Below are 54,134 nucleotides of genomic sequence, written 5' to 3'. Positions count from 1 at the left end.
GACGAGTCGTTTTCTATACTTAATCCTGGTTAATCCACTTTTTGCTCAAACTATTGAGACATTTCATTAATTCTGAGTGGCAGCTGCAAGCTCACGAATACCGAATAAGTGGGGATATATAGATTCCACAACTGCAAAAGTGTGTTACGATATTTCTCCACTCGAGACAGTTCAATTTTAATATTTTTAAAAAGCACGAGGCTTCCATAATAATTAAAATCTAACTGTCGATAGTGTAGAAATAACATAACACACGAGTTATAGTGGTGGAATCTGTATCACCTATGATTTTTAGCCTTCCTTTCAAAGATATAAAGAAAGTTGTGTACTTTTTATGTGACGTCATCAGGTATGGACGCCTTTTTCGTGACGTCCCAAATATTTTTCTCACACTGATCAAGAAATGTGAAAATAGCGCAAAAATAAGAGAAATATATATATCCTTGTCCATTCGTTTTTCATGTATTTTGTGATTTGATATTGCCATGTGATTATGGACTTTCTGATTAGATTTTCCTCTGAGTTCAGTATTTTTGTGATTTGACTTTTCCCCATATACAGATGAAGTTTATGTATTGATGCAAATGGAAAGAACATCATCAATATATCTTAATTTCATATTAAAATTATCTGGCTTCTTTTTATCTTCTTGTGTTTTAAATATGTCTGACGAAACTACTACGTATATGAAAATAAGGACAAGAGCACAGTTCCATCCCGTTGGAATGCCGACAATTTGTTCAAAACATTGTTAATATGAAAATTGCAGCATACTGATCATTTGTTCTGTGTAGCATGCATTATGTCTTTTTTCACTATTAACAAAATATAACGTATGGTATCCCAAAGATATGGTGTCATAACGTATTCTACCATTTTGATTTTTTTTTCTTTTCAGATGGGGAATGGTGGTTTAAATAGATAAAAAAAAACAATGGTTTTGATAAAATATATGTCAGGGAAAGATCGAGTTTTAAATTATACAGAAAGTCTTTTGTGCTTTTAGAATCCCTCCCGGCAAATTTTACTCAAACATTATATAATTTTATTATAAATTTAATTGTATTTTCAACTGGTTCAATTATTTCACCCTAAAATAGATGTATGTATAACCATAGACATTATATGAATGCATTTTTGTTAAAAATCTGCCTCAAATATCATAAGATTTTTGATAGTCATTTAAATAAAATTATTTCAATCCAGAAATATATAGGTAGAAAAAAAATCACAGTTTACAAAATGCCAACCAGATTAATACCTCTACGCGATTCACCATTTCACAGTATTCCGGAGATATCTATTAAACTGGGGACAGATTTTTTGTCAAACTTATGGATAATTGTAAGAGGGAATTTGATTTAGTATATTCCATCTTCATGCCTAATATATCATTTACTGTGCTACAACTCTAGATTCTACTGACGGGTTAAGGTACCACTAGACCATCAAAAGCTGAATTATCAGTTCACTCCTAGGTGGTTGAGTGGACTAGAGCGATGGAAAAAGTACATACGGTGTTGTCCCAAGTTCCCAATAGCATGAGTTTGAATGATTTAACATTGATGTGCTGATAATCATAAAAATAGTGAATATAATATGTGTTTTGGCCGTTTGTTTGGTAATCCAATGAATGGATCTGTCGTAGAGAAGTCACTTGTTCAGACGTACTTATAATTTCTTTGACTGTATTTTACGATCTTCTACGATAGATAGTTAGCTAATCTGTAATTAATATCATCTTCATTCCAAATATATGATGTACTGTGTTACAACTCTAGAATCTACTGACGAGGAAAGATAACACTAGGCCACCGGGAGCTGTATTTTTGGTAATGATAATCATATTTTGCCCTTTGTACGTCATGTTTGCTACCAAATTTGATCTTGCTATTTTAGTAGTACAGTTAGATTTATGTATATATATATGTACATATAATTACCAATATCAGATATAATTTATCAAAACCAAAGAAATTACTGAATAAACTCATCATAGATACCAGGACTAAATTTAGTATATACGCCAGACGAAATTGACGAATTTGTTTAAAAACATTAAAATAGATAAATCATAAGAATATGAGATAATAAGATAGAAAACATATTGAAGCATGCTGTCCTTTTAAACAAGGTCATATTTAACGGTAACTTATCCTTTATATATACAATTACATAAATATTATCTCTACTTATATTGACCCAAAGACGTCCATGTATAGTAGTTTAAAAACTGTAACTTGTTTTACATTTGCTCTAATGAATGATTTATTTTTGGATCACACTGATTTTGGAAGGCGAAAAAATGAAACAAATGAAAAATCCATTTATTCCCTGTAATAAAATTAACGGTACCAATTTTCCTGCACCAGATGCGCATTTCGACAAACGTTACTATTTTTTCGATTCGTCGTTCCAAAGTAATTAATTGCAATTCTATACACATGGACCTGCTTCGTATTTGTATGTCTTGCACAGCGCTTTTGCTGTTTGTTTTTCAACTTAACACTTACCTGTACAGTACAATATGTCCTCTGTTAAAATAGATCATTGCTACACATAGGTCGGCCATTAAATAGCCATAATTAATACACCCGCTTTAAGATATCATTCTTTGTGCAACCGTATGCACATATTTAAAGACGTATATATTAGGTGTCAACAATTCATGAATGAGTATCGTGTTGCTCCCTTTTCATTGGTCTTGACCTTTTTGTCTCACGTATCAATGAAAGCAAAAAGTATTAATAAGGCACAGACAATTTGACTTAAAAATTCTCATTAGAGGATTAGGGACTGAAATTCTATGTCAAACTAGATTTTTTTACCTTGCATACCAAGAGGGATTTTTTTCAGTGAATTTAAAGCAAGTACTTTTTAACAATATTCTTGAGGTAACAGGTTTGCCACATGCATATTTGTGTTACAATCCATTTACATTAAGACGCGTATGAAGTATGGATATAAATCTACGCGCTGAGGAACAAAACTAAGAAGTTTTTAATTCTGTACAAACATAGTTCGGTTGAATAAAGGAATCACCCTGTCTCTTAGTATGTTTGTCTGTCAATAGATCGTGTAAGGGCAATAGCTATCAAATGTAACAGGATTATAATTTAATACGCCAGACGCGCGTTTCGTCTACATAAGACTCATCAGTGACGCTCAGATCAAAATAGTTGTAAAGCCAAACAAGTACAAAGTTGAAGAGTATTGAGGACCCAAAAATTCCAAAAAGTTTTGCCAAATACGGCTAAGGTAATCTATTCCTGGGATAAGAAAATCCTTAGTTTTTCGAACAATTCAAAGTTTTGTAAAAGGAAATTTATAAAAATTACCACATAATTGACATTCATTGATCCCGAACGCCTGAATTCATTGATACTGCACACACGTGTAACACATAATATACAAAGACATTTGGTTACAGTCAAATTGTTAAAATGGAAGATATGTGTATTTTTCATGAGTTGAAGGCGGGATAGAAAGAAGAATCGGTACCACCTTTGTGAGCTTGCTCGCAGTACCTTTAGTTTCACTGTTATGTTCATCCAATCTTTTATTTTCTGAATAGTCCTGTACTAAGTAAGGAATATGGCAATGGTTATCAAATAGTCCGTTTGTTTCATTTTTTTTTGGTTCTGTTGTTTTCCTGTAACAATTAAGTGTTTCCCTACAAAATCACAAGAACTAACAAAAGACAAGATACACAGTTTGTGTCTTGCTTTACATGCATCACCTGACATGTGCATTTTAATTATGTATAAATATCATAATAGGGAATATGACACACTTGGAAAATTTGCAGATCAGACAATTGGTACTCGTTTAGCTGGCATGCCAATCCCAGTCGTTTTTGCTCACTATCTAGAAACGTTATTGTATCATAGTGATGAAGTCCAAATATTGAAAAAAACGTTATTTATAAACGGAGTTTATACAAATTGCTTACTACTGAGGAAAGGGAAATTGACAATGGGGAGAATAATAACCCACATATGCTATTTGAACGAAAGGATGTTAAACTAAAGTCCTTTTCATTTCTTCATTTTGAATATTCTACTTTATTTGAGTACGAACACAATGTCTATGGCATGATAAATGAAAATAACATTAATCTCAGACGTCCTCAGCCCCTCTCTTATTCCGTTGTATAAGATAATAAAATTGAGAATGGAAAGGGGGAATGTATCAAAGAGACAACAACCCGACCACAGAAAAAACAGCAGAAGGTCACCAACAGGTCTTCAATGTAGCGAGAAATCCCCGTACCCGGAGGCGTTCTTTAGCTGTCCTCTAAACAAATATATACTAGTTCAGTGATAATGAACGCCATACTAATTTCCAAATTGTACACAAGAAACTGAACTTAAAATAATACAAGACTAACAAAGGTCAGATGCTCCTGACTTGGGACATATGCAAAAATGCGGCGGGGTTAGACATGTTTGTGAGATCTCAACCCTCCCCCTATACCTCTAGCCAATGTAAAAAAGTAAACATAAGTACACATTCGAACCATTATATACTCCCAATACAGTTTACCATACTACTTATAGTATCCAAAAAAATGATGAAACCATTAAAACGTAGGGTTGACAGTAAACAAAGAAGATATGCTAATGTCAACTAAACTCTCCTAGACGAACATAAACAACTTGTAATACTTATGTTCAGCCAAATAATTTCTCATTTACTGATTGCATCTGCGAAAAACAGATCTGATCACAAAAGTATTACAAGTTCTCATTCTATGAAAATCAAAATCAGATGACAATAAACTATACAAATTTTAAAAGTGCTATTTGTAAGTGGTAAATAAACTAATCATAGACACCAGGATTAAATTTTGTATTAACGCTAGACGCGCGTTTCGTCTATCAGACTCATCATTGACGTTCGAATCCAAAAAAGTCAAATAAAGTACAAAGTTGAAGAGTATTAAGAATCAAAATTGCTAAACGGTTGGTCAAATATAGCTAAGGAAATATATTCCTTAAATTAATGTCAATAACGGATAACAAACATATGCTGGACTAAAAGAGCTGACCGTAAATCATTATCTAGCATTGATATCCTCTGATGTATGAACCTTTACACATAGTACTAACGCAACCACCACTGCATCGCATTTGCCTAGTCCTGTTGCTTAAGACACAGAAAAAGAAAAATCACAAAAATACCGGACTCCTAGGAAAATTCTAAAAAGGTAATTCCCTGTTCAAATGGCATAATCAAAAACTCAAACGAATGGATAACAACTGTCATAAGGAATGAGCATAATGGCAAAAAAAACCAATTCAAATTTTATTGTACATATAATATGTTGAAACCAGGAGAATCTCACAATAAAATAATAACATCATTACATATATATTTTACATATGATATACAGTTTTATATCAGTATATGTATTCAATTCTTAATGTATCCTTGCTATATATCTATATCTGTTCTGCCAATGGTAGTACTAGAAATATTGAAAAGTTAATGTGTGTTGATATCCTTCATTGGTCAATTATTGATCAATAATTATTATTCTTACTTAATTGATTTTATGTTTGGCATTATTTTTCAAATCTTCATCTCGAGCTCTAATACTAATTTAGTCTTATAAAGACGACACGTGCGTCTGATGTATCAAAATTTAAGCCTGGTACCTTTATTAACTATGAATAGTAAGGAGCACTTAGGCATTCAAAGAACGCAAAAAATGAAATAAGAAGTTTCGTTAAATTTTACAGAGCACATAAAATTGGAAATAAAAAAAAACACACTTTCAAAGTAATGAATAAACAACGATCTCCATAGAGAGTGAATCAAAGTGAACGATATCTAGCAATCAGTCTAACAACGTGAATTCTATTTATGTTACTTTTATGGTTACTGAAGCTTTACGAAAACATTCATCGTCACGTGACATATAAGGTGCATTTTGGTCAGAAAAGACTCAGGTAAAGGAAAACAAAAAGAATGATAACAAATGACAAATGAATAAAACATTTCATTATTACTAGTACAACATAGCCATGTTACAATTATGTTTCTTGTCGCGAGCTGACCCAGATACATGTATGATATGAAATGTATGCTGTTACCACAACGATATCGATTTACTTGCATGAATATCAACACGATACAGAATATAATAAAGTTATAATATAGGATTTAATTTTTAATTACTTTCACTTGATTTCCCTTATTACACTCCAAACAGGTACCTTGACGGCATTTGCAGTAGAATGCTGTATTATATCTTTTGAGTTTTTTTGCTACAAAAGAAGATTCGGTTTATATATTTCTATGTCGCCATGCTCATGTTAATTAGAGTCTTTTTGGAATATAATTTATCATAAGGAATTTTTAAAGTTGATTATGATTTCTTGAACGCTGAAATTGTCCCTGGATTGTTTAAACTATAAACAGTTTGATTAATAGATATGTTAATGGACACGAACGACCAGATACAATTATGCTCATTTTCATTTTCATAGCGATAAGGTATTTAGAGGTGAACACTCTATTTGTTATTGTTTGGAAGTTTGTTTTGCACAAACAGGAATTCTGTGCATATATGATTGTTTTGAAAGTTCTTCTTCTTCATTAGATGAATGTAAAATAGCAGCACTGAAGGAAAGGAATGCATATCATAATACATGTTTATCTAAATTTGAGTAATTATAGACATTGTTATGAGTTATGACAATAACGATTACAACACTTTTTTTTGTCAGAATCAATCTTTTTTTAGTGTGAAATAGATAAAGGCAACAATAGAATACCGCTGTTCGAAATTCATAAATCGATTGAGAAAGAAACCCAAACGGTTATAAACTAAAACTAAGAGAAACACATCAAATATAAAAGGAGAACTACGACACAACAGAAACACAATATTAAAATGTAACACACACAGAAACGAACGATTATATAACAATGACCATTTTCCTGATTTGGTACAGGACATTTTAAGACAAAAAGGTTGTTTGAACCTTGCTTTTTGTTATGCAAAACCTCCCGCTTTTATGACAATGTTCAATATAACACTAAAATTGCAAAGTAACATTTCAGGACTACAATACAAAAGAAAAGAGAATCTATAGGACAGAGAGACACACGAATAATAGCTAACGAAAGGAACCAGGTTTGATATTTGATACGCCAGACCCGCGTTTCGTCCACACGAGACTAATTAGTGACGCTCAAATAAAAACAGTCCAAAAGCCAAAACAAGTACAAAGCACTGAGGACCAAAAGTTCCAAAAAGTTGTGCTAATGTTAGGGTTTAGAACATCCTTATTATTTAGAATAATTTATACTTACAAAAATATGAATAGATAATTGATTCAATTAGAAGAAGTTAGAAAGAATGAAGCGTTTGGACTAACAAATGACGATCGACAAATTGCAGACTTTTATCAGCGAGTGTATAGTGTGTCAAAGTTTATGTAAACTTTGCAAAAGTATGTAAAACACAAATGGTCTAAATGTGTGCTCGCTGAACTCATTGAATCGTTTTCGTAAGAAAAATATGCACTCTAATGGTTTTGTCATACATCTTTTGTATCTCCTTAATGTTGTTACTATTGTAGAAAAACGATAACGATGATACTTAACAGGTTTTGCTAACCTTATGAACTCGTTCAATATAATGAACAATAACTTTTATAAAGCGTTTTAGAAAAATAACAATTTGTTTAATATTACTTGAAAAAAATAACAAGTTAATACTAATTTGTGTAATATTACTAAATTTTTCTTTCTGATTTTAGGGTTACCTGTAATGAATTCAAAATACAACGTAGAGAAGAACAAAGATTTAGATCAAGGATGGGCATGGGTGATTATGGTAGCAGCATGTATTAGTGGTATCATAACAGGAATACTTATCTACGGGGCTGGTGTTATCCATGTTGCTTTACTTGAAAGGTTTGAGGAGGATAATGCATACACAGCACTAATTGGTTCTATATATATCAGTCTCTTGTCTCTCACAGGTACATAGTCATTTACGAATATCAAAGCAAAATATTTTCTTGCATTGATGTGAGCATTCAATGTAGCTATCATTGGCTTATATATTAAACAAATACATTTTGTTTTATTAAAGTCTTGTGAGCCTTCAAATTAACAAAATGATGAACTAGTTTTGTATACATATACTTGAATGAATAATTATTAAATTGTAAATTATAAAACAACTGTACATAGAAAATCTTTTTCTTTATTCATATCTTCAGAAATGTACTGCTATTGAAATATTGGGTTCCTAAACCCTTCATCTAATACGGTTGCGTTTGACAAAGTTTAATCACAAATATGAACACATATGGAATCTATATAATATAAATCAATTAACATCGCTCTATTATTTCACTTAATGGAAACTTGCGTTATGATTCTTTGTTGATTGTTTATCAAGGTCACGAACAATAAACTTCGTTTTCATGTTCAAATTGTTTAATAAAAACAATCTTGGGTTGGATCTTGGTTTGCCTTATATATGATTAAAATGGGAAATGATTATGTATGTTTTTCTATAAGTTGTATTTTTATTTTTTAAGGTCCGTTTGCCAGCATGCTGAAACACTTTTTCAATTGTCGAATAACAATGATAGTTGGAGGCATGGCATTGTTTATTGGATTTGTCTCCAGCTTTTTTGTCTGTCACAATTTGAACTACATTCTTATTACATATGGAATTATAGCAGGTATTTGAATAAAAACAATTGAAAAAATCGAATTTAAATGTGTTAAGGTATTTATTTGTCATTGAATAAATGTTGTTTCTGTTCGGAATGTAATGTCGGAATGTTATTACACTAACAATTAAACGTCTGCCTTTGGATGGTATCCTTCAAAAGGCATATCAAATGAGTTCTTTTTAAAATTAAATACTGCAGCTTTTTTTTTACAATGCTCTTAATACCTATGATTTATAAAACTCTTCCTTTCATTGAATCTTGTTAAACTACAAAACATTACCAAATATATATTTCAAACGTTGCTTTATTTTATCTTACTTCTGTATATTATATTAAATTTGTTATAAACATACCGCTATGATGAGTTATCTTTTGTAGAAAGTTAATTAAAAAAAAATTGGTGAAAGTTCAGTACAGTTGTCTTTGATATTGTTTATTATGATCAATTGATGTTGAAATCTAATGATTTAACTGGTCATTTCCAATTCAAAAATAACTCCATGAATAATATTTTCCATTTAAATAACTACACGTGTCTTTTCAGGAATGGTTTTAGGCTTCGTTGCAACTCCTCCGTTTGTCGTAATAGGATATTTCTTCCATAAGAAGCGAGGACTAGCATTGGCTGTCGTAGCTACCGGTGCTGGAATAGGCATGTTTGTCGCTGGACCACTAATACAAGCATTACTAAATCAGTACGGGCTGTCAGGTGCTTTTCTTGTGCTCGGTGCATTGGCCAGCAATCATATAGTAATAGGAATACTGAAAACAAACACAAAAAATATTTAAATAGGAAACGAAACATGGATATGTTGACTTCACACAACTATAACAATTTAACATACACCTTCAAAAATCTCCTTCATCTTGATATCTTATCGAATAAAGCGTTTATGTTTTGCAGTTTTCAATATTTACTTTGGAATATTCCATTCTCTATATTGCTTTTACACTTTGCAAATTATGCAGTTTTGCAAGGCTCCACTAAAGAAAATGCTGCCTTACTAATAACATACATTGGAATAAGTTCGGTCTTTGGGAGAATCTTAACGGGGCTTTCGATTGGTCATAATGGTTTAGATCCTGTGATGCTTAATTTTGGATTTACTGGAATTATAGGATTGTTAACGCTTCTTTTCCGGTACATTTCAAGGTCAGACAATTTACGCCCTTGTATTTGGTCTGTATGCTGGTGTTTGTCAACAATGATAAACCCACTTTGCATGGAATTGATTGGTGTGTCAAACGTGTCTAGTGGTGTTGGAACAATGCCTTTCATTGGTGGAGTTATAAGAACTATATAAGAAAATTTTATTTATAAAAGGACAAATTCATTCGTTGAAAGCTCAGAAGTTAGTAAAGTGATCTATATTTTTTATGAAATTTTGTGAAATTGGAAATTTGTTTTTATCCAATTGGTTTGTTTTATTGCTTGACAGGATTAAGGTTCCGTATACGCATTATGAAACGTGATATTGACTGAAGTTTATTATGATAATATCCTTCTTATTACAAACTTAAGTTAAAGTGCTGTTGGCGCAATGTAAGTGATCATATATTGAAGGCCGTACTTTAAAATTGAGAAAGGAAATGGTGAATATGTCAAAGCGACAACCACCCGACCATAGAGCAAAAGCCGAAGGCAACCAATGGATCTTCAATGTAGCGAGAATTCCCGCACCCGTAGGTGTCCTTCAGCTGGCCCCTAAAATATGCATAATAGTACAATTCTCAAACCTATAATGGTTTATTTTTTAAATTGTTACTTGGATGGAGAGTTGTCTCACTCATGCCCACATCTTCCTATATCTATAGTCATATTACTTTATAATAGATAATCGGAAGTTGGAGTAGTGACTCACACAAAACAAGCTGCTCGTTTTTCCGTCAATTATTTATAAAAAGAAAATATCCTATGAAAAACCAAGGTATTTCTATCCCCCAGGCATCAATGGCCTTAACAGTATCTGGCGCAACTTTTTAGAAGCTTTGCTTTTCAGTGGTGTTCCTTAACTTCACAGTGTTTTGATAAGTCGTATGAAGACGTCCTTATAAATTATTAGCATTATAATCATACAAAACAAACTATTTTGATTAGTTTCATTTGCCAGTATATGAATTAATCAGTATATGACAGTTCTTTTCCATTTGTTTCTTTGGATGATATAGCCATTGTCAGGTTTAATAAACTTCCCAATTTTTCAATACACATAGGAGTTTGGTAAATTCCGGTTAATAATGTTTTCCAATTACATGTATTTAAATTAGAAGAACACTTGATTTTTTGTAGGATTCATCCTTGATCATGGTGGGACATACGAGAATAGTTTTGTTCTGTGTGGTTAGTCAAGTTTTTTTTAGAGCTTTATATCTAATACATATTATTCATCGTGATAGTGTTAAAAAAACCTGTACATAAACGTCAACTTTTGATGGTAGCCGTTTACGATTTTATTCGTCAAATTAACCCTGAAGTATTTTTAAAATGAGAATAACTGTCTTTTTAAGTATGTATGCTTTGTCACAGGCACTTTTCTAATACAAAGTTTTCCTATATACCGGTAAATTTATTAAGGTATGTAGGGGAAACAAATTTTGAGACAAGTACCTCTGATCCATTCACTCTTTTTATTACTAACAGTTAAATTAAGTCGGTTTTCGAATAGCTGCTGTTCTTCTTAATGTTTTTATTTATATTTCAAGCGCGTAGAACTTTCAATCTTTGAATTTTTTTTTTTATTTAAATGGTTACTATTGAATTGAGATAGAGTACCACAAGAGCCGATTGGCTTCAACAAGGTCATTTTTTCACATTGATTCTGGATATATTTTAGATGTTCTATTTCTTCTGGCAGCTGTTTTTACACTGATCTCAAGCAACTGGAGAAGTCCTTCGACAGACGTTGTTGGAGAGGAAGTATTTTGCAGCAATCATGAGGACCAATCCCATAATATGTGCAATGTTGAAAAATTTAACATTTCATTGGAAAAAATCCAAACAAACGTTTGCCCTCCCAAAGACCAAATAGACGAAAATGATCATTTGATCACAGAAGTGTAAATATTCCAAGACATTGTTGACACAGAACTGTCGTATGGAAAATCAAGTCAAATCAATATAAACGCTAACTGGAGTAGTATTCATGGTAGCAATAATATAATTCAACAGAATCAGAATTAAGAAGCGTATGCATTCCATTCTCAATTTTATCATACAGTATTGAATAATTTCAAGTAAACTCAACATCAATAGAAATTTACACTAACGTTTATGATGTTATATTTGTGATTCTCGTGGGATTTTTGTCTAATGCTTAGTCCATTTCTCTGTTACATTTCAGTGTTGTGTCGTTGTTCTCTTATATTTAATGCGTTTCCCTCGTTACCCCAATTTTGTTTTTTGTCCATGGATTTGTGAGTTTTGAACAGCGGTATACTACTGTTGACGTTATTTATACGTCTCCAATACCTGTGGAGTTCACTACCAATGCACATTCATAATGAAATATACTGTGCAGTCAACTAGTTACACAAAGTTTTCTGCCTACAGATTTTTCAGTTTTGTATATATTTTTATATGATTTAAAAACTATTTTATCAAGATAAAAATAGTTAATTTGCTTAAATAGGGACGTAATCAGTTTTTACAAATAGCATCTTAAACTTTTGCCTACACTTTTGTATCTTAAGATTGAACATCAGTATACTACTGTTGCCTTTATTACATATTCCATTTCTTTCTTTAAAATTGTGTAGACTCTTCTCCTCATGTCAGCTTAGCAAAACTCTGATGGCAGCAAGTCTTTGTTCCGTTTAATTACACTTGCTTTTGATTTACTTTTGGAAGGATATTCAGTCTTCTGAGACTAAAATTTCACTTTTGAACCCAGTTCTCATTTATAAGATACTGTACATGATAAGTTATGATGAAATAATGTACATGTAACAGATTCTTTTAGTAGTCTTCGAACAAATACCTTAATTCGAAACAATGTCTTAAAATAAAGGATTTTTCTACCTCAGGATTAATTTACCATAGCTGTATTAGGTAAAACATTTATGAAATTTTGGTACTCAATGCTCTTCCAGTTTTTCTATTTTCGGCCTAATATTCACTGATGAGTCATTTGTAGACAAAACGGGCGTCTGAAGTAAATATGAAATATTAATCCTATGATGAGTTTATTTACGACCACAGGGTGGATGCCACTGCCGATGGAGATTGATTTTCCTGAGGGTATCAGCAGCATAGTAGTCAGCACTTCTGTGTCGACTTGAGTTATCATTGATATGTTCATAATTATAGATAAACTGTTAACAAAATTAAGAATTTTTGAAATACTAAGGCTTGTCTACCTCAGGAATAGATTAGCATGGCTGTATTTGGTAAAACTGTTATGAATGTTTGGTTCTCAATGCTATTCAATTTAGTACTTTATTTGATATTTCTAATAAATTTTTATTCGAGCCTCACTGATGACTCTTTTGTAGACAATGATGAGAAAATGTTGTGTTCAAATAAAACAGAGACTGTAAAAACATCAAATTTATTAATTCAAAAAAGGAAAAGCTTCTACTGTGTACATTAATGACTAGAAAATCTTACAATTATTTGCCTAATGCATCATCGTATAATGGAAGTTTCTTCATTTTATAATTTCAAAAACTTTAAACATATTTTGCAAGAAAAAGCATATGGTCAAACCTGAAAAGATAACCTAAAAAAAATCTTTCAGCAAACTTTTGTCAATCTTTGACTGTTTTTTTTCTACACAAGCACTATTTGGTTAGTACATTTTCTGTAATCAATAGAATATTATTTTAGAAGTTCTGACATCTTTATCTGCAATTTACAAAAGATTGTTTTGTTCTTTTCTGTCCAAATTTAAAATATACAATATCTATACAATGGCATAATCTATGGAAACCATGAAAATGTACATACAATGCAAATAATTAGGCAATTGGAATAAATGGATTTACCATATCCTGGTCATCAAACATAATGTTTATATGTCACAAGTCACACTGCTTAAATATCAAAAGAATTGATCTAAGGCTACCTGAGAAAAAAAAGTGAATTGACAACAAACAAACAGGACTAAAACTAGTGATAAATTTATCAAATGTATGGGGGAAATTACACTACAAATCATGGCACAAACAGTACAATATAAGGTAACTAAATAACAATTGTAACATTCAAAATATAAATGGTAGTTTGTTCCACATAATTAACTTGTCTTAACTTGTCTATCAATATAGTAATATCTGAGGTATGACAGGAGCCATCATTTGGGCCATTAAATTCAAAAATAGTTAAATCACCAACCTTCAAAATTTAGGTTAATTTTACTAATAAATGAAAAGGCTGTCTGGTCACTCTAACCACGATATATTATTTGTGATTTAGTTAAGTCATTTTCGACTTATTAGTTTAAACTGCTAGGTAACCTGACAGAATTGATGAAAAATATATTAATCATTGGTCTCTTTGTTCAATGTCAGATAGTAAAATGCAACTTTTTTTTATAAACATAATAAGGAAACTGTCCTCTTTCTTAAAAAAAATCCAGACCTTCCAGCCATTTAATTTTTGGAACACAAGTCTTAACCCGCACATTTTAGGCTTATCCCATGTTCTACAAATCCATATTCATTTATCAAAGTATTGAACGGTTAACGTTCCACAATACATAAAAAGATATATTTTATCTTTAATAATGATGGAATAATGAAGATATTTCATGGTAATAAATATAAGCTGCCTTGATATGATATGCTTATGACATCCACTTTGTAAAGCGGCAAATGGCAGGTGTTTTTGTTTTGACACAATATAATGGCAATTCTTAAATTCACAATATTATGTCTGTACCCTTCAAAGTTTTTTTCATATGATAAAAGATTAGCACCTGTAGTTGTACTTCAGCCAGTGATTCCATTTGTAAAACTTAACAAGTTTATGATGACCAAGAATTTGTTCAAAAATTATTTCACATGATTTACAGATCATATATCAATCATTTACATACATCAGAAACCAGTTCAATTTTACAGAGCTTAGGGGGAAAAGAATGAAATCTAGGATATTGATCTTCAATAAAACAATTTCAATGGTATCTTTATACATGGAATAATAACAATCTCAAATTTATATAAGCAGGATCAATATAAATTTTAGGAATAAAAAAGGATGGAAAAATAAAGCAAACATAACTGAATCTTAACAAAAGTATAACAATTGTGTGGAATGTCAAATTATAAAGTAGGTATCTCTTCATACATGTACTATATAATGGAAAATTATTTAACATATGTCATTGAAATTATGTGTTTTATAATCACACAAGCATGCAGACATTTTAACTTTGTTAGAAAGCAGTGATACAATTCCAGCATATAAAATGTGATTTTATTATGCATTTCCTAAATAGCAATAAATAGCATATAAAAAATACAAACAAAAACAAAAATAATGTGAGACAGAAAACATAAAAAAAAATGTATGAGAAAAAACAAAATATTAGGTAAACATAAATACAAAAAGGCGTTCGATGATCTTGGAAGACAATAATAAATTGCTCCTCCTTTTAACTCTTTCCACATGTCATGGTTTGGAGAAAACTTATAGTTTTTTTCAAATTGAGATCTTTAACATCTTTAAGTTATTGGGGAGATCAAGCAATTATAAAAGACATTATCTAATCCAAAACACTAAAATGGAAATTTTATGCAACTACATCTGGAAATATTTCAAACATCTAAAAAAAACTTCCAGTCTCAAACAATTCTATGCTTTTATCCATATTCAAAATGAGTAATATTTTAGCCATCATAAATGGTATATAATAATGATAAACCCATCCCTATGTTAAACAACAATTATTTATACAAAAATCTTAATACCATCACCAATTTTCAAATGAATTATAGAATATTAAGGCAATTAAATCTATTACACATCATATGTGCATGAGTGCTACATGATGAGGGTTTAAACACATAAATCACACAAATCAAAGTCTGATCATTGTTTGATCATATTCAAAAATGTAAATAAGATAAAATATAGCACTAATGAAAAATCCAACCACTTTGCAACAGTGAAAGTAGATGTACACATTTTTTTTAAGGATGTATTATTCTGACGTTTCACTCTTGTTGAAATCTCGTTCTGGAATTTCTTCAAAAACATGTGATACAAGTTGAAAATGTCAATGAATTTTAAAAATATTATAATCAAACATAACTCTGTGAAAAAATTGTGTATTTACAATGAAATGTTTTTGAGTTATCCAATTTTCAAATTTTTCAACCAATCAAGTCAGTCATTTTAGCAAATTTTTTTTTAGAAAATAGGTCAGGGGTACAAAAAATGATTTTTCAAGAATCATGTACATCCCATATAAATTTTTTTTCAAATTTCTTAGATATGTATTTTTTCAATCTTTTATAACAAAAAAGTTGAAACAATATGCATATTGTTCTTAAATCTGAGAAAAATCACAAATTGACAAAATTGACAGCATGGTAAATTTGACACAAAAAGCATCAAAATATGATAAAACTTTCTTATATTAACACCTACCTATAGTTTTTTTAAGTTAAATTTATTCAAATGTTTGTTCCTTTTTTAAACTGTTTGATCATTTTCAAATAATAATAATAACAGTGGTTCAAATTTTAAAAGTTACCAGTTCGTTTTCTAAGGTCTTGTTTAAATAAAAATAGTTACAGTTAATGAACCTGTTTGAAGAAAAAAAGCAAGGCACCATATCTTGTTCTTTTTATGAAAAGTCAATACATCCAAACTTCACATATATAACAAATAAACAACTCTGTCTCAATGTTTGTGAACAATATCTACAGATTATATATGGGAAAAAAACCACATTTCAATATATACAGCAAAAGCTAACTTTAATATACATGTACAAAATGAACTTTTAAAATTGCAAAAATAAGAAAAAGCTAAAATTAATTATTCTCGAAGATCATAATATCTAATAAGACATCCCTGCCAATAGTCTTAACAAACTCCTATCCTGGAGGAAAATGTTCATATTCTAAAAAAAAACAGTCTGAATTGTCTAATCTTGTTGGGCTTCAACCTCCTCTTTGTGAGCTTTACTATTCATGTGGGCTATGAAAGGCTGAGGTCCATTTAGCTGTTTTTGACACACATCACAGTAATACTTTTTCAAATTATCTTCTTTTTCCGCATCTGTTTCTGCAGGGCCATTCTTAGCATAGGCTGACTTGTAGGGTTTAAATTGCACTGGAAAAAAGACAGAGTTATGGTGCATTTTACTAATATATGAAGATTCTAGAACAGTATCAAGTGTAATACATTATAACTCCACATGAGACAATTAAATTTTCTACTTAAACCATAATGCTTGCCAGTATTTTTATATTCAAAATTAACATGAGATTAGATGGTGGGATATATGGTAGTCGAATCTATCATGATTCTTACACTTAATGTCTGCAAACTTTACTTTCTTTTACAATGATCTATGAATACATGTTCTTTTTAGTTGACTTCTAACCCATTAATGAGGGTGGTAAATGGGTATTTTCGTGCAACATGTTCTGCCATTTTTATTTCACGTGCAGCCTTAAAAAAAAAGTTCATTATCCACTGTGTTTCGTGAAATCTGCAAAAGGATCAACGTGCAAGAAATTTTTAATTGTTCATTCATCTTGAAATGCCAATTTTATTTCACATTCTCGCGTGCAGGTATCCCCCTTTACACCCCTCATTAATGCATATACAATTAAAATTTGGTAAATCAGACCCTGAATCAACCGATTTCCTGTCCATTCTGGCAGAAAATTAGTCCCATTTTTCTCCGTCAAAATCTTTGTGAAAAAAATGGCTTTACTACTAATTCTAAATCAAACAGGTAAATATCTTATTTGCACAAGTATGAATTTCTACCCTATTTTAATTATGGAATAATTTTTTCTGCTTATTTTCTTGTTGATGAAACATTCTTTCTTCTTGTTTGACAAGAAAGAATTTCTGCATGTCTTCTATTTTAATTTTAAAACCTAGTTTTCCTGTTTATAAACTTGGTGTTGAACAAACATACCTTCCTCTTGTTTGACAGGCTCAGGTTTCTTTATCCATGGTAATGATGTAACTTCTTCCTCTATTGCCTACAAAAATATATATAAAAAAATTCTTTACACTGTACAATATGTACATTTTTTTTGGATATTTTATCTTGGTACCAAATCAAATGTGGCAATGTTTGCTGTATTTTAATTAAGTTTTTGATTCTCTTTACTGATACAAATGTATTATATTCTGTTATTGTGATTATTTTGTTATTTCCTTTCAGCATTGGTTTAAACTAAGCTAGTCTAAACATATAAATATATAAAAAAACAAGGATGTGTCCCCAGTATCATTTTCTATGTTCAGTGGACTGGGAAAATGGGGGGAAATCTCTTATTTGGCATTAAAATAACAATTCTAATGCAACAACATTTGTAACGTTTATTTTGATTGAATAACGTCACTTATTTACATGGCATCAATTGACAATTGATGTTATGGGACGTACGCGCAAGCGCAGATGGCAAATAACAGATTTTAAATACATGTTTTAACATTGTTTTCTGTTAGTTTCATTAGGACATAACGCGTCGCCAGTAAATTTAATTTGCAACCATCAAATCCCCAATTCATGCTGTTGAAGCTTAAAATACAATACAGTTATCTCCTAAATATCATATCATAGTTATTGTGTACTTAGTTTCAAGAAATTGGACTTCAACTTCATCAAATACTACCTCAGATATTTGTTCCTAATTTTACTGCTTCTTATGTGTTTTCTTCTTTTTAGGAACCCACAAGCAAAGGAGTCTACTGTTTTACCCCATACTTCTCCATTAAAAGTACATCAAAAGTCAACTCTTCAAACATCAGTAATAGCATGTTTATATTTTCAAATCTTATCCTAATGACGGATCTCTTTTAAAACAAGGTCACCATCCCACATTGGAGATCAAAAATAAACATTTATTTATTTTACCTAAAGCATCTGTTTGTCAAGTAAAAATTGAAAATGTTGTCAAAAAATTACTTGTTTAACTGTATACACAATAAACCAAGATTATTTATTATCATGTAAATAAATTGTGTGCATGTGCAACATTCCTTGGCAGGATCTGTTTTAAAAACTAACTATGGGTTACCGGTAACTTTAATGTGAATATGTTAAATGTTAACATTCTGTAAACTGATCTGTTAAGGGAACACAGCTAGCTGTGTGTGCTCCAATGCTGGAGGGATTTTCTTGAATAAGCAGAAGATAAGCATTGTCTTCCTGGAATTCTTACAAATTAAATTGAAAAGATGTTGTTTTAACAATAATTAATGAATTGTTAGTATATTGAATGAATTATCAGGAATATTGTGTACCAGTGTCTGGTAAAATATTTTGTTCTTTAAGGTTCATGTGGACCCTGTGGCTAAAATGGCAGTATTTTCACCTCAAAAATTTACTCTGAGTACAGACAAACCTGCGCATCTGTAAAAAATTTCAGGCATAGCATGCCCTAGATAAATAAATTTCAAATATGGTTTATGTTTTAGAAAAAAAAAAACTTACCAGGATTTTGCCGTACACTTTTTTTCATTCCTCCAAAAGGTGCCAAAATAAACTAAGTTGGGAAACAGGTTTGAGAACTTCCCCACAGGTAATAATTGAAGTGAGCTGTATTGTTTGACATGGACATGAGATGGACAATAGATACCTGACAATAATTGGTTATTTAAACTGTGTACCTGGGTGGACCATATCAAGGTAAACTCAACTGTTTGTTAATTTTATCATCTTCTGCAGGGACGGAAAAAAGTGTACTGCAAAATCCAGTTAAGTTATGAATTTTCTAAATCATACAATGCATTTGAATTCTATTTATCTAGGGCATGCTATGCCTTAAAACTTTTCCAGATGCACAGGTTTGCCTGTACTAAGAGTAAATTTTGAGGTGAAAATACGGCCATTTTAGCAATAGGGTCCACATGAACCTTAATGTTTATTTTCTGTAGGAAATAAATGAAGTACATTTGTACTTGATAATTTTTTTAATTTTTGATGAATTGCTCTGAAACTAAATAGAAAATAAAAATAAATAATAAATTAACTTGCAGGGTTTGATAAAAAAAACATTATTAAAGTGGAATTGATAATATCCAATTTCGTACTTCAAAGCTTTAAAAGAGCAATAAAATTTGTAAGTTAAATATCATTTTTTTAAAATGCATTGGATGTTTACAAAAACTATGAGTAGGTGGGCGCTAAATGATGTATTTTTTCATCATAAATGTCTACCCACTCTTTTAAATGTCAAATATAATAAAAGTCCATTTAACTTTAAAAATAAGTATGTGACAAATAGATATGTACTTTTATCAAAAGTCATACGACACAAGTTTCTTGAAATTATAATGTTAAGGAAATTTTTTTAATAAGTGAATGCATTAACATGATTAATACTAAACTAAGTCCTCTTTGCATGTTTTTTTTTTAATTATAAAATTGAACCAATGAATGCATAAATGCTAATTGAAACTAAGTCCCCCTGGACGTTCTTTTAAATTCATTATGAATCTATGACATACATTGTATCATCCACAAATAATATTGTATTCAGTGACCCTAATTGCAAGCTAATTAACTTTTGAGTTTGTTACCCAAATTTACAGAATCATAAAATTGAAAAAGTGCTTTACAAATTTTTTTTTTAAAGTTTAACATGTTAAAGGGACTTTTATTATATTCAACATTTTAAGAGCAACAACATTTAATAACTTTATCACTAAGAACATTGTAGACCTACAAACAAGCAGTCATAGTGGTGCCATTAAAACGTTAAATCCCACTGCAATTGTTTGCACCTGTCCTAAGTCAGGAATCTGATGTTGATGGAGTTTGTTAATGTGGTTTCTCCATTCTCGTTTTTTATATAGATTAAGACTGTTGGTTTTCCCTATTGAATGGTTTTACACTAGTAATTTTTAGGGGCCCTTTATAGCTTGCTGTGTAGTGTGAGGTAAGGCTACTTGTTGAAGACCGTACTTTGACCTTAAATGATTTACTTTTATAAATTGTGACTTGGAAGGAGAGTTGTTTAATTGGCACTCATAACACATCTTCCTATATCTCTAGTCCCAAACAGTAACACAGACAAGTTCATAAACTCTATCTCAGTGGGCACTGCAATAGATTGGAACCATCGTGAGGACTAAGTAGTGTGTGTCACTCCAACCAAGGAGTTTAAATCAGTACTCCTCAGCAAGTGGACCTACCTAGTGTGCAGACCAACCAGTCACACAATAGCCAAAAGGAATCTGGGATGTATTCATCCATACACAGAAGTGAGAAATACAGATACAGAAAAAACAATCAACAAAATAGCATGGAGCACGTCAAAATAAGTGTTTGATAAATCAATGGTAATTTTTAATAACTTATATGACTATAACTTTACCATGACATATGACGTTGGTACATATCCTACTCTTCCGTCAGAACTTCTAATTTTGGACCACAGATTATTATATTGATGATATGATATAAAGACAGCCGTATCTTTTTGTGTTACGGTAAGCTCTGGTTCTCCTAATGGACTGTCTGCGTTAGCTTTATAACTGTATTTCACTACTAAATTCTGATTTGGAATTAAATTGACTTCATCTGTTTTGTCAGCATAATTAGCCCAGTCTATAATACAAATAAAATCATAATTAGATAGTGCCTTGACAGAATCTTAATAGAACATCTAGGATAATGAATTCAGGGCTTTTAAAATATTTTGAAGTAGGCTTAGTTGTATTTCAGAACATCTAGAGACAGCAGCTTACCTCTTATCTCAATTTTGATAAAATTTCTTAACTATATGGTTTTAAAAGTTAAATCACAGGGCAAAAAAAAAAACACTTACCGGGTACACTAACACCTTGAAAAGACATGTGGACATGTAAATAATGGATATTAGGTAATGAGCCTTATGAGGAAGCCTTCTTGATAAAAATAATGAATTGACAACTTTATTTTTTTAAAAGCAACAGCCTGTCTATTTCAGAGGTGGATTTAGGAGGGGGGCCCCCTTTTTGGGAACAAAATTGTTTGCTTACATGTATATAGGGAATTATTGAAGCGTGACTGGAGCTGGCCCCCTTTTAGGTCAGTCAGTTGGCCCCCACTTATGAAAATTTCTGGATCCGCCACTGTCTTTGAAACAAAATCCATTGCAGAAAAATATGCCACTGTAAGCAGGATATTGTATCGCCTATTACTGAACCAAGACAAAAATAACAGCATGTTAACATTAAAATTGGACTTAAAATAACTCTACCTATATGAGTAGAAAATGTCTCTGTGTGGGATGTTAAGTTCCCTCAGAAAAGCTTTTTGAATATCCAACTTAAGATTAATACATTTAATACAAAGCAGCATCCCATCTTAAAACCATTCTACAACATGTCCTTAATAAAACACAAATTATCAAACATTAAACCATCCATCCTTCTTTATTTTATTGTGGCTATTAGTCTCTTTTTTTGCTGCTTTTATTAAAGAAAGGTCTTTTAAGATTAACAATGGAGCCTAAGCCCTTAAAAGAATAAGACTGAAAAAGAGCATGTGCACCTTTTTTGACAGTTGGACAAATCAAAAGCTATAATTTGATGTGATAGACAAATGCATTCTAACTCAAAGGGAAGTAACTCTATGTTTATTCAATGTATCATCAAACTGCATGTTAAATTTGATATCAAAGTGTCTACAAGTACCTACCACCACATTTAATCTCTGGACTTTTTAATGCATCAGGACTTTTTATATTTTCTCCTTGTTGGGTATCTGGAATCAAAACTCTTGGTCTACGTAGTGGTTTATCCCATTGTTTAAGACCAAACACACCTCTTCCACATCCATGATATAATTTAGGTGGCATTACAGACATCTGAAATACAAGTGTAAAATACCTCATATTCCCATAATTGGTCGCATTACAGACATCTGAAATACAAGGTGTAAAATATTTCATATTGGTGGCATCACAGACATCTGAAATACAAGGTGTAAAATATATCATATTGGTGGCATCACAGACATCTGAAATACAAGGTGTAAAATATCTTATATTGGCGGTATCACAGACATCTGAAATACAACATGTACAAGGTGTAAAATATCTCATATTGGTGGCATCACAGACATCTGAAATACAAGCTGGTGTAAAATATTTCATATTGGTGGCATCACAGACATCTGAAATACAAGGTGTAAAATATATCATATTGTTTGCATCACAGACATCTGAAATACAAGGTGTAAAATATTTCATATTAGTGGCATCACAGACATCTGAAATACAAGTTGGTGTAAAATATTTCATATTGGTGGCATCACAGACATCTGAAATACAAGGTGTAAAATATTTCATATTGGTGGCATCACAGACATCTGAAATACAAGGTGTAAAATATCTTATATTAGTGGTATCACAGACATCTGAAATACAACATGTACAAGGTGTAAAATATCTCATATTGGTGGCATCACAGACATCTGAAATACAAGCTGGTGTAAAATATTTCATATTGGTGGCATCACAGACATCTGAAATACAAGGTGTAAAATATATCATATTGGTTGCATCACAGACATCTGAAATACAAGTGTAAAATATCTCGTATAAAGTAAAATCACAAAAATACTGAACTCTAAGGAAAATTCAAAATGGAAAGTTCCTGGAATCAAATGGCAAAATACAAAAGTATCTTATGGTTATTGTACTTCTACATCCATGACATAATTTAGGTGGCATTACAGACATCTGAAATACAAGTGTAAAATATCTTATGCTTATTGTACTTATACATCCATGACATAATTTAGGTGGCATTACAGACATCTGAAGTACAAGTGTAAAATATCTTATGCTTATTGTACTTATATATACATCCATGACATAATTTAGGTGGCATTACAGACATCTGAAATACAAGTGTAAAATATCTCATATCTTATGGTTATTGTATTTAAGTATATTTTGCTAACACATTTTGAAGTAATGCATGCACCAAACAACTGAGATAATTGAAAAAGAAGTAGTGTAAATAAAAAATAGTTATTCCAAATTTGTTTTTGTGCTCAAAATACATTGAAGAAAAACAGACATGCAAGATACAAACAGTCTAAAAGATTGTTACTCTCTGTAAAGACAATTACTTGCGTATAACAATAACAAAACTACCTGAAAGTAACTTATGATTATATACCCACAAACTGTATTGTGAAGGAGATTGTTTAACAGTACAGTGCAGTATACATAGTGTAATTAAGCCAACAACATGGACAACAGGTGTTTCTTATAATTACAATTATTCAATTAACTCTATTATATCTTTATCAATACAATTTTGTGTATACTGTTCTGATGAACTAAGTAAACCTATATATTTACCAGGTATTTAGTTCATTTTAACATTGTTTTATAATTGAATTTTCTATGTACTTAAAATAATATAAGTAATACATGTAGATTTGTGCTTTAAGTAAATGATTTGAACATTTTCTGTGTCTTAATATATAATAAATGCAATGGCTACTGTTACATTGAAATGTAACAAAAATAAAAAAGTTATTGTGACATTGGAGACTAATTATTGGAATGCAGGGTTGGTTAGGGAACTGATTAATTATGAATGTAACAATAATATTGTGTCTACAGTTACTTACATTGTGTTATTGTTACATCAGATTTATAAAACTTTAACCTTAATTATGCTTTGTTGCGTAATTCTTCGATGTACTTGATATTGAAAATAATAATGTTAAGGTCACACCAATTTAACTTCTTGTTCTACAGATTTTTGGACTCCAAAATTTGGGGCGAGCGAGCGATTTGAAAATTTTAATAAAAAGATATTTAATTTGCAAATTTTTGAGGCGAAGCTTGAAAAGTAAAGGCGAGCGATTATAATTTTTTTTTGTAAACATAAAATAATAGGTTTTGACAATATTAAAGCTTGATTTATCACTTGTACTTTGACATTTCTTTAATTTCTAAAGTATTTTTTCCCGGTTCACCAAGAAATAATTAAATCTGGTCTATGTATGTGTGACTGACAATGAGACAATTCTCCATCCAAGTCATAATCAGTTTGGGGACAACCCCTTAATGTTATAAATATCCCTTTTATATGTTTTATGAGGGATCAATATAAGTTATAATAAATTTGTTTGTACAAAAGGGCTCATATTTTCTCAAAGAACTATATATCTATCTGGTATTAAATGGTCAAACATGTCCAAGAATTTTGTAATATTCCTAGACTTTAACCATGCAAGAATTACTATACAAATCCTTGAACCATGTTAACACATTTACTTTAACAGTTTAATATTATTCAAAATAAGTGGACCCCTCTTTTAGAAAAAGTTGTTTAAAATATGATGTTACTCTCCTCTTTTTGAGTACAAAATTCTAAGTTTTCAAAGGTTTTGTATAGAAGAACTATACAAATCCTTGGTATTTCTAATCTTTTCTACATCAGTAAAATGACCCCTTGTCTGAGGGAGGGTTGTTCTCAACCTGATAATAACAAACACAGGTCAAAGTACAGCCTTTAACATAGGGCTTTGATACAGACCAAACTGAAACAGCAGGCTATAAAGGACTCAAAATTATTAGCGTACACAATTCGAAGAGGAAAACCAACGATCTAATTTATATTTCATGTATAGCCAAAAGGGAAAATACCAATGAACAACATCAACAAACGATAACTGCTGAACGACAGGCCTCTCAATCAATCAGGACAGGTGCATAAACATGCAGCGGCTATGGATAGTTTTGTTTCGCTAGCATACAATATAATTGCAGTTGAAGGCAAATCCTTCAGAAGTTCTTTGTACTTTATTTTAACAACGAACATATTTTGATAGGGAATATAAGTAACGGGGAAAGTAACCAATGTTTTGTTCTTTACAGGTATTTCCGCTGTTATAAATTTATATCGGAACACTCCCGCTATGGATAAATTGGTTTCATGCTGAAACAAATATTCTCACAGATATTTACAAAGTGTGGTGGGGTGCTTTTATGTTTAAACTCGTTATATACAGGTTAGACTGTGATTTTAAAAACAAATGTTGATATCTTTTTATAATACTTACAAAACAAAACGGTGCGGGAAATGGACATGATTACATTTCCTGATGCGGGAAGCAGGAATATAAAAAAAATTAAAAAATTCTGTTTTGAAAAAAATAGGTGCGGGCAGATCTGTCGGACAAGGAATCAAATTGGTGTGGCCTAAGTAAAGTTATTTAATTTTTTCAAAATTTCTAATCAATTATGTTAAAAGACAACATGAAACAACCTCACATGTATGCATTCAACCAAAATTTTGGACGAAAACTGAAACATCGCAAGAGTAAAAATAAACAACATATGAACATGATGAAGCATGGCACTGAGACATTGCTAGTTTCAATAACTTCAAAAGGGATTCTGCAGAGTGGAATTGTAAAGTGTTCAAAACTGACGAGTACATTGCTGCAACACTCGTTTGTGATGCCTACTGTAGAGTGGTTTCACTAAACTAGAGGCTCTCCAGAGCCTGTGTCGCTCACATTGGTCTATGTGCATATTAAACAATGGACACAGATAAATTCATGACAAAATTGTGTTTTGGTGTTCATGATGTGTTTGTAAATCTTACTTTACTGGTCATTCTTCTTGCTACAATTATCTCTATCTATAATGAACTTTGCCCAGTAATTACAGTGGAAAATATATTCTAAAAATTTACAAAAATTTACCAAAAAAAGTTCGACAGTTAATAAATAACTGCAATCCCGTGATTTACCATATTTGACCAATTTCCATAAAAAAAATTTCATCATCAGATAAAGTTTGTTTTATTTAACATGTTTAAGTCAAATTTATATCAGATTGAAATAATTTTTGCTCTGCGTCCTTGGCAGTGTGTTTGGTTCAAACTCAGCAATATTTCGTAGTATAAAATCTTTACTTTATTCAAAATAAGCTATTTTTGGAAGGCATGCACGAAATCACCGGACATTGGAGGAACTCTCAGAACAGGGGTTTTCCTAATTTTGGACACATTACACAAAATCTAGTAGATGAAACCATATAAACAGAAGATTTTATGAAATAAAAGTATCATGTTATGAATGTGTTCACAAAATATTATCCAATTGCTGGTTTTATCAGTTGAATCAAGGAGGTTATATTAGAAGGATAGAGGACGAAAGACGATAATTACACATAAAATGTTACTGACTTTTCTGTAAGTGGGTGTTAATTAGTTGAGATCGACTCTGTCACAGAGGGAGATTTTGTCCTAATTACATACCTGAGTAAGAACGGAAACACCCGACATGTCATAAACTGACCAGATATATACAATTATTGAATGTTAATCAGATTTTTTGTGATATTTTTTATTAATTAAAAATTAAAATTTTATGTTAAAGTAAACTTATTACCAATAGAAATAAAACGAATATCCGTCTCATTGCCTCCAATGTTAATTTCAACAGTCATAACAGAAAGTCACTTTTACGTTGTTCCCGATAAATTTCTCTGCGTTTCAATTGCTAATATTCCTTTCGGTCATTACTTGTCACCGTAATTACAGTACTTTGCATATTCGTATATTTTCTATGATTATTACCTGCCAATTCTCATAAACAGAAATTGACAGGTGAAGCGTAAATCTTTGTTTAAAGCAATGTAGTGTTGAATAAAAATCGCTCACCAACTTTCCTTTAAACCCTTTTTTGAATGGAAATTGGCCAAATATGGTAAATCACGGGATTTCAATTATTAATTAACTCTCGAACTTTTTTTTGTAAATTTTTATCAATTTTATTCTTTTTTATCCCTTCGGAAGGATAAAACAATAACAAGAACGATTTTGTATGTGTTACTGTGTTGATATGACGAAATCAGCTAATGCGGGATAACAAGGGCCGTGCGGACACCGGAGTCTCCACTGTATAGGAAAAAAATATTCTGAGACAAGTGCCTGTGGTAGTCAGTGCATGCCTATAATAAACAATACACCAAATGTGTAACAGCAAAAAATGAAAAACCGCTGAACATTTTCACATGTTTACAAATAGCTTAAATGATGATAACATCTGGACTTTCACACTGCATACCTGTCAACCTCTGAAAATGAAAAGTCAGGTCATGACCTGCATTGAGAAAAAAAATCTCAGGTCATAACGCGTACGACATTTTGCGGGCTCAATTGAAGAACAAAAATATGTTTACATATAATTTATATAGTCAATATGTATATGAAACAGTTAGAACATGTTTACAAGTTTATTTCAGACTATTGTTATATTCCATAGTAGCAGACTTGGCATTCTTAAAAAGAACTGCACATGGTTTCAGTTCATAGCAATGCAAATGTGTATTCATTTTACAAAAAAGAAGAGCACACAGTGTATCCTTATTACGATCAGCCCTAAACTCTGTAGCTATTTTCTTTACTAAAGAAAATGCCCTCTCACTGTCTGCATTGCTGTTTGGCAAAACCAGTAATGTTTTAGCAAGTTTAGACAAAACAAAAAATCTTGGCTTGTTAAGAAAAATGTCATGCAACTTGGACATTTCTCCCCAAAATGTACCAATGTCAGTTTCAGGGGAAGTGCAAAGTGGAAGTTCATCTAATAAAATATCGTTACGTAGCTCAGGTAAACAGTCCTACATTTTGACTTTTGGTTACATTGAAAAAGACCGATAAAACCGAAGGTCGTATTACTTCTAAATACCGGAAACAATTCCGGTCAGAAATCCGGGTGAAACGGGTAATGTTAGAAATTCCCGGGACCCGCCGGGTAAAGAAAAACTCCCGGGTGAGAGGTGAAAATAACGGGTGTCACCCGCAAAAAACGGGTGAGTTGACAGGTATGCACTGACTGCCTAAGAGGAGGCCGCTCCAGCCATGCTTCAGTGATTCCCTATATAAATAACAAAAAAATTCATACAAAAAGGGGGACACAGGCCCCTGCTCCCCCTTTTAACCCCTAAATCCGCCTCTGGACAGAAAATGTTTTTACACTGAACATAAAGGCAGTGTTAGTGACGTGCAAAAGTCCAAGTGTGTGTTTCTACAGTACTGACTCAAAATCCAAAGAGAATATCATTATTTTTAGCCGATATCATCCTCTACGACTACCGTCATCGTGACCTCCCTTTTGTACGAGTTACATTGTGAATATAGTTTGTCCGTCTTAGAATACTATGTTTTTATAACAACAATACCCATCAACCATTAATCTGGTTATTTACCTGTTCCTTTTTTGTTTTACCTTGCTTGGTTTCAGTTTCGTTTCTTCAATAATCGATACGCGGGAAAGGTGTAAATGAAAACGCTATGAAAGGGAGATAACGCATACCTACACATGTCCGTCTGTCCGTCACTTGGGTTTAGAAAAATGTTAAAATTATTTGACTTTTGAATCAAATGTTTTTCGATTAAAAGTGGTTCTGGGGGAGGGGGTATTTTTTTGGAAAAAAAAGTATGTTTCCAGTTTTGGGAGAAAAAAATAATTTGTTTTTGACCCAGAGAAAAAAAATATTGTTTGTTTCACCTTCAGCTTCCACTATATGTGTAGTCCAAATAATTATGACGTCTTGAAAGGCTATTATAATTTTTTTCTTTGACGCCTTACTTCGAGTCCAAATAATTATGACGTCTTGAAAGGCTATTATAATTTTTTTCTTTGACGCCTTACTTCAAAGAGGGGGGGATAGGAGGGGTCCTGATCCCGAAATCCCGGACTTAAAAAAACGAATTCCCGAGGTCCCGAATTTAAATAAAGTAAATCCCGATGTCCCGAAATCCGAAAAAAACGATTCCCGGATCCCGAAAGGGTCAATCCCGAAATCCCGAGCTTAAAAACACCCGATCCCGGAGTCCCGATAAAGTTCCTATCCCCCCTCTTCAAAGTAAGGCGTCAAAGAAAAAAATTATAGGCCTAATAGCCTTTCAAGACTTCAAAGTAAGGCGTCAAAGAAAAAAAAATATAATAGCCTTTCAAGACGTCATAATTATTTGGACTACTATATGTGAGGAATTCTTTTTTTCGAATTTCGGGACCTCGGGATTTCGTGTTTTTTAGCCCGGAATTTCGGGAGCAGGTGTTTTTTAGCCCGGGAGTTCATATGTAATGCTAAAATTGAAAGAAAAAAAAATTGTATTTGTTTTTAACTTGTCGCCAAAAAAAAATAGATTGTTTTTTGCCGAAGGCGTAAAAAAAAGTTGTCCGGAAAAAAACCCGGATGATGATAGCCCCCCCTCCCCCGAAAATCAAATGGTTGCTGTTAATGGTGACCATTGAATGTTACATACATGACTGTGCCACTGATGACTGATTGATGTTTATCCTGTAAATAGCCAACTATTGTACAAATAACAGGTATACAAATAAATTTGTATTTGTACTTGTACTAAACAACATCAATATTAACAAAGCAGCTGGGCTGAATTAATCTTGAAAAAATCATGAAAGACTAAAAGACATCTATCACTCCAATCTTGCCAATCTATCGTATTCCAAATATATCAAAGAACTTTGAAAAGTCCCAGATAACTGGCGTCATGCAAGTGTATGTCCAGCATTTGATAAGGCGACAAACCCGTTCCTATAAACTATCGCCCTATACCATTAACTCAGAGACCATTAACACTCAGATGCTGTAAACTTTTGAACATGTTATAGGTCCTTATAGCTAGTCATATCATTTAACAATTAGAACAAATACAATTTCATATGACTAGTACAACATTGTTCCTAGCTAAGTTGTTTCGTATATTTCATTGGTGGTATTAAATTTAAGTCACCATGCTTTAAGTTACTTCATAGATGTTTCATTAAGGTTAAACGGTGACAACTGTATATTTCATATATTTTACAATGACTTTTCATTGCTTGGTGACTATTGGATGTTTGGTGCTTGGTTGATGTTAATGGTGACCATTGAATGTTACATACATGACTGTGCCATTGATGACTGATTGATGTTTATCCTGCAATTAGCCAACTATTGTACAAATATTACAGGTATACAAATAAATTTGTATTTGTACTTGTACAAATAAAGCCTCCTGTTACGTAACTTCCACGTTGAGCAATCGCTAATATGAATATTTCTGTTTCCTAACCAGTTCATTTTGGGGTCCTCTTCGCAGTCCGCGTTTCAACTATTTCGATTTCTTTGAGAATAAACTCATCATAGATACCAGGACTAAATTTAGTATATACGCCAGACGCGCGTTTCGTCTACAAAAGACTCATCAAGTGACGCTCGAATCCCAAAAAGTTAAAAATGTCAAATAAAGTACGAAGTTCAAGAGCATTGAGGACCAAAATTCCTAAAAGTTTTGCCAAATTAGAGACAATGATTTCGATTTAATTACTAAAGTTATACAAGTGTTGGGAGTAATTCAGTTTCAGGATAAAAACAATATATGTACATAGCCGAGCTTTTCTCCTGTTTCGTAGCGAGTACAAATAAATTTTATATTTTCCGACAAGGAAAATATATTGTATATTTATTGGCAACCATTAAATGTTACATACAAAATTGATTGATATTTATTGGTGACCGCTAGATTTTACTAACATGACTGTGTCATTGATGTCGTATTGATGTTGATTGGTAACCATTGAATGTTACATGCATGACTGAGCAATGATGACTGATTGATGTTTATTGGTGACCATTAAATGTAACAGACACGACTGTGTCATTGATGACTGATTGATGTTGATTGGTGACCATTGAATGTAACATACATGGATGGGTCATTGATGACTGGTTGATGTTTATTGGTGATCATTCAATGTTACTAGTATGACCTGTTTCATTGATGTGTTTTTGTTGATCAATTATAAAGGAGGTTATTTTCTTATTGGTTGGTATTAGGGACCACTCGATGTTTCAGAGAAGTCTCATTGAAGTTTTACTCGACACCTACTTTTTTATTCTGAAAAATGTCATCTATGTACTAATGGTATATAGTATTACGTATGAATAAAAGGACGATTTAAGTCAAGAGGTCAATGAGATAGCAACCAAGCACCAATAACAAACAGAATATAAGGATCAATTCTTCACATGATTTTATATCTAGTAGACAAGGACGAATTAATTTGTCGATTCTCCATTGACGGCCACCACTTCCTCATGGCCTATATCGTTTTTCTGAAATTTCTGTTCTTCCACCTCGCTATCAACTTCTCTGTTCTTTTGTAATCTCTGTTCCTCTAATTTCATGACCCAAGAATCACAAAACAATGCTAAAGCTCCGATAATCATCCCACAACCAATGACATAAAACGTAACATTGTAAGATCCCGTACTATCTCGTATATAACCTAAAAGAAGAATTAAATATATGCAAATTTAAGAATACTAGTACTTATGACGCATCCCCCTTTTTTATCCTCTCACATAATCGGCATACGTTTGACTCTGACCTGTAAAACGATCAGAAAAAGCTGGAAACATAAAGTATACTAGTGACAATGCAATACAATGACACATAGTGAAAATATGAAAATACAGCTGTATACTAGTATCTGATACAATGAGGTACCTTCCCCTTGACTACATGTGTACAACTAGAAAGGGGGGATTTTTTTAATTTTTTTTTATCAAAGTTCCATCAGTATATATGTGCGAAGGAAATCAGAAACCCATTGATTTGTGTTTGTTGCCTTGCATGTATTTCTGGAATATTTTTTTTAATCCTTTCTTTTTAAAATAATCAACTCTGATGGTAGAGCAATTTAAACAAAGTTATAGGACATTAATGTTGTATCAAATTGTGTTTCACTGCTTACATGTTCAGTTATATATAAAAACCATTTCCGATGGTTTCAGCTTATGTAATTTCAAAGGTTTTTTTCTAATTTATTTTTCTCCTGACTACTTTTTATTTGATTGAACGTTATGATTTTTGGACTAAATATAACAAAGTCATGACTGTGTCAAAAGAGTTTAGAATATTAGTAAATAAATAATCCAAATAACTAGGAAATAATTAAAACATACCCATTAATGGTGCCATGATCGATATTGATATGCCGTGCACAAGTATCAATAAAGAAAGTGCAGAAGGTAAATTATCGGCGCCGACGCTGTCTACCAATAATAAAGGAACAAATGGAAAGTAAATAGAACCAAACAGTCCGTTCACAACGCAGAACATTGCAAAACTGGTAAAATTAGTAAAGAAACTGTTGAACATAGTTACGGTACCAGTTATTAATAAAGTAATTCCTAAAATATTCGTTCTTTTGATTTTCTTAGAATCTGAAATCCAAGCAATTGAGAATCTAGCCACAACATCACATGCTCCAAATAGCATAACAATGATAGCTATTTCTTCGTCTGAAGTATTGTTTTCACGGGCAAACGGAGGAATGTATGTAATGGTCAAACCACAACTGAAAATACAAAAGTATGCTACAAATAATACGAGTTGAAGTTTATGGTTTTTCAAAAGTTTGAAATCAATCAAACTTGTTAATGATGTCTTTGTACAACATGTTGCCTTTGACTGTGAGCAACTAGAGACACCAACTTTCTCGTTTATACGCAAGTTGTGTATAGAACATGAGATGCTTCCCGTACTGGTATACAAGTCAAGTGAGCTTCGACATAGTTCGTTGGTCACAATCAGTTTCTTTTCGTTGTAAGATATACCGGAAGTCTCCTTCAGTTGCTTTAAGGTGTCGTTTATTTTGTCGTTTAAAATTTGTGAATTTTTCTCCTGTAAGGAAGAAGATATATTTTGATTTGGTTGGGAACATACATCTTTCGCATCACTATTTGACTTTTTATCACGATTTTCTGTTTTTGGATTTGCCGACTCACTAAACTCGACTTCTTTCTTTGTATATTTAAGAAGCTCTTCTTTTTCATTATTTCCCTCAATCGACCCGGAAGTCTCTACCAATGGTGGCAATGGACGCAAAAGCATTGCAACAATCAAATTGTGAAACAGAATACCTGATACAAAAATCAAGGCGCCCTGAAGTCCATACATATCTATCAGTACTTGTATTATCTTAGGAAATACCAAACTGCCAATGCTTGCTCCTATGTTTGAAATAGTGTTTGCAAAGCCACGCCTTTTATCGAAATAGGAAGACAGAACAACTAATCCAGGACCTAAAGTTAGTGCGCATCCAGTACCTAAAATATCATATTTAAATGATTTCAAAAAAGAAAATAGCATTACTTGAGAAATCATTGTTGTTAAATTGATATTCAGTAATGGTCTTTAACTATAGGGAATCTGGGATATTTATTTTGGCCTTCAGATTATTTTTTATTTTCTCATCGGTTGTGACCAATTATTGGTGCAAAGCCATTGTAAGAGAAGTCTATTTTGAAAACAAGGATGTTTCTCTGGTTTTAATGTTATGTCCAAATAACGTCCCTTTTGTTTTGAATTCGTGACTTTTAAATTTTCATGTGTTTCAAGAGTTGATTTTGATATCGTGAACTTCTATATATCATCTTGTGTCGTAAAGAAAGAAAAAATATTGGCGGCGTATTCTTATGGTCTATACAGACATGCAATAGAAAACAAATTAGGGGTCATACATCAGGAATTTGTTTGCAATACAAAAATATGAAATCATTGATCACAAAACTTACATAAATAACTTTGGATTGGGTTGTTATATCGGAAGGAAAATTATATATTTGGAGGAAATTTGTCATATAATGTATGCGTTAACCTGTTGGTGTCAATCTATGTTTTCATTATTATAAAAATTATAAAATTGTTGAGCTGTTGTATATTTGACAACTAAGACCCCTGTTCACCAAAGTTCAAATGAAGTGTATATAAGTAATTACACGTCGTGGCATTTAACATTGAAAACCAGATGCTCCGCAGGGCGCAGCTTTATACGACCGCAGAGGTTGAACCCTGAATGGTTGGGGAAAGTATGGACACAACATTCAAGCTGGATTCAGCTCTAAATTTGGATTGTGATTAAATAGTTGACACAGCATAGGTTGGTGACACAGAATGAATGTGGTCTAATGAACTTTAAAAAAAATTCGCTATGCTGTTGAATATTAATCCTCTCAAAAAAATGTTTGAAGAAATTTTTTTTTTATTTATGAAATATGAAATGAGAAAAATTGACCCCCCCCCCCCCCCCAATTTTGTTTTCACATCCCCCTTTTCCTTATTCCAAAACTGATCTCAATTCAAATTTCTAATGGAGTTTGCAACAGTAACTGCTCATTTAAATACATCATAAAATATTAAAATGTAAAAAAAGTGCTTTTTATCACTGAATGGTAAAGATTGTTTTAATTTATCAGTTGGTAGTAAAAGTGAAAATACATTGTATATTGTATAAAACAATGATTTAAGTTGATTCAACTACTATTCTGGACAAAGAAAGATAACTCAAATTTTCAAAGAATATTGAAAATATCTTGCTATTGCACAAATATCTATTCTGGACAAAGAAAGATAACTCCAAATAACTGAAAATTGATTGCTATTTCACAATATTGTGCAATAAGATATTTCTTGCTATTGCGCAATACTGTCAATTGAAGATTTCTTGCTATTGAACCATACTGTGCAATTGAAAATTTCTTGCTATTGCACAATACTGTACAATTGAAGATTTCTTGCTATTGCTGAATACTGTTCAATTGAAAATTTCTTGCTATTGCACAATACTTAATATAATAATTTTGAATCCTGTTTGGACCAACTTGAAAACTGGGCCCATAATCAAAAATCTAAGTACATGTTTAGATTCAGCATATCAAAAAAGCCCAAGAATTTAATTTTTGTTAAAATCAAACTTAGTTTAATTTTGGACCCTTTGGACCTTAATGAAGACCAATTTGAAAACGGGACCAAAAATTAAGAATCTACTAACACAGTTAGATTTGGCATATCAAAGAACCCCAATTATTCAATTTTTGATGAAATCAAAAAAAGTTTAATTTTGGACCCCGAACTGGACCAACTTGAAAACTGGACCAATAATCAATAATCTAAGTACACGTTCAGATTCAGCATATCAAAGAACCCCAACGATTCAATTTTTGTTAAAATCAAAATAAGTTTAATTTTGGACCCTTTGGACTTTAATGTGTAGACCTATTTGAAAACGGGACCAAAAATTAAGAATCTACATACACAGTTAGATTCAGCATATCAAAGAACCCCAATTTTTTTAATTTTTGATGAAATCAAACAAAGTTTAATTTTGGACCCTGTGGGCCCCTTATTCCTAAACTGTTGGGACCAAAACTCCAAAAATCAATACCAACCTTCCTTTTGTGGTCATACACCTTGTGTTGAAATTTTATAGATATCTATTCACTTATACTAAAGTTATTGTGCGAAAACCAAGAATAATGCTTATTTGGGCCCTTTTTTGGCCCCTAATTCCTAAACTGTTAGAACCAAAACTCCCAAAATCAATCCCAACCTTTCTTTTGTGGTCATAAACCTTGTGTCAACATTTCATAGGTTTCTATTAACTTAAACTAAAGTTATAGTGCGAAAACCAAGAAAATGCTTATTTAGGCCCTTTTTGGCCCCTAATTCCTAAAATGTTGGGACCAAAACTCCAAAAATCAATCCCAACCTTCCTTTTGTGGTCATAAACCTTGTGTTAAAATTTCATAGATTTCTTTTCACTTTTACTAAAGTTAGAGTGCGAAAACTAAAAGTATTCGGACGACGACGACGACGCCGACGACGCCAACGTGATAGCAATATACGACGAAAATTTTTTCAAAATTTGCGGTCGTATAAAAACTATTCATTAGAATGTTTTCTTGAGGGCTTATAAAATACAGCGTCCTTGAAGATAACGGGTAAATTTTATAAAATTCTAATGGGAAAGGAAATATATAATCACCAGTTTTCCAATTGTTTTGGCCATGATAAAGAACTTACCAAACAAAACACTTTGCGACAGAATTAGAAATGCTACGTCTGGAGCAAAAGCGTTCAGTAGATATCCAGCAGGAACTAAAATTGAACCAATCATGACTAACTTTCGTGGGCCAAGTAATTTTGTTCCGTAAGAAAGTATGAACAACGCTGAAAATATTCGATTAAAACACCATACAATGTAGGTTTGAAAAATGTTATTGCTTAAATTTCGAAGATTAACAAACTACTGGTTATTTGTACTTAAGTATTTGAAATTAAGTGCATTTTTTCATGTAATTTTTGACACAAGGAAAACAATTCAACACTTAGATCCTGAAGATTATAATGCTTTTATAAACAATATAGAAATGGTTACACTTTTCAATAAAACTTGAGAAACATAAAACTACCCAACTTATAGAGTTAGATTATAATAGTTTATTTCTGTATATATTGGTATATATGATAATTATTATGTTGACCTATCAATTATACATTGTTTCGATTATAGTCGCTGAGTGTATGGTCCACTTTTTTATTTTCGTATTCTGTGTTTCAGATATTTTCAGTCAATTTTGAAAAATATTTTAGCATATATTTCTTCTTTCAACGTCTTCTTGTTGTTCTATAATGGCAAATTACTTGCAAATTTCGATGGTCTAACCCTTTGATGCGATAAAAAAAAATTGCGACGTTTCCATTGGCTGGAATGATGATGAGCAACGGTAATTTTGAACGACTTTTTCTTGAGGGAAGCGGTTTGCTTATTTCCTATTTTCGTTAAGTTATGTAACAACAGAAAATGCCTTCTTATTACATAACTCTTTAGTCGTATTATTTTCAAATCACACATCGAACTATATTAAAGGTTTTTAAAAGCATCTTTAATATGCCGTATATTGTTTGTTTGTTTCAAGTTTGTTTGTTTGTTAGGCTAAGAGCATAAAAAGTCTACCAGCAAGCAGAAGCAAACAAAGGAAAATATGTGTTTGACATAATTATCTAATAACTTTCAAATCACACTGAGGTACTGTAGGCCTAGACACTTGTGATTTTATTGTATATTAAAACAAAGAACTTACACGAAAGGCTGAACATTGCTGTCTGTAAAGCTATAACTCCTGAAATCAGCGAAGCGCTTGTCTTGTAAACGATTATGAACTGGATAAAGAACAGTCCAAAAGATTTGGAGATACCAACATTTAGGAATAGCTGTAAGAATATGGCTGCAATACATATATCAACAGTGAAACAAAAAATATTATGCGTTACTGTTTTCTAAGAATACACGTAATTTGTTCTCGACACAAATATAAGTTGGTTGATAATATAGGGAATCACTGAAGCATGACTTGAGTCCCCCCCCTTTAGGTCAGTCAGTGTCCCCCCTTATGAAAAGTTCTGGATCCGCCACTAACTCAAGATGCCAAAAAAATATCATGAAAAAAAACCTTTGTTAGTAAAACCTGAATATTCCAAATGAACCTTTTAATTTCTTTTGGGTTTTTTGAGTGTTTTTTAATATTTGGTTGCGGTCTTATCGACATATACAACATTTCTCATCAAATCAAATTATATATCCGAAACTGAGAATAATTGACCGAACCACACCTACCCCAAACAAAATCAATAAAACAACCACACGAAATAAAAACTCAACACATTGCTATAATGCACGTGATCAGATGGCTCTTACACATAGAGCTACAAAAAAGCATTTGATTTTTTATATCGTTCTAATGGAGAAATCGGACAGTCAAAGATGCTGAGTTTTGTTGAGATATGAATACTACCTGATTGATTCGACCAATTAAAATGATCAAATATGTGTGTTATCATCGGTTCTTTTTTTAATTTTCACCATTGATTTGTAACAAACTTACCACACATAACAACCCATGCCCAACCTCGGTCTACTGGTCGTTGGTATTCAGTCTGTTTGACGACAGTCATTTTCTTCTAAAGAAAAAAAAAAATTGTAAAGCAAATTAAAAATCTTTATATTTTGCACACTATCTCCTACTTCTAAGTAAAACTTGTTATAGTACATACTTTTCGATTACAAGAGAATACACTGTCAGCTAGATTTAAAACTTCCAGATCAAGGAATGGTTGGGCGTCCGCTCCGCAAATATTTTTAATTACGCCACATTATGTTTGTTTATGTCCATAGTTTCCTGTAATCCAGTGGTTATCGTTTGTTGCTGGATCTCATATGTGTTTTTCGTTTATTATTTCTTACATTAATCAGAGTTAGTTCTTTCAATTGATTTTTTTTACACATTTTTCATGACTTGACCTTTGACCTTGCTAGGCGGTATAGGTTTTGCTCATTATTGAAGGCTTTTTTATATGGTTTTCTATATATATTCCCTAGCTTATTCGTCATTTAGTCTCCAGTGAAAAATTGTATCATTGGCAATCATACCACATCGTTTTACTTTCATAAACGTAGAAATAGTTTTGATTTTTTTAATGTACCTTTGAAATTTCAAAGTTCATCATGCCTCTTATAAAACAAAACAAAAAATGATACACACAGCATCTGTTTCACGATTAGTGATCGTTATTGAAAGTTAGGAATGCCAGAACAATAATGAGTTGGGAGGTTGAATAACTAAAAGGGTTTTTTAATAAACCAAAATCGTCGCAGCACCATTCAACTGGAATTTTAATTCCTAAATGATAATTCACGAAGAAGCGTATTAATACAGTTGGTTTCAAGGTTTTCAATCTGCATACTTGATTTTAAAAAATCTATGGTTTTATGGTTTAATTTAGAAATTAGACGATGTGGCATGCCTGTCAATAAAACAACTCTCCAACCTAGTCACAATGTGTGAAAAGTAAACAATTTCGTCTTAGATGCATGATTTTTTTTTATTAATGGTCAGTGGCTTTGAACTAGTTGTCAGTAACTGCAAGTATGCTAATATCAGTAATTAGTGTCTTTTTTGTTGTTGGGATATAGAAGTACCCGGCCACGTCCACTCTCTGTTTTTGTTAGATGTATTTATAGTTGTATCCATCTGATGAGTTAAGCCTGTTTCACCTGATTTATTTGTTCTTATGTTGTACTGTTACACCACTGTTCAAGGTTAGAGGGAGAGTTGGGATTCCGCTAACATGTTTAACCCCGCCACAATCTGTATGTATGTGCCTATCCCAAGTCAGGAGCCTGAAATTCAGTGTCTGTCGTTTGTTGATGTGTAACATATTTGTTTTTTGTTTATTTTTACATAAATCAGCCTTTAGTTTTTCCGTTTGAATTGTTTTACATTTGTCATTTCGGATTCTTTTATAGCGGACTATGCGGTATTGACTTTGCTCATTGTTGAAGCTCGTACGGTGAACTATAGTTGTTAGGTTCCCGACTTAGGACAGGTGCATACAAATGTAGTGGGTTTAAACGTTTTAACAAGCATCAACCTTCCTCCTTACCATGCTAACCTAAAATAGTAGTGTAACATTACATCATATATAATAAAGTTGCCTTTTAATTTGAATTAAATTGTTTTATTAGTTAATAAACTATGAGAACTATGAGGTGTGCGTTCAAATGAGTAACAAACAATTGGTCATATCATATGATATATTTTTATTATTACAAATTACTAACTTTTATATTTGCTTTGATATTTTATATAAATCAATTAAATCAAAATCAATCATATAATGTAACTTGTTTAAAAGTTAACCTATTTCTAATTAACTTTACATTATGTTTGAAAATTTATATTGTAATTATTCCGCTCATCTTGGGCGCCATGATTGGCAAATAAAATATTTGTTTCAACGGGTTGTTTGTTTGTTTTGTGTTTTGTAATTTAGGCATTCATATCCCCTAACAATGGAATACTTTTGGCGACAACGGCTGACACAGTTTTGGTTCTTCTTCATCAGAAAAAAATTAAAAACAAAAACGGAATTTTTGTTTGTTTTATGACTTATTTTGAAAAGTTATCTGTTTTACAACATATCAAAGAAAAAGACACAAAGCCAAAATATTGGACGAGTAATGATGATTTATCACTTACGCAAGAATTGGATCATTATTTACTAGATACATTCAATTTGGCATGTAGACTTACGTTTTCAGTTTTCTGCAGATTCGCATCTTGGAAAACTTGCTAATAAATCTCCAATATTCTGAACTTACAATTTTTCCGTACAAATGTCCTGTTTGCTGTTCCTGGTGTTATTAGGTGTAACGAATCAATATAGTAACATAGGTATGATTAAACTAACCTGTAATTCAAGTGTTCAGCACATTCGGCTAAGTCTCGGTATTTATCATAAATTGTCTGAACAAACTTAATAGGCATTCTATTATTTCACAACACCATGACAGAACAATATTTATGACCTACAAATATGACAGATTTAAAAACCACCGAAAAGTCTATATCTCTTTGTATTATCTCATATATTACTATTCTGGTTGTCGAGATTACAATTTTAACAGGACTTCGTACTATATACTAGATTTATCCCGTTTGATGTATTTTGTTTTGATATTGTGCTACTGTACTTTCTGGAATGGAAGGTGTCCTCAGGTTACAGCCCTTTTTATTCGTAGTAATGTCGAGAAGTTAAATCCTATTTTGGGTAACAGCCGAATGCATATGAACCTAAACTCCTAAATCATCTGTATACTTATATTTGATTATAAAGTAATCTATACTATCACTTAAACATGAATCTGTCGTAGGGTATACACATTCCTTAAACGATGAACAGATGCACTGTTAAAAAAGCTGTTGAATTGGTACATGTATGTTACATTCACAATACTTTTTCTTTAATTAACCAACCTCACTTGAATATAATGAAATACCAAAGTTTGTTCAGACAATTTATGATAAAAGCCGAGACTTAGTCGAAGGTGCTGAACACTTGCATTACAGGTTAGTTTAATCATACCTATGTTTCTATATTGATTCGTAACACCTTATAACACCAAGAACAACAAACAATACATACGTACTGAAAACATGTAAGTTCAGAATATCGAAGTTTTATTATCAAGTTGATCATGATACGAATCTGCAGAAAACAACTTGATAATAAAACTTCGATATTCTGAACTTACATGTTTTCAGTACGTATGTATTGTTTGTTGTTCTTGGTGTTATAAGGTGTTACGAATCAATATAGAAACATAGGTATGATTAAACTAACCTGTAATGCAAGTGTTCAGCACCTTCGCCTAAGTCTCGGCTTTTATCATAAATTGTCTGAACAAACTTTGGTATTTCATTATTTCACAACACCGTGATAGAACGATATTTATGACCTACATACAAATATATCAGATAAAAAACCCACCGAAATCTAGGTCTCTTTGTATTATGTCATATAATTCTATTCTGGTTGTCGAGATTACAATATTTACAGGTCCACTAGATTTATCCCGTTATATGTATTTTGTTTAGATTTTATGCTGCTGTACTATCTGGTATGGAAGGTTGCAGCCCTTTTTATTCGTTTTGTTCAACAAAAATGAGTTCAGTTTTTCAAAATTTGTAGCTTACTACAAATTTAAATTCTGTCATACAAAATTATCTTTCAGTAGACAAAAGTTACTTTTGTCATGGCAAAATTCATTTTTGTAAAACAGACTTTACCTCTGTAACCTAATTTGAAAATTGGGCGACAAAAGTCAATTTTGTATGCAAATTAGTTTAGTTTGTATTCAAATCAAGACACCATCTTATTAACCTTCGAAGACTGTCAACGGTCATGTAACACGTTATAAACATAAATGTAGACATCAATAGTTAGCGAACTCGTGCAATTTAATTGTTCTATGTCTGTTTTATTTCATATTATTATATAGGATAAAAATATATGTGAATCATCGTTTAACCTGTACAAGAAAACGTTTTTATTGGTCGAATCAGTCAATTCGATGGGGTGCCGAATGGGACTTGAACGTTTTGTAATCAAAATCAATTTTGTGTACATAAAATTCAATTCTGTCATAACAAAATCATGTTTGTATTACAAAACTATGTGATACAGACTTCGTTTTATGAGAACTTCAATTTGTGATGACAAAATTCATTTTTGTAGACAAAACTCATTTTGTCATGACAAAATTCAATTTTGCGTGACAAAAATTCAATTTTGTCAAATGGATTATTAAATATAAACTTATTTGCATACAAAATTGACCTTTGTTACCTGATATGGAAATTAAAACACAAAAATGATTTTATGACAGAATTAAATTTTGTGTACACAAAATGATTTTGATTAGAAAAAGTTGAAGTCCCATCGGCGCCCCGTAGTACATGTATGTTACATACACGTTTCTTAATATCAACAACCACACTTGAAAAATTCTTACCACGATTCTGAGATATGAGTTTTAACAGTGCAGCGTTAACATAGTTTGCATTCTATAGATATAATACCAGTACTTTAGAATTTCAAGCAAGACCGTGCATTCAGTGGTACGAAATCTCGTCGCGATATAACCTTTTTGTGTTCATGCGGCGTAAAGCAAACAGCAATCAATCAATCAATCAATCAATTAGGCGCGTTCAGGTGTTCAGTTATCAAAACCGGTAAAAAAATGTCAACGTTGAAAGTAAAAAAAGGGTAAATCCTAAATTTACTGATTCGATCCATAAAAAAGTTTTTTTATACAGGTTAAACGATGATTCACTTATATTGTTATCCTATATCATAATATGAAATCAAACAGACATAGAAAAATTAAATTGCACGAGTTCGCTAACTGTTGATGTCTACATTTATGTTTATAACGTGTTACATGACCGTCGACAGTCTTCGGAGGTCACATCACTGGTTAATAAGATAGTGTCTAGATTTGAACACAAACAAAAAACTCATAGATAAGAAAACATTCAAGTCAAAATTTGTAAAAGTAAACCATTACAGGTTAAAGTATGGTCTTCAACATGGAGCATTGGCTCACACCGAACAGCAAGCTAAAAAGGGCCTCACAAAAATGACTAGTTTTAAACCATTAAAACGGGAAAAACAACGGTCTAATCTATATAAAAAATTAGAAATGAGAAACACTTCTGAACCACATCAACAAACGACAACTTCTGAACATAATGCATACTATCGAGCCCATGTATTACATTAAGTAAAATTGAGAATAGAAATAGGAAATGTTTCAAAAAGACAGCAACCCTACCAAATAAGTAGTTTATTTTGGACTTTTTATGACTTTGATATACGTTTTAGAAAGTGTATATAATAAATCAAATATGAGAATTTGAGTAAAATCGGTGAACATGAATTTGGCAGCTAATGCCCCTTTAAAATTAATAGCATTGACGAGAGGCTGTTTTGTTTTTCATCTTTTGAGTTCGAGAATTCAACTTTCCATTAAATAATACAGTTTATTTAAAGCTATCTTTTAATTTGATTCAAAATACAGCACACATATATCTGCTAACTTAAGTATAATATATAACATGTATAAATAGTATAGATATAACTTAGCAAACAAACAAATTGTTTGATGAACACTGAACTTAGACCAAATAAAAAAAATATGTGTGTTTCCTATTACCCTACCCTTCCTATTTTTAAGCTAAAAAATAGCCTACCCTAAAGGTTTTTTTTTGCATTTTTCAATAATCACCGTTAAAGTCAGAATGTCCCTCCCATAGACCCCATGTAAAAATATGGTTAAATACAAAAAATAATCCTTACCTACCTACCCTATTTTTTTCAAAGCTGTAATAGAAAAGACACATATTATTTTTTTTGGCTTTATAATTATTAAAATAAGTAATATAAGTATCGCATGGCTGATAAATGCAACACTGAAAATAAAAGTCATGATGTACAAACATTTCAAAATATATAAATATATGACGAACCAGTACACTATATAATAAAACAGAAATTCTTTGGAAATTTCTTGTCAGACCTTTGCCTTCCAAATTAATTGTTATGTCATGTACACTTAGTCTAATATTATGCTATTGCTGATTGGTCAGTCTTGATTGTCTCAGACAAACATCGTTGTTGTCGTCTCAATTCCATTTTCTTGGCTATTGGTAAACCGAACAACAATAGTAGCGCCGACAATAAATTACCAACTCCCATTATATAGAACGATCCGGTGTACGATCCTGTACTGTCTCTTATGTAACCTTAAATATAATTTAAACGCACTCAACTCAAGTAAGTAAATCAAATTTTGAAAAATATTCCTAAAACAAAATTTATTTAAGATGAACTATATTTTGTTTATATTTAGGTTTTCATAATCCGATGCTGATTTCAAACTAAATAAACGATCGATTGAACATCCTTTACACAATTATATTCAGGAATGGTTGATGCAAGAGAGAAATATTAACCTGTCCTTCACCTCCGATTTTAGTGGATGTTTTGCAGGAAATTTCTTCTCTAGGTTTTGTTTCCTTCTTTTTCATGTTTATATGATCGAAGATGTCCAAATGTTGAAAATTGAAACACTGTGAACATATCGAAATTGCCAGGTTATGGGGCACCTATATTAACTTCGTTTTTGTAGGGTTACTCAGTCTTTAGTTTTTATGCCCCACCTACGATAGAAGAGGGCATTGTGTTTTCTGGTCTGTGCGTCCGTTCGTTCGTTCGTTCGTCTGTCCCGTTTCAGGTTAAAGATTTTGGTCAAGGTAATTTTTGATTTTTGATGAAGTTGAAATCCAATCAAATTGAAACTTAGTACACATGTTCTTTATGATATGATCTTTCTAATTTTAATGCCAAATTAGAGTTTTTACCCCAATTTCACGGTCCACTGAAGATAGAAAATGAAAGTTCGAGTGGGGCACCCGTGTACCTGGTACACATTCTTGTTGATGAATTATTTTGTAGACCGATGTTTTTTTCTTGTGTTTTACATTTTCTTCTATGATTTTGTCGGTCTTCGACTTTTTTTAGTCTTCCTTCGGTATCTTCTTCATCCTCTATGTTGATAAATATACTTAATAGTTTCTCATCTATACGATACTATGAATAAAGTGTTCAATGGTTTGATAAAACTATCAAATTTACTGTTTCAATTAAATGCTACCTGCAGATTTCAATGTATTTTTACTGGTGGTTTAATTCTAGTTGCAAGTTATTTATATTGCCATGAAGACAAATGACCAGCACTGTTATTTTCAAATTACGCTCGAGATATCCATTGAACTATTCAATAGCATTGTAGAGATAAATATGGCATGACGTTCTATCAACATTGTGTTTCACGTATAGCTCTGTATTTTTTGTATCTGATTTCTTCTAGGATTTCTTAAATATAAAACAGAGGATTAATTTAAAAAATATAGACGTAAACTAAACGTTTAAAGATTTCTGAATAAAAGCTGATCTAACTTTTTACTTCGAAAAAGTGAAAGACAATTAGGTACAAGAGTCAAGCAAAGACGGGAAGTAGTACAATACGGTAGATAATGCATAACAGCTTTTTGAGTATTCGTAGAAACGTCTTACCTAAAATCGGCGCCATTGCTGATGTTGAAACTCCGTGAACCTGTAGTACAAATGCCAAAGCAGTTGACAAATTCTTTGGACCTACAGCATCAACCAGTAAAAGTGCTACCACGGAATTATACAGTCCACCAAATAATCCATAAACAACACAATATGCTATAAATGTGTGGAAATCATGAATAAAAGAATTACACATACATGTTACTCCCATTATGATAAGTGATGCTGATATAATAGAACTTAGTTTGACTCTTTTGGAGTCGAGAATTAAAGCAACTCCAAACCTTCCAAAAAAGTCACATGTGCCAATAATGGTCACTAAGTATGAAATTTCTCTGCCTGAAATTCCACAGTCTCGTGCATATGGTGGAATATATGCCAATTGCAGTCTAGCACTAAAAATTGCGAGAAAACCTAAAAGATACAATAGCTTCAAATGATGATTTCGTAAAATCTTGAAATTTATAACACTCAAGATGTACTTAGAAAAACAAGTTTCGGTTTCATCATCTTCTGTTTCTCTTTTAGGAATTTCCACATTTTTTGCAAGGAAAACACTTTGCACAGAGGAAGACACATCCGCTAAACTGCCATAAATGGCCGACAAATTCGCAAACTTAGATGCATCAGCTGACTTTGGACTCCCGGTTTCAGGAGGAACCGTCGAAACACGATATTCATGTAAGTTTTCTGAAAACGTCCTCTTCCTGTAATGAGTATTCGGAGGTGGAAGTTCAATCAAAAGTTTTTCGTTTTCTTTGTTTTCTTTTTCTGATTTGTTAAGTTTACGTCTTACATCGTCAGCAGAAAAATACATGTCTTCTTGATTCAGGTTAATTTCAATGTGGTTTCCATTTTTAGACTCATCATCCTCTTCTACCTTTACTTCCAAATTCAATCTATCTTGTGGAACAGTGTTTGTCAATGGTCTTAATAATGCAGCAAAAACAACAATATTTAAAAGCATCCCAGAAACTACAATTTGAGCACCTTGTAGTCCATACGTTTCTAAAAGAGCCTGTATAATCAATGGAAGCAAAAGTCCTCCTAGACTACCACCCGAGTTTGCTAAACTGTTCGCTAGACCTCTTCTTTTGTCAAAATATGAATTGAGTACTACTAAAGAAGGCCCGGCTGATGCAGCGTGGCCAATACCTGAATATAAAACATATTTAAGTAAAATGGTAGAATATACTGCAGTTGCATAATGTTTTCAGAAAGGGTGAACAGTGTTTAAATAATAATCTTGAAGGCCCCTAATAATATAGTTTTACAATACATATTAATAAAGTACCAAAAAAATAAAACACTAGTCCTGATATTATTTTACATCAAGTTGCCTGATGTATGCTTTAGTCAAAACATTTTCTAATTCTTTACAAATTCTTTTTGTGATAGGAAAACTGTAGATAACATGATCATTATTGAAATTGAGCAAAATTTTCATTTAAAATAAAGTTGACTGTGACATATACTAGTTCTATATCATAACAAAATTAGTTCAATTGATAATTTCTGAAGCAATATAAAAGTGTTTTTGCAAAACAAGAATCGAACCGAGGAAAGGAAAAATCTTACCATTATTGATCTCAATTATGCTGAATTTGTATAGATGTTAGAAGATTATTCTTTATTAAAGAAAAATCCAAGTATGGTTATTACCTACAGCTTCCCATGTAAAATTAAAAAGAAGATGTGGTATGATTGCCAATGAGACAACTCCCCACACGGGACCAAATGACATAGAATTAACAACTATAGATCACCGTGCAAAGCTTGTACCGCATAGTCAAACAGCTACAAAAGGCCCCAAAATCACAAATGTAAAACGAGAATACTAACAGCCCATCGTTTAAACCAATATTTACTTACCAAATAATACTCCTTGTGACAGAAGTAAGAATTGTACATTTGGTGCAAATGCATTTAGGAAATATCCCGCTGCCATAAGAACAGACCCAAGTATTATTATAGGTCGGAAAGTAAAGAATCTATTTCCAAAGGTCAGTATCAAGAATGCTGAAATGAAATTAAAATATATATATATATATGTATGCTTTTTTAAACCCCAACACTGTAATGCTTCAAAATTGGTGAAATATTTGGTTCAAAATTCTACGCAATAACTTATTAATTATGTTATTCATAGCTTGAGTTTTAACATATTCTAAATTTACAAGGGTAAAAAAAAATCAGTACATGTATATGAATCGTATATGATTACAAGTATAAAAATGCATTTTCAGCCAAAATACAGTTCCTAATTCTATTGCATTACTGGCATTCAAATGTTTAGGTTTGAGAGTTTCCGATAAAGCTAAATCCAGGAAAGCACTAATCTAAACAATTGACCTAGTCGTCATATGATTCCCCAAACCTCTATGTTCACTAGTCTGACCTCCATGAGACCATAACAGCGTGGACAATACATATGTTCACTAGTCTGACCTCCATGAGACCATAACAGCGTGGAAAATACCTATGTTCACTAGTCTGACCTCCATGAGACCATAACAGCGTGGAAAATACCTATGTTCACTAGTCTGACCTCCATGAGACCATAACAGCGTGGCAAATACCTATGTTCACTAGTCTGACCTCCATGAGACCATACTAACAGCGTGGACAATACCATTTCTTGGCGCTCTCAGGTATCATTGACTCAGTCAGATTAGGTAGTGAGGTCGTAATCAACAAACTCTTTACACTGTACCGAAAAGAAAAGTTTAAAATATTCCAGGAATTGTTGTAAATCACAATGAACATTAAAATGGCATCGCTTAGAAAAAATAGTTTCAGTACTAAATAATACTTACAAGACACGCTATACACAATTTGTTGTGTTGAAATTACAACAGATACCGTTGATGCATTACTTTCGAAGGCTTCAATGTATTCTACGAAAAACATCCCAAATGTTTTGTCTATGCCAATCACCATGAATGCTCTTAGAAAACATGCTGAAATAATTGGAAATGACAGTAAGAAGAAAAAAAAGTTTGGATAGAGTTTTTTATTTATACATAATATTTACTTCAATTGAAATATTCGGATACTTATACAATGTAATATATCTTAGATTGTTCAGATTTATAGTCTTTTTTTGATAAGGTTAATCATATAATAACTATTTATATATATATATTAATTCTATATCTATCAATAAAATTAAAAGGAGAAATGATAAAAATAATGTAGCCGAAAAGCACCTAGCAATACAGCTACCTTTTTATAAATTGTTGAATATTTCATGGGATTTTTGTCTCTTATGCATTCATCTCACGTCCATTTGTCCTATTTTTCAATAATGTATTTTCCTTTTTAGTCGACTGTAAATGAGTGTGATAAAAAGAACAATAAAGAGATTCAATTGCAACGTTCATCTAATCGTTATGGTTATACAGATTAAGTGGACGAATAAACCGTCTCATGGTTAGTTTAACAGAGGAAATAAGTAATACTTAAATTGGTTGAAAATCTTGAAAGTTCATACGCACATTTGTGTATAAGAAAGTGAGAGTTTCGCTTACCCTGAACCCACCACTCTATAATATATTTATATTGGAGAGTTCTGTTTGTTATTTTTTTTTATCATTAATTATCTTGTCACTCAAAGTTGCTATACATGTCCGCTTTCATGCTGCGCACTTAAATTAACAAAATTGTCAAAAATAAAATATATCAAGCAAACAATACAGAACAAAATTAAAATAAACTACTAGTACAGGTATATATTAAAAATAGATGTTGACCTATAGTATTTGCATCAGTCCTTGAACATAGTATAGTTATGTCGAAAATGAAAGGAGAAATGTGAAACATAAAATCGGACACTTTTAATACATTTACAATGATGAAATTAACCGAGAAAAAATAAAATAAAATCTGACTTTCACCAAAGACGTATGGTACCATGATAGTATTTGTCTCAAGTGGTTTTCTTACACGTGATCGATTTCTGTTTCAAATCTGTCATTACAAAGAATTTTTACTATACCTGCTAATACAATCCAAGCCCAACCTCTATCCACAGATCCTTTCATTCTCTTTTTAAGGTTTTCTGCAGACTGTATTTCTCACGTCCAAGTTACATAAGTTCTTCCTTCATTTTCACATGAACAGTTAGCGTGCAAAGTATTTTTCCATGATTAGTAAAGAATGTTTGTGGTGTTATATAGAATCTTTGTCTCTAACGAGATGTTTAGGAACCGGTATCAGTAGTATTTCGTTTGTTGATAACGATAAAATGACATTGGAATGTTCAAACTGACAATCTCTGAGCTGACAATAAATACTCAGACTGATGAAAAATTATGTTACATAGTGATTACATAACGACAATGTATTTCATCAGGAAATAACGATCGATTTTTGCTGAAATAGCAACAAGATAGCAATAATCATCAGATTTATCCTTGCATATAGAATCATATTCAAAACAGTGTGGCTGTGGACATTGATTGACGACCTAAATTATCCCATTGCCTGGGACAGATTAGGTGAACGTATGTCTGTATAGACCACTGCTCACTACTTACTTATTATAGAATTTAAACCGTGGGGTCATCAAAGGTTCTTAATGTCTTTAATAATAAAATAATTCGAAAAATTAATCAGGAATAACCTTTATATTTTGATTTATATTATTGATGTAAATCAAAACATCGTGGTATTCCTGATTATTTATTCGAATAACTTTATTTGTGTGTTGAGAACCTTTGGTGACCCCACAGTTTAACAAAATGCCATGGCGTTTTCAGTTTGTTTTAGATTTATGAGTTTGACTGTCCCTTTGGTATCTTTCGTCCCTCTTTCCTCTCCTTTAAGTGTCATTAAAAAGAACATAGTGAACAGTGGTCGTTACAGACAAACATTCACACAATCTGTCCCAGTCAATGGGATAATTTAGGTTGTCAATCAATAGCCACAGCCACCCTGTTTTGAATATGATTCTATATATAATGGTTTTTGCAATCCTCCTTGGAGTGACGTTAAAGTTTTATATATATAACTGTTAAAGTTCAATGATACTAATTTGAAAATAAAGGTATTAAAATGATATTATATAATATTTTGCCGATAAAATTTCTCGATAATATTGTCTTCTATTCAACACGCCGCCCATTGTTGTTCGTTTCTGACATGAATCAAACGTCACTCAAAAACGAAAAGGAAAGAAGCAGTATTTTTTTATACGACCGCAAAAATTGAATTTTTTTTTTTTGGTCGTATATTAGTATCACGTTGGCGTCGTCGTCTGCGTCGTCGTCGTCGTCGTCCGAATACTTTTAGTTTTCGCACTCAAACTTTAGTAAAAGTGAATAGAAATATATGAAATTTTAACACAAGGTTTATGACCACAAAAGGAAGGTTGGGATTGATTTTAATGGTTTTGGTTCCAACAGTTTAGGAATTAGGGGCCAAAAAGGGGCCCAAATAAACATTTTCTTGGTTTTCGCACTATAACTTTAGTTTAAGTAAATAGAAATCTATGAAATTTAAACACAAGGTTTATGACCATAAAAGGAAGGTTGGGTTTGATTTTAGGAGTTTTTGGTCCCAACAGTTTAGGAATAAGGGGTCCAAAGGGTCCAAAATTGAACTTAGTTTGATTTTAACAAAAACTGAATCCTTAGGGTTCTTTGATATGCTGAATCTAAAAATTACTTAGATTTTTTATTATTGGCCCAGTTTTCAAGTTGGTCAAAATCGGGGTCCACAATTAAACTTTGTTTGATTTCATCAAAAATTGAATAATTGGGGTTCTTTGATATGCCAAATCTAACTGTGTATGTAGATTCTTAATTTTTGGTCCTTTTTTCAAATTGGTCTACATTAAAGTCCAAAGGGTCCAAAATTGAACTAAGTTTGATTTTAACAAAAAATGAATTCTTGGGCTTTTTTGATATGCTGAATCTAAACATGTACTTAGATTTTTGGTTATGGGCCCAGTTTTCAAGTTGGTTCAAATCAGGATCCAAAATTATTATATTAAGTATTGTGCAATAGCAAGAAATTTTCAATTGCACAGTATTGTGCAATAGCAAGAAATCTTCAATTGCACAGTATTGCGCAATAGCAAGAAATCTTCAATTGCACACTATTGTGTAATAGCAAATATTTTCAATTTCACAGTATTGCACAATAGCAAGAAATATCTAATTGCACAATATTGTGCAATAGCAAGAAATTTTCAATTGGAGTTATCTTTCTTTTGTCCAGAATAGTAGTTGAATCAACTTAAATCATTGTTTTATACAATATACAATGTATATTCACTTTTACTACCAACTGATAAATTAAAACAATTTTTACCATCCAGTTATAACAAGCACTTTATTTTACATTTTAATATTTTATGATGTATTTAAATGAGTAGTTATTGTTGCAAACTCCATTAGAAATTTGAATTGAGATCATTTTTGGAAAAAGGGAAAGGGGATGTGAAAAAAATGGGGGGGGGTTTAAATTTTTAGATTTCATAAATAAAAAGAAAATTTCTTCAAACATTTTTTTGAGAAGATTAATATTCAACAGCATAGTGAATTGCTCAAAGGCAAAATATTTTAATTGATTAGACCACATTCATTCTGTGTCAGAAACCTATGCTGTGTCAACTATCTAATCACAATCCAAATTTAGAGCTGAATCTAGCTTGAATGTTGTGTCCATACTTTCCCCAACCGTTCAGGGTTCAACTTCTGCGGTCGTATAAAGCTGCGCCCTGCGGATCATCTGGTTACAGAGTAAGAAGAGAGCCTTCTTCACTTTCTCCTTAACAATATAAAAACAAAAAATTAAACAGGCTATCTTATGTATTCCAATAGGTTTGAATGTGCCCCTTTCCTTGCACATGTGTTATTTGCTCTCTCGAGTTTGTAACACTTTAAATATGATGAAAATACCAGAAAGATAATTTTGGTCATAATATATAACATACAGACAAAATCAAAACTCTCTTCATAATTACTCTTTAATTTGCTGACCTTATTTCAATGATTGGCTAATCGATGTATATGTACTCTATATACCATGGTTCTTACGAGTTAACATATTTAAACAAACGAATCCGTACATGGGTAGTGCATGTGATGTGAAGGGTTAAATACGTTTGATTGTATCTAGTAATCTACAGAGATACGAACGTATACTACCACTCACACATCTGTCGTAGGGTCGACCCATTCATTAAAAAAGGAAAAGAAGCACTGTTACAAAAACAGTTGAATTGGTACATGTATGTTACATGCACAGTATGTCTTCTTTAATCAACCACTGATACATGCGTTTCAACGGTGCAGATTAAAAATTGTTTGTACTCTAAATACAATACGTAAAAAGCATTTTCAAGCAAGAATATGTTTTCAATGAGACGAACTATCTCCAATCTTGTCATCAACGACTTCCTTGCCCATAAAAATCATGCATATCAAAACCAGTGATATTCAAAAACGCTTGAATCATGTTCATTATCGTCTTACAAATCTTAACAATTTGTAAGTATGGCCTCTGTCTTGTGCTCTGTTGTTGAGAAAATCCTAGTTGGTAAGAATAACATTTGCCATTTCTATTGAAAAAAAAAACTCTTTGGACATCTTGGATGAGCTATGTTCCCTTAAATATCAGTTTGCGTTGACAGTTGTGATTCTCTGCTGTGTATGTTACAAAACATCATAATCTGGACAAAAATAAATGTCCTTATTACCAAAATTGTTTTTTGGTAAATCTTGATTCAACTACCTCTGTTCGTTTGTAACGATTCCCTTTTCTGTGAATGAAACGGAAACATACACAAAATCGCATGACAAGATTCGAGTAAAGCAATTCACGTTTTGCCTGATAATATGCATGTTCGTTTTTGGAAATACAGTATGCCGCCAAGTGGCTGTTATTTATATTGAGAATATCTGCATCCTTCTAATCGCGGACTCATT

General features: G+C 31.9%; 3 protein-coding genes and 1 pseudogene across 7 annotated transcripts; 1 reads left to right on the top strand and 3 right to left on the bottom strand.

Moving 5' to 3' along the window:
- The first annotated feature begins 7,390 nt into the window (after positions 1 to 7,390).
- LOC139515313 (monocarboxylate transporter 14-like) lies at positions 7,391 to 10,009 on the top strand (annotated as a pseudogene).
- Positions 10,010 to 13,236: 3,227 nt separating this feature from the next.
- On the bottom strand, positions 13,237 to 29,185 carry LOC139516808 (uncharacterized). 3 transcript variants are annotated; one of them, XM_071307130.1, is made up of 5 exons: positions 29,093 to 29,185; positions 22,526 to 22,694; positions 21,219 to 21,451; positions 17,807 to 17,873; positions 13,237 to 16,986 (listed from the first exon to the last, which is right to left on the bottom strand). In XM_071307130.1, the coding sequence occupies exons 2-5, from the start codon at positions 22,692 to 22,694 to the stop codon at positions 16,799 to 16,801; spliced, it is 657 nt and encodes a 218-aa protein (XP_071163231.1). In that variant the 5' UTR covers positions 29,093 to 29,185; the 3' UTR covers positions 13,237 to 16,798. The 3 variants fall into 3 exon arrangements, with proteins under 3 accessions (XP_071163231.1, XP_071163229.1, XP_071163232.1); XM_071307128.1 differs by having other exon boundaries at positions 29,073 to 29,183; XM_071307131.1 differs by lacking the exon at positions 29,093 to 29,185 and adding an exon at positions 28,905 to 28,975.
- Positions 29,186 to 31,886: 2,701 nt separating this feature from the next.
- LOC139516805 (monocarboxylate transporter 12-like) lies at positions 31,887 to 42,294 on the bottom strand. Of its 3 annotated transcripts, none has more exons than XM_071307123.1 (6): positions 41,905 to 42,294; positions 38,607 to 38,682; positions 37,806 to 37,949; positions 36,745 to 36,891; positions 32,844 to 33,989; positions 31,887 to 32,164 (listed from the first exon to the last, which is right to left on the bottom strand). In XM_071307123.1, the coding sequence occupies exons 2-6, from the start codon at positions 38,674 to 38,676 to the stop codon at positions 31,935 to 31,937; spliced, it is 1,737 nt and encodes a 578-aa protein (XP_071163224.1). In that variant the 5' UTR covers positions 38,677 to 38,682; positions 41,905 to 42,294; the 3' UTR covers positions 31,887 to 31,934. The 3 variants fall into 3 exon arrangements, with proteins under 3 accessions (XP_071163224.1, XP_071163225.1, XP_071163226.1); XM_071307124.1 differs by lacking the exon at positions 41,905 to 42,294 and adding an exon at positions 40,972 to 41,467; XM_071307125.1 differs by lacking the exon at positions 41,905 to 42,294 and adding an exon at positions 40,815 to 40,934.
- A 1,810-nt stretch (positions 42,295 to 44,104) lies between these two features.
- Positions 44,105 to 50,744, bottom strand: LOC139516806 (monocarboxylate transporter 12-like). Its single transcript, XM_071307126.1, has 5 exons — positions 50,198 to 50,744; positions 49,017 to 49,160; positions 48,073 to 48,219; positions 46,201 to 47,355; positions 44,105 to 44,867 (listed from the first exon to the last, which is right to left on the bottom strand). Exons 1-5 carry the CDS (start codon positions 50,241 to 50,243, stop codon positions 44,689 to 44,691), a joined length of 1,671 nt encoding a protein of 556 aa, XP_071163227.1. The 5' UTR covers positions 50,244 to 50,744; the 3' UTR covers positions 44,105 to 44,688.
- Between the last annotated feature and the right edge of the window lie 3,390 nt (positions 50,745 to 54,134).

The sequence above is a fragment of the Mytilus edulis genome, chromosome 3 (genome assembly GCF_963676685.1).
Source record: "Mytilus edulis chromosome 3, xbMytEdul2.2, whole genome shotgun sequence".
Taxonomy (NCBI): Eukaryota; Metazoa; Mollusca; class Bivalvia; order Mytilida; family Mytilidae; genus Mytilus; species Mytilus edulis.
Note: the sequence above shows the minus strand (reverse complement) of the source record. Positions and strands in the feature narration are given on the sequence as shown.

Excerpts from the sequence above, each read along its gene's own strand:
- LOC139516806 (XM_071307126.1), bottom strand. The coding sequence starts at position 50,243 with ATGAAAGGATCTGTGGATAGAGGTTGGGCTTGGATTGTATTAGCAG. Across the intron at positions 48,220-49,016 it reads AATTGTGTATAGCGTGTCTT|CATTCTTGATACTGACCTTT; the intron begins GTAAGTATTATT and ends ATTTCATTTCAG. Across the intron at positions 47,356-48,072 it reads GTCACAAGGAGTATTATTTG|GTATTGGCCACGCTGCATCA; the intron begins GTAAGTAAATAT and ends TTTTATATTCAG.
- LOC139516808 (XM_071307130.1), bottom strand. The coding sequence starts at position 22,694 with ATGTCTGTAATGCCACCTAAATTATATCATGGATGTGGAAGAGGTGTG. Across the intron at positions 17,874-21,218 it reads TACCAACGTCATATGTCATG|GCAATAGAGGAAGAAGTTAC; the intron begins GTAAAGTTATAG and ends ATATTTTTGTAG. Across the intron at positions 16,987-17,806 it reads GCCTGTCAAACAAGAGGAAG|TGCAATTTAAACCCTACAAG; the intron begins GTATGTTTGTTC and ends TCTTTTTTCCAG.
- LOC139516805 (XM_071307123.1), bottom strand. The coding sequence starts at position 38,676 with ATGACTGTCGTCAAACAGACTGAATACCAACGACCAGTAGACCGAGGT. Across the intron at positions 37,950-38,606 it reads GGCATGGGTTGTTATGTGTG|CCATATTCTTACAGCTATTC; the intron begins GTAAGTTTGTTA and ends TATGTATTGCAG. Across the intron at positions 32,165-32,843 it reads GATCATGGCACCATTAATGG|GTTATATACGAGATAGTACG; the intron begins GTATGTTTTAAT and ends TTCTTCTTTTAG.